The sequence below is a fragment of the Musca vetustissima genome, unplaced genomic scaffold (genome assembly GCF_032173495.1).
Source record: "Musca vetustissima isolate MV318-11 ecotype Yass unplaced genomic scaffold, APGP_CSIRO_Mvet_v1 utg23152, whole genome shotgun sequence".
Taxonomy (NCBI): domain Eukaryota; kingdom Metazoa; phylum Arthropoda; class Insecta; order Diptera; family Muscidae; genus Musca; species Musca vetustissima.
Window position 1 is genome coordinate 83,022 of NW_026877239.1, and position 63,432 is coordinate 146,453.

Below are 63,432 nucleotides of genomic sequence, written 5' to 3' on the forward strand. Positions count from 1 at the left end.
CAATATTAATAATTGTTGGTAGTAAGATTTGCCAGGCAAAGAGAAGTCAAAATCTCAAATTACAAACAATCGGGTTGAAAAACTTGATCAATATCCCAAAAATTCGGAATATTTGGAAAACCCTTATATGGGAGCTACCCTGTAATATGGACTGATAATGATAATTTTTGGTACAGAGATTTGCTACCCAATGAGAACTCCCAATACCAAATTACAGACAATTCGGTCAATAAACATGCCCAAAATGCTCAAAATATGGAAAATTTAGGTTAGGTTTATGTGGGAGCAACATCAAAACCTGGGCCGATAATGATAATTTTTGTTACGAAGATTTGCTACCCAATGAGAAACCAAAATATCAAATAACAGCCAATTCGTTTGAAAAACTTTATCAAAATCCTCAAAATTTGGAAAATTGAGGTAAGGTTTATGTGGGGGCTATACCAAAACCTGGACGGATAATGATAAATTTTGGTACGAAGAATTGAAACCCAATGAGAAACCAAATTATCAAATTACACGCAATTCGGTCGGTAAACATGGGCAAAATCCTCAAAATTTGGAAAATTGAGGTTAGGTTTATATGGGGGCTATATCAAAACATGGACCGATAATGATAATTTTTGGTAAGGAGATTTGTAACGCAATGAGAACCCAAAATAAAATTTTAGGCAATTTGGTTCAAAAATTGTACCCAAAATCCTCAAACTTTGAAATTTTGAGAATAGCGTTACATGGGGACTATACGAAAACATGGACTAATATTGATAATACCTAGTACAGAGTTTTTATTCCCCATGAGATCTCACAATACCAAATTATAGCCAATTCGGCTGATAAACATGCCCAAAATCCTTAAAATACGAAAAATTGAGGATATGCTAAAAATTGGCCCAATATTAATAATTTTTGGTAGGATGGTCTGCCAGCCTATGAGAACCCAACATACCAAATTACAGCACATTTGAATGAAAAACGTAACCAAAACAACGAATATTGGGCGTACCCTAACATGGGGCCTGTACCTTAACCTGGACCAATATTGATCATTTCTGTGTATGAAGATTTGCCACCCATTGAGAACTCAAAATACCAAATTACAGTCAATTCGAATGACAAATGTACCAAAACTTCCCCAAAAAAATACGGAAATTTTTGAGGTACCTTTAAAGGGGGCTATATCAAAATTAAACCAATATTGAGAATTTTTGGTAGGATGGCTTGCCACCCAATGAGAACCCCAAATACCAAATATCAGTCACTTCGGATGAAAAATATACAAAAAATACGGAAATTTTGGACCAATATCGATAATTTTTTTAGGTAGTTTTGCCACCCAATACGAACCCAGTATACTAAATTTAAGCCAAAATACGGAAATTTAGGGTTAGCCTTATATGGGACCTACCCTAAAAAGTGGTCCAATATAGATAATTTTTGTTGGAATGTTTTGCCACCCAATACGAACCCAGTATACTAAATTTAAGCCAAAATACGGAAATTTAGGGTTAGCCTTATATGGGACCTACCCTAAAAAGTGGACCAATATCGATAATTTTTGTTGGAATGTTTTGTCACCCAATGCGAACCTAGACTACCAAATTACAGCCACTTCGATTGAAAAACATACCCAAAATACCGGAAATGTTGCGTTTGCGTTATTTGGGGCCTATCCTAAAAATTGGATCAATATCGAACATTTTTGGTGGGAAGTTTTGCCACCCAATGCGAACCCAGAATACTGAATTTGAGCCAATTCGATTGATAAAGATACCTAAAATTCAGACATTTTGGCTTAACATTATATGGGGCCTACACCAAAAAGTGGACCAATATCGATAATTTTTGGTGGGAACCCAAATATACAAAATGACAGACATTTTGCTTAAATAAAGTGCTCACATTCCAAAAAAAAATCAAAAATTTGGGAGGTTCCCTTAATGAAGGCTATACCAAAACGAGGCCGATATTGATAAATTTTTGTTGGGAAGTTTTCCCAGCCAATGCGAATCCAAAATGCAAAATTACAGCCCATTTGGTTCAAAATAAGTACCAAAATTCTTAAAAAATCCGAAATTAGAGAGTCTTCCTTGCAGGTTATAAAAATGGGACTAGATTTTTAGCTGTTTGACCGGGTTTGTTTAGCTGTTTGGTTGGCTGCTAAGCATCCAGTATCCAGAAGGTCAGCGACGTTGTTTTTGTTGTTGGTGGCAAGAGAACCAACAGCATCAGTAGCATCAACAGTGGTAGGACGAGTTCCACGCACAAACACACACACACACATTAATACACAAATTCAAAGTCACTCACACACATAGAAGATATTCCTGAATTTAATGGCCGACCATACAAACAATTTTTTTCCAGATTTTCTTGCAAATTTTTTCGGCATTTCATTTTGCGATTTTTTTTTTCAATTTTCTTTTATTTTTTTCTCTTTGGGTTGGTCGTGGTTGGCTCTGACTTGCCTTTTTTATGTCAATACTAATATTTACTTTTCAAAAGCGCTTTACCAGGAAAACCAATGCTGCTTCTTGGTACACACTGAGACCTGAGACTTGCTCACCTTTCCTCCCACTGCTGCTTGCTTTTCAAAACACAACGAGCCAAAACACAGCCGGAGCGTTGCGTTGTTGTGTCTCCTCCGTTGTACTAGTACACAAAAGTTGTCGTCGTCGTAGAAGAAGAAGCAGCAGCAACAGCAGTGGCGGAGGAGGAGGCGGAAAAAATAATAATTGCGCACCAAGTAAAAAAGGAGGAAAAAATATGCAATCGTTTTTGGCAGGCACCACTTGGATGGATGGATGGCTGAATGTCTAGAGGAGTGTTGTTGGGGATAGCCGGGTAGATGCTTGTCGTTTTTTTTTTTTTCCGATACACATAAGTTGGGTTGGATATTTATTTCACTTCGGGGTTTTTTTTTTTTTTTTTTTTTTTTTTTTTTGATGCACATTTCAACATTATCTATTTTTTTGTATTACCTGGGCCGCAGAGACAGACTAGTGGGCCTCCTGTTTTCATTTATTTTATTTTTTGTTTTTTTTTTTACTTTTCTTTCTTCACTTTTTCTTCGTTTTTACAACTCTTCTTTCAAACAAACTATACTACTATATACAACACACTCGTCGACCCAACCAACAACAACCACCGGACAATGATGATGACAACAACAAGAACAACAAAAATCAAACTGTGATTTGTTGTTGGTGTTATGGCTGGCTCAAAAAATATACACTCTCTCCTTCATGTCTTGCTTTCTTGTTCACTCTCTCTCTCTACAACAAAATTTGCCAAGTAACATATGGATGGCTGGCTTGGCCAGCAAAACATTTAATTTTTTTATAACAAATTATTTCTTTCACTTTTATTTATTATTTTTGCTTACTTTGTATTCTCTTCTTCTTCTGCAAACACTTTATTTTGTTTTTCTCTCTTTTTAAACAACAAAAAGACTAAACATTCACAATTTCCTTTTTTTCTATTGAAAGCAAACACGACCGGTTTCGTTTTCTTCTTCTTTTTTCCCCGTTTCTTTTAACATAAAGAAGAAAATTGTATTTTCATTATTAAAAATCTGTTCATCGCTTTCTTCCGCAACATTTCCGACGACGTTTCATTCATTTAGGGCTACCGAAATCGACTAAACAGAAATTTTAACAAAAATGCATTGCTCGCTCTCTCTCTCTCTTGCTGTCTACTGTTCCCTCATTCTCTCTCTCTCTCCCTGTTAATGGGTTGTGTTCATTGATATCGAAATTATCGATGATATCGATAGTGTTTTGTAATGTGATTGGTAACTCTGATTGCTTTCAGCAGCCAATTGAGCAATTGCCTTAGAGGGGATTTACACGCGAGCAACTACTGCATGCAATTGGAAATGATGCATGCATTTTTATTTAAAAAATGCACGGAAAATACAATAAAAATGGGATTTTTTAAATTAAGAATAACATAGAAGACCTGAACAACTTCTTACAGAAGACCAAAAAAATTTCTCAAAATTTGTATAAAAAACTTGAAAGACTTCTCATAGAAGAACTGAAGGTGTACTCATGAAAGACTTGAACGACTTCTCATAAAAGGCCTCAAAGAGGACCTGAATGACTTCATATGTAGACATGACATGATAATACACTTTAGCAAAGTTGCAAGTTTGTTTGAAGCGAATGCAAACTTCCTTTTGAACTTCTTATTCTTTGGCACCTAACCTGGAACATTTTAGATCTAATAATTCGCAGATCTGACTAATAAAATATGGTTACAACATTTCTATTGAGGAGTTTTTCTAGCTGAAAGCTTTAATCTACCAACCATTCTTGCATTTACCACCGGTCATTTTTGCATCTAGTGTACCCTTTTTCTCTCAGCCGTTTGTAAATAAACCATTAATTCATGTTATCAATTACAAGTTTTTGTATATGGTATAAAAGAAGAAGAATTTATAATCTAATTTGTATAATTTATTTCATAAGTTTGTAAAAATAAAAAAAACAAATAAATATTTATTATTAATAATTTAAGAAGAAGACTCTACTCTCATCTCATTCTTGCATTTAGCACCGGTCATTTTCGCATCTAGTGCACCCTTTCTATCAGCCGTTTGTAAACAAACCATCAATTCGTGTTATCAACTCCAGATTGCTGCACATGGTATAAAGGGAAGAAGAAGAATTTAATATTAGTAATTAAATTTGTTTAATTTATTTGATAATTTGGAATAAATATAGAAAAAGGAATAAATATTTATTGTTAATAATTTAAGAAGAAGAAGACTTTACTCACAATCACAATTGCCATATCAAGTACGTCAAAATTCAAGTAACCACGTCAGGAACTGTGCCAGCTGTCACTGACAGTTTCTCCATGTCTCAATTTTCTAAACAAAAGGAAAAATGATATCGGTGTTATGTCTCACCATCTTTCGTAAACAATACGATTTGGTCATTTTTCTTTGGATTCCTTTTTTAACAGCTGTTCTCTCATTTCTTCCCCTCTATTTGTTGTATGTAGACGCTTTTAAATTAGGTGCGGCGGTTCATTGTAAAAGTGTGGCTCGCAAAGAGGAGGCATCCCTCAACTCAGCTCGAAAGAATTGCAGTGGGAAAAACCCTCATTTGCTCGGGAGATTGGTGAATTGGTTACTTGGCAGCGGAGACCTGAAGTACATCTTATATATAATTAATCTAATTATGGACGATCTATTAACCTCGACCGGTAATGTTGAACATTACACACCTCCGGCGGAACACTTGAAACCCTTCAAAAATATCAATTGCACCCAACCGGACTGCAGCAGCACCTTTACAAATCAATCCAATTTTGAGATGCATTTGGAAAAACATCATGGGGTCTCAGTGGCTGGCAGTGGCGCACGCTCCTTTAATTTGCGGCTCTATCATTGTCCGGAATTAAATTGCCAATATCAATTTGGTGGCCGTCCGGATGGTGGTGGCGGTGGGGGCAAACATTTCAAAAATATGAAATATTTACGGCAGCACTATCAGAAGGTACATTTGGCCAAGAATTTCGTGTGTGACGATTGTGGCAAGGCATTTTCTTTGGACAGCCAGTTGAGGAAACATAAGCGGGATGTGTGCGGTAAGGCTTTCGCTTGTCGTGAATGTGGTTGGCCATATGAATCGTTGGAAGCGCTATTGACCCATGGCAAACGCAAGGGCCATAATGTCAAGGAGGTTATCACCATAACTAAGCGGGAAGGGAGGTTGCCGGTAAATCCGAAGTCGGGAGGTGGTGGGAAATTTAGACAACAAAGCACTAAGGCGACGGCGGCGGCGGATTCGCCGATGGAAATGATGCCGATGGTGGATAATAAGGATAAAATGATGTCGAAGCAGACAGAAGAGGAAATTAATGGTAAGTTCGGATGGTGTTTTTTCTCAATACCCTACAGCCTGAGGAGGAGGGTGTCATAAATATGGAATTTATCGAAGACTTCATAATCGATGAGTTGGTCATCTTCAGGTCTTCCCATATACGATCAGAAGCTCTTCAAATAAAGTTCTTCTCATAGTAGAGTTGAAGAAGGGCGGTTAACTTCTGGAACTAGTTCATCGAACGGGATAGGGACTCGATTGCCGATAAGGAATTCTTTTAGATCAAGAAGAACCTCAAATTCATTCGGAAGTTCTCACTTTCTATATGAATGATACTGCGTCAAGATTCGAAATAATTCAAGGGGGTCCTGAAGGTCTTCACTTAAAATATAGAAGGTCTACTCTTAGAAAATTTTCTAACAGAAGACCAGAAGGTCTTCAGATGGAAGTCATGAAGATCTTCTCATAGATGATTTGAAGTAGAGCGGCAACTAGTCCATCGTACGGGATACGGATTCGATTATCGATAAGGAAATCCTTTAGATCAAGAAGAACCTCAAATTCATTCCAAAGCTTTTACATTTATATACGATTGATACTGTATCAAGATTCGAAAAAAACCTGAAGAACTTCTCGTAGAAGGCCAGAAGGAATTCTCATTGAAGATAGAAAACCTGAAGGGCTTCTCGTAGAAGACCTGAAAGTCTACTCATAGGAGACCTAAAGTTCTGCTCATAGAAGACCTAAAGTTCTACTCATAGAAGACCTGTAGATAGAGAACCTCAAGATGTGAACTTTCTTGGGATTATTAGAGAGCCTGATGGCTTCAAATTTTAAGGGTTATAGAAACCCTCAAGAACGATTATTGGAGACCCTGAAGGCGTGGATAATTTCAGGGTTTAATATTAAATCTTAAGGTGTGGATTTTTAAGGGGATTATAATTGAATATCAAGGCGTAGATTTTTAAGGTAATTATTAGACACCCTAAAGGCGTAGATTTTTAAGGTAATTATTAGACACCCTAAAGGCGTAGATTTTTAAGGCAATTATTAGTGAACCTACCCTGAAGGGGTAGATTTTCAGGTAATTATTGAAGAACCTGAAGGGGTAGATTTTTCAGGTAATTATTGAAGAACCTGAAGACCTAGTTTTAAAGGAATTTTATAGACCCTCAAGTTGTAATTCTTATGGGTATGATCCTCGAGATATGACTTTTTTACTTTTTTTAGATCCTCAGTATCGTTTTTTTTTTTTAAATTTGTCGACCCAGCCGATTATATTTACAAATTTTACCTATTTTCCACTTATTTTTAATTTTTTTATTTTCAGGAAATTACCAACTACCAGCAACACCATCATCATCGACATCATCCACCTCCACTGTCGAAGTCAACCTCTGCCCCACACAAATGTCCGCCGGTGTACAAACCGAATGTTTCCCCGAATTGATGCATTCACCCAATACTACTACTAGTCAAGATATTTCCAATGCCCTGGATGAAATACATTCCCTATTGCGCGACATTGAAACCCAAACGGAACCGCCGCTACTCACAGACAATCAAAGCAATGAAAATCAAAATTATTTAGATCAAATGTTGGCCGCCGCACAATCCGCACACATGTACACGCAAACATGTGATGATTTTCTTAGTGAATTGGGTCTGGCAGATATTCAAACTCAAACGAATTGGCCATCGCCGCAACGTAATGTGGAAGAAAAACTGCAATATACCTCAACGGCCACCTCCACAAATCCTTGTATACACGACGAACTATTGGTGTCCACCGAGACTCAGACTAGTTTTACACAATGTCTTTTGAATTCGTGTACCGATACTGGGACAAGTACACCCCCCGTTAGTTTTGGTAGTCTTTATCACACCTCGTCACAGCATACCCAAACCTCTGATCCATATTTGGAAAGTTTTGATTTTGGTGGTCAGGCTTCGGATTTAATGGATGGTTTCCAATCGACCTATACACAGACATGATGGTACGATTGGGATTTTGAGGGTGGTGGTAGTCTGATGGATAGAGGGGGTGGTGGTGTTGGCGGTGTTGGGAGAGAGGCGGCCTCGGTCTCGAGTCATGTTGGAAATGTCATCAATAATACGGAATATGAGGCGAAGATGTGCGCAAGTGGTGGCGGTGTTAACTCCAGAGGTCACACTAAGGAATTTAGGAAAAACCCGTAAACCCTTAGTTCGGAATCGCAAAAAAGAAATATTGCAATATTAAAACAAATATACGTACAGATGGTATACGCAAAGTATTAGGCAACATTTATTTTAAATTCAAAAAAATACATTTGGAATTAAATATACTATTTAAAAATTAATGTACAATTACAAACATAGATACGTAATTTAAGAATTTATTTATTAAAAATATTGTAAACAATTTAAAAAAATGTGATTGGTTATTAATTTAAAAAAATGAAACCCTTAAATAAACACATGTTGCATTCGGTGGCAAACAAAATCGTTTATTTTTCAAATAGTTGACCTTATTTAAAAAGCCTTGAACCTGGTAGGCATAAAAAATTCATTTTAAATAAATTTTCAGGATATATGTACATGTTAACATTGTATTAATCTAATAAATTTATTCTCCGATATTTTCAACACCGATGTCAGCCGTTCTTTTATATTTAATATTCCTGTAATTTGTCTTATATTTTCTTACATTATACGTTGAAATAAATATCATCATATAATGTCACGATGTAAACTCCATATTAATTTAGTTCATTTATTCCGTGACATTTTTTAATGCTGATGTCGACCTATGTAACTCTAAGATTAACAGATGTTATTTTTTTAATTTTTTATTTCACTTTCTGAACACCGACAGTCCTTGGCACAATGAATAGATAGTCCATTTAGAGTAGCTGATGTCTTGATTAACTGTCAAAGTGCGTAATTTCTATTTGAATTCGATGTTCAATGTTGCCAACCATGTGAAATATTATAAGGAAAAATATAACAGATGATCGAGACAAAATCAAAGGTTTTTGTTGTGATACATCACCTTATTACTGCATCATGCGATAGTCTTTTAACATTTTATTTTGATGTCAATCTATAACTTTCTGAACACTATACACAATCTATAACTTTCTGAACACCGATAGTCTATCGCCCTTATTTGACGTATATATCCATACATTAGATATCAAAATAGATTACAATACAGTGTCATGATGTACATGTAAACGCGTTTAAATATTTTATGTTGATGTCGACCTGTATAACCCTAACACTGACAGTTGTTCCTTTATAAACAGTTGTTCTGTTTTTATTTCACTTTCTGAACAACCATAGTCTATCGCCCTTATTTGATGTGTATATTAATACATTAGATGTCAAAATACTTCACGATACAGTGTCATGATGTACATGTAAACGAATTTTAGTCTCTTATGTTGATGTCGACCTGTATAACCCTAACATTGACAGCTGTTCTTTTATATTTTTTATGATCTCTTTCTAATCTATCATTATGCTTTACACCCACTCCGTTAAAAATCATTATCTACTATTTATCATGATCATCAAATATATTTCAATCTATTTCTATAGTTTTTTTTGTCATAAAAGATCATTATAAATCATGATATGTGTAAACGCTGTCTTAAACTCGATCACTTATTGCCTTGTAATGTGGACCTGTATAAATAACCCTTACTTTATCAGCTGTTTATTTGTTATATATCATGCCTTTTATCGCCACAATGACAGTCTATTGCCGATATTCGTAAACACAAGGAACGTAGCAAGCAGTTTGCCTTATATTCAGATTTTTTAACAATCATTCCCTTTTCACCTCATCTGTTTGTATCAAACATTTTTGCAACTGATTTCTTTCGGTTCATTTTAGAGAACCGCCCTTGCAATTGAACTAGTTAACGAGAGAGCGAGAGAGAACAACGACAGCTTAACGCCGTTATGTTTTACACCCATTCGTAAACAACACAACATACGAAGCAATTATTATTATTTTCACTTACTTTCACCTCCTTTATCATGCATTCTCTTCTACCTCTTTCTTTTTTGTGTTATTTTTTGCAATTGGTTTCCTACGGTTCATTTAAGAGAACCCCCCTTTAGCAATTGAACTAGTTCGTAGCAAAACGACACAACACTCACCCACAGAAGGAAGAAAGAAGAGAGAAAGAAGATTTTTTTAAGAAAAAAATAAATTAGTTACTTTCTATTAACTTTTAAGTGAACATTTTTTGTAAAAATATACACACAAATCCGAACTGCTATAATAAACAAAAGGAATTATAAACCAAAAAGAGCTGTGAGTGCAAGACGTAGCAGAACGAAGCAGAAGAAAAAAGGTCGACACAACCAAACGACATTAGATATTTTTTTACCTGCATAAGAAAGGAGGAAGGAAAATCAAAAAGACGGTAGAGAAAGGAATAACAAATACGGCAGAAGCAGTAGCAGAGGAGTTTATATAAAAGCTGGCAGGCAGGCACGGTGGTGGTGCTCTTGAAGAATAAAACACAATGGCAAATGAAAATGACCAACAGCATCATCATCATCCGCATCCGTCTGGACATAATGCTGTGAGTGATCTACAAACGGACTGTGAAAAGAATGCCTTGGATTCGATAAAAGCTCGTGAGGAATGCAGTGGTGGTGGTGCTGCTGGTGGTGTTTGTTCGACAAGCAAAGATGTTAGTGGTCCACACAAAGAAGACGAGCCGACAGACAGCTATCATCATCAGGTTGATGGCAGCGGTGGAAATGGTGAATGTTGTGATGAGGACAGACCAACGGCAGCCAAGGGTAATCTAAATGATTTGGTAGCAGATTTGTGTTTAAATGGTCATCGATCCCACTCACAAATGAGTGGTAATAATGGGGGTGGAGCATATGGAGAATATCAAAAACCCTCTGGCAGAGCTAGTGGACATGAAGGTAAGTCCACATCTCCAAATAGTAACACTATAATTAAAATTTATTTTCTCGTCTTAGATAATGCCGGGCACAAATCCATTGGTGATGTTGCCTCTTCCACCACCAACCATAACACACACACCACAGTTCCGGCACCCACCCAAAATTCATCATCATCGTCATCATCATTTTCCTTTAAACATTTCCTTAGTAGCAGCAGTGCTCATACTGCCCCCTCGACCACAGTCACATCATTGGATCCACCATTGAATGTTAGCAGTGGCAACAACAACAGTACGTCCACAACATCATCATCTGCAAATTCCACGTCTGCCACACTTTCCCTACAAACATCAACGGGTGCCCGTCCCAAAGTTCCACAATCGAATTCTGTTTCGTCCACATTAACAGTGAGTGGTGGTGGTGCAACAACAAATTGCGGCGGCAGCGGCCTAGATGGCCTGTCCTCGGCCACAAAAATGAAACGCTCACCACGTTTTTCATCATTTGACTCGCAGGCGAGTCTGGCTGAGTATGCTGGTGCATCGAATTCAGCTGATTTGCCACCTGGGGAAGCGTCATCAGGTGGTGGAGGCGGTCTCAGCGCAGGAAGATCATCCGACTATCGTCTATATCCGGATGAAAGGGAACGCGATCGATTTGCAGGTTAGTAAAGGTAACAAATTGCTACTTGAGGGGTCGGAACATGGGTGGTAAGAAGCACAGGATGTGCTCACCAACAAAGTATCGAAGGATATGAAATGTGTAGAAAATGAATAGGTCCCCTTGTCTGGTAGTATTTTTTGCCATAAGGGCGATTTTTGGACAGTCCTCCTAGGAACATTTTTGAAAGGACATCTGAAATGATGATATCTTGACAGATAACTTCAGAAGACCTACTAATGCCAATCTTTGATAAAGCCGATCCTGTAGGGTTGCATAATCGAATTTTGTGCCCTTCATCAATTGTATTTTTTTTTTGAATCCTGGGATTTAAAAAAAATATATATTTAAAAAAACAGACTTAAAAAAATATTTTTTAAAAAATCCAGACTTAAAAAAATATTTTTTAAAAAAATCCACACTTAAAAAAATATATTTTCTAAAAAAATCCCAGACTAATAAAAAATTTTTTTTTAAATCTAGACTTAAAAAATATTTTTAAAAAATCTAGACTTAAAAAATACTTTTTAAGGAAATTCAGAATTAAAAAAATATTTTTTAAAAAATCCAGACTTAAAAAAAATATTTTCAAAAAAATCCAAACTTAAAAAAATATTTTTTTTTTAAAAAATCCAACCTTAATTTTTTTTTTTAAATCAAAACTTAAACAAAATATTTTCTAAAAAATCCACGCCTGCTGAGACTTAATTGTTTTTAAATTCACGTCTGCTGAGATTTAATTTTTTTTTTAAATCCACGCTTGCTGGGACTTAAAAAATATTGTTATTCGAACTAATGCTAATTTTATCTACCCTTTCTTGCAGAATGGAATCTCCCCTCCAATACATCTACGATGACAACAAATTCTTCAGATTATGATCGTGGCGGTCAATATGTACCACGTTCCTATTCAAATTATGAAATCCCACGACCACAGACCTCACCACGACGTCGTGTTGGTATCGGTGCTAATCGTGATACGCGACCCACCCGTTTAACTTTGAATACCAATTCGCAATCGACAACAATGGCTGCCAAATTGAAATTGGATTTGCCCATAAATCAAAATAACAGTGGCGGCAGTGGCGGAGGATCGGCTGCTGCATCGTCGTCCAGCCGAAGAAGAACCCTAGCAACACGTCCAACAGATTTTCAACCACCCAATCCCTTGCCGGGTGGTGCTGCGGCGGCCGCAGCATTACCCGATTTTGTGCAAGATCATTGGATGGATTCGTGGTATGCCAATGATATGCACGTTAATTCACCACCATCTTCGCCCATTGCGGCATTTGCTGATGAAATGCCAGGCAGTAGTGGTGTAGATCAGGCTATTGGGGGTGGTGGTGTTGGCGGCATCGGTGGTGCGGGTGTCAGGTCACGTAACCTTGATAATGCACCCTTGCCCGGGCCAGCCGATATGGGCGGTTTTAATATGGGTCTACCCGAACAACCCTCATCATCATCGGTGGGTTCGAAAATGTTACCCGATTTCCTTAGCGATGGCCCCATAATACATTCGTCACAGCGTTTGGCCGACATCGCTGCCGGATTGCCATCAAATTCCGTCGGCTCCCCCGAAGAGTCGACGCTCAGCAATCAATTGTCAAGGTTACGTTCCGATAATGCTTTACTACAACGGGAATTGGATGAAACACGGGCAGCTCTCAGCGAACAGACGTCGCGGGCAAATAATCTCGAACGTCAGCTAATGGAACAGCAACGTTTACACAGATCCGAAACGGAAGAGACCATGGATAGCAATAAGAAACATTCAACGGCCGTACAAAATCTTGTCACAAAACTAAAATTGCAGGTGCAACAGTTAACCGCGGAGGTGGAGATTTTGAGGCGTGAACGGGATTTGATGCGTGAAGAAGGTGCTGTGGGTGGCTGTAACGTTTCGGCGGCGGCAACAAACTGTGATCGTTCTCCTCCTTCTAATAACTCCTATGCCGCAGCGGCTGCTGTAACAAGTAGCAATCGTGGTGTGGGTGGTGGTGGTGGAGCTGCATCGAATGCAGCAACGCCAGGTGGAGGTATTGGTGGTGTTGGGACTCCAACTGCCAGTGTTGCCGCTGGAGGTTTAGGTGGTGGCTGTATGGGTGTTAGCAGCAGTACAGGTGGTGGAGTGGCTGGTGCCGGTGTTGGTATTGCTGGCACCGCAGGCATTATTGGCCTTAGACCGTCCAGAGCACAACAGTTATCATTAGATTTGCGGAGGGCAGCATCAAATGCAGAACAAAACCTGAGGTGAGTTTTAAATCCACTCTCAAAATCAAAAAAAATATCCAGCCTCGGTGAGGCTCCTTCAAAAAATGTACAGGCCTTTTAGGCCCTTCGAAAAATATGCGGACCTTATAGGCCATGCCTCCTTATCCAATTTTCCGCACTTAATAAGTGGAATGACTTCAATGACCCTAGAATTATATCTTTTTGGTAGTATAAATAAAATTCGGTGTGTGGTGATTTTTTATAGATACGATTTTTATCTTCATTGCCACAACATTATACAATTTTGAATTATATCTTTTTGGGTAATATAAATTAAATTCGAGGTGTGGTGAATTTCCATAGAAACACAATTTCCGTCATTTTTTTATTGGAATAACTACGACAATTCAGTTATATGTTTCTAATTATAAAAATTTGGAAATTAGGCATTTTTTCAAAGTGCGGTGAATTTTCGAAGAAACTCACCACACCTTAAAACTTGTTGAAAATTACATAGACAATTAGAAAAACTACTTACAACTGCAAATACATATTTTTTAATCATGTCCTACGCCTGTTGATGCAACTTTTTTTTGAAAATCCCTTTCAATATACATTTTCAATATTGAAATATGAGTCGTAAATGTCATATTTTAAAAATAACGCATTTTGTGTATTTTATATGACTAGATTTAGTAAAATACAATTATTTTCAACTATTTTTAGGGTGTGGTGAATTTCCAAAGAAACTCACCACACCCTTAAAATTATCGAAAATTACTTTAAATTAAGGAGAATGCATATAAAAAAAGAAAAATAAGAATTTTTTGTAATATTTTATGTAAAAAACTCTCGATTTTAGATAATAAAAAAATTCTTCGTTGAGACAAAATATTTTGAAATTTGATTTCAAACCCGATTATTAATATTGAAATATGGGTATTACATTCGATTTTTGTGGTGAATTTTTCTAAAAAATTTTTAAATTGAAGAAATTATAAAAAATTTTTTTTAAGAACTATTAATAGAAAAAATTTTCAAAAAATTTATGAAATATGACCTAAACAAGGATTAATTTTGAAAATGTAAATTTATTAAAATAAATTTCTCTTTAAATTTTTTTAAAAAATGGTGAGAGAAACAATCACCACACCTTAAATAGGGTATGGCATAAAATGAAGGAACATTAGAAATGCAAAATAACAATTTTCAGTAATTTTTTAATACAAAATTAATTTAATGTTTTCCTAGAAGAATTTCAAAAAATTAAAAATTTTTATTAAAATTTGTAAGGAAAATATATAAATAACTATAAAAATAGATAGATGATGCGTTTATATTAGTAACATAATTGAAATGCGTTTATTTCCTACATTTTTTAATGTGTGTTGAATTTTCGAAGAAACTCACCACACCTGAAAAATGTTAGGAAATTGCATAATATAAAGGAATATGTATATAGAAATGCAAAATAGCAATATTCAGTAATTTTTTTAATCCAAATTCATTCGATTTTTGCTAGAAGATTTCAAAAATTTTTAAATTTTATTTAAATTTAGCATCGAAAAAATGTAAATAATTTTATTGAAATGAGTTCATTTTCTATATTTTTAAGGTGTGGTGAATTTCCAAAGAATCTCACCACACTTTAAAAATGTTTGGAAATTGCATAAAATGAAAAAAAAAAATAAAAAAAGTCAACATAATTTTAAAAAAATCCAAATTTAATAAAAAAGTGTGTTTATTTTAAAATACGTTAAATAATTATTAAAAACAAAAATATTGATTTTTTACTTACTTGGGGTGTGGTGATTTTTTTTATTTTATATTCACCACCCATTAATTTTTTTTCTTGCATAAAAACTAAATAAAAATTATATATTTGATTAGTATTAAATTTAATTATTCTGGGTTGCATTATTTTTATTAATATATTTTTCTCTCTCTCTCCCTCTCCTTTGGCAGGCAACTATTGGCTGGTGTGGATAATTTACGTCAAATGGCGGCAAATATTGAAAAATCTGAAACCCACATAGACTACGATGCTAGTCCGGATTTATTTTCAGATTTTATAGACGATTGTGATGATTATGAAGAATATCCGGGTGGACCGGCTTTGTAAATTGTCTTTTTTTCCAAACGTTTTTTTTTTTAAATTTGGCAAAATACAAACTCTCCTGTCTTATTTTTTTGTTTTCTATTTTTAGAGAATAATTATTGAAAAAAATTAAGATTTAAAATTAAAATATAATTATGATAATGAGTAAAGTGTAACTCATGCAAAAAACACTCCTACCCCGCCCCCTTTTACCCCCCTTGTATCCCTATTTCCCCTTTTGAAAATATATATAAACTATTTAACAAGAAAACATATTGATAACAAAAAAACAAACAAGCGAAACTATTTCACTATTTGAAAAAACAATGGAAATAAAATAAAATATTTAAAAAATGGACAAAAAACTATTAAAGCGTATATTTCAAAAATATCATGTTCCCAATAAAAAAATATATTTGCAAATAAAACAAAAAACAACCAGAAATAATTATAACAAAAAATATTTATTGTTTTTATTTGAAAATACTTTTTTTATTTTATTTTATATGGCTAAATTTGTTGATATAATTTTTAATTCTTATAACAACCAACAATTGAGCCTCCCGCTTTTTTATTCTGCCCTTTAACACATCTAAAAGATGTGTGGTATATATTTTTTTGCTATATATTTCTTTGTTATATATATTATTTTTCTTGTTGTCTCCCCTCTCTCTCTCTGTCTATGTCTGTGGTTTAGTTAAATAAAATTAAAAAAAAACCGAAAATTAAAATAAAACAAAAATAAATTATGTTAAATAAAAAAAGAATTAATAAAAATAAACACAGTATAGTTTATATATTTTTATCAAAAAATAATAATAATATTAGAATATAACCAAAAACAAAATAAAAAATAAAAATAAAAATTACCCATACACACAACAAACACCTAAAGCAAAGTTATTAATACAACAATAAAAATAAAAAAATTAAAAAAATACAACAGAAAATAAATTGAATTATTTTTTTAAATCAAAAAAATATACAAAAGCAATAATAACAACAACAATGCACCCTAAAACACATTCAACAACAACATATGCAGATTTTTTTTTTTGCTGAACTAAAAAAATATATATTTTTTTCAAAAAATAATCAAAATTTAATGTAAAAATGAGGCCCTTGCGCAGTAGCTAGGAGGCTATAATAATTTTGTTTAAAACACCCTGAAATATTTAATATATAAATAGGATCTTCCCTATTTACATTTTGGATCTGAGAGCAAGTCCCACAAAATTCAGATCTGTTTATTATTTAATTACGATGAAATTTGGCACAACTCAATCTATTGGAACAAGGTCGAAACCTATTAAAATTTATGAAAATCGTTTCCGATTTCGATATAGCTCCCATATAAAAATGCCTCCGATTTTATGAAAATGGTGCAACAAAGACCCAATGTTTGTCCGATTGTCATGAAATTTTGCAGAGCACGAATAATTGAGGACATAATGATGTGTGCCAAGTTTTGTTAAAATCGGTTCAGATTTTTATGTAGCTCCCTATATATATTTTCGTCCGATTTTTGTTAAATGGTGAACAAAATACAAAAAATGTTTTTCCGATTACCACGAAATTTTGCACAGGCTACCGCATAGAGTTCAGAATAGTGTGTGCTAAGTTTTGTTGAAATCGGTTCAGATGTGGATATGTAGCTCCCATATAAAATTTCGTCCGATTTCGAGAAAATTATCCATCAAAGGCTCCACATGCAATCGATTGCGACGAAATTTTGCAAAGCGAAGTGAATTGAGTCTAGAATGATGTGTGATGAGTTTTGTTGAAAGCGGTTCAGATTTCAATATAGCTCCCATATATATTTTCATTAGATTTGAGGTTATTGGTGCCCCAAAGACCCAATGTTTGTCCGATTGGTACGAAATTTTGCATAGCGAAGTGAATTGAGTCCATAATAATGTGTGTGAAGTTTTTTTTTACAATCGGTTCAGATTTCGATAGAGGCCCCATATAAAAATGCATCCTATTTTATGAAAATCCTACACCAAAGACCCAATGTTTGATCGATTGACAAGAAATTTTGCATATCATACTGAATGGTGGCTAGAATGATGTGTATTAAGTTTTGATGAGATCGGTTCAGATTTCGATATTCCATTGCTATTAAATTTTTTTACAGGCTACATAATAAAGTCCAGAATAATGTGTGTGAAGTTTGTTGAAATCGGTTCAGATTTCGATATAGCTTCCATATAAAAATTCATCCAAGGTTGGTTCAATCGTCACGAAACTTTGCTGATCATGAAAAATTGAGTCAAAAATGATGTGTATTAAGTTTTGTTAAAATGGGTTCAGATTTCGATATAGCTCTCATATACATTTTCAACCGATTTTTTGAAAATGGTGCACTAAAGGTTCCACATTCGATCGATTCCTATTAAATTTTTTTACAGGCTACCGAATAGAGTTCAGAATAATGTGTGTGAAATTTTCTTGAAATCGGTTCAGATTTCGATATAGGTCCCATAAAAAATTTCTTACGATTTCGAGAAAATTGTACACCAAAGACCCCACGTTTGCTCGATTGTCACGAAATTTTGCAAGGCAAAGTGAATTAAGTCTAGAATGATGTGTATTAAGTTTTGAAGTAATCGGTTCGGATTTCGATATAGCTTCCATATATATCTTCGGACGATTTCATGTAAATAGTGCTCTAAAGACCTCATTTTTATCTATCGATTGAGTCCAGAATGAAGTGTGTTGAGTTTTGTTGAAATCGGTTCAGATTTCGATATAGGTTCCATGCTATATTAACCTAAATTTTCGGAATTTTGACGATTCTTTTGCTCGTTTTCCGAACGAATTGTTTGTAAGTTGCTGATGCGACTTCTTCGTGGATAGCACACATCCCCCGACCAATCGATAATAAATATTGGTACACATTTAGGTATAGCCATCATATAACCTAACTTCGGAAATTTCTATATTTTTGAGATTTTCGGCATGTTTTTTAAGGGATTTGGCTATAATTTGATATTTTGGGTTTTCATTAGGTAGCAAATCACCATACCAAAAATTATAAATTTTGGTCCACTTTTCGTGATAACCTTCCATATAACCTAACCTCAAAAATATCGATATTTTGACTACTTTCGGATCGTTTTTCAACCGAATTGGCTATAATTTGATATTTTGGGTTTTCATTTGGTAGCAAATCACCCTACCAAAAATTATAAATTTTGATCGGGGTCGCCTCCATATAACCTAACCTCACAAATGTCTATATTTTTGAGATTTTCGGTTTCTTTTTCAAGCGAATTGGCTATAATTTGGTATTTTGAGTTCTCAGTGGGTAACAAATCTTTCCGCTAAAAATCATCAATATTGGTTCACTTTTTGGTCTAGCCTCCATATAACCTAACCTCAAAAATTTTTATATTTAGAGATTTTCGGCTTCTTTTTCAAGCGAATTGGCTATAATTTGGTATTTTGATTTCTCATTGGATAACAAATCTTTCCGCTAAAAATCATAAATTTTGGATCACTTTTTAGGATGGCCCCATATAAAGGTACTTCGAAATTTGCGGTATTTTGGGAATTTTGGGCACGTTTTTCAACCGAATTGGCTGAAATTTTGTATTTTGGGTTCTCAGATGGTAGCAAATCTTCCTACCAAAAATCATCAATAGTGGTCAACTTTTTAGGGTAGCTCCCATATAAGTTTCCTCAGATATTTCGATATTTTGGGGACCTTGGGTAGGTTGTTCGAGCTATTTGTTTGTAATTTGGGTTCTCAATGGGTAGCAAATCTTCGTACTGAAAATCATCAATATTGGTCAAATTTTTAGGGTAGTCCCCATATAACCTAACCTCACAAAAAATATTTTGGCTAGTTTGCCTTCTTTTTTTTTGGGCTTCTTTGCCAAAATTACGAGCAATTTGGTATCCAAACTCTTTGTTTTATTAAAAAAAATAACAAATAAAACCACACACTTACACACAGACACCGATAATATAACTAATACTAAAAAATAAACAAAAATTAAAAAGCTTTGCTAAAGTAAAGAAGAAAAAAACAAATAAAATATCTTTAAAAAAATTGTTATAAAAATATTACAAAGAAACAGAACATGAAGAAAGAAAAATGTCATTAAAAAAAAATAATAACAATAAAATAAAAACTAACAAAAAAACACCAACATTATTGAAATAAAAATAAAAGAAAAAATATTTAAATTTTATTTAAAAACTTTTTTTCATGGCGTGGATTTTTTTAAAAATATTTTTTCATGCAGGTACCAGAGGCGTGGATTTTGTATACCCTTCACCACACTGTGGTACAGGATATTATGTCTTTGTGCATATGCTTGTAACAGGCAAAAAGGAAACGAGATAGACATATGGTTCCTTTTGAGAATATGCATAGAATCACTTTCTGAGTCGATTTGTGCTGGCCCGTCCGTCTGTCCATGTTAAATTGTAAACAAAGTACAGGTGGCATTTATGATTCGAATTCGATGAAAGTTGGCATAGGTCACTTATTTGGCCCAAGGACGAACCCTATTAAAATTGGGGAAAATCGGTTCAGATTTAGATCTAGCTCCCACATATATTTTCGTCCGATTTAAGACAATTGGTGTACCAAAGACCCTATATATCTTTCGATTTGCACGAAATTTGGTATAGTGTACTGAATTAGGTCTAGAATGATGTGTGCTAAGTTTCGTAAAAATCGGTTCAGATTTAGATATAGCTCCCATATACATATATATTCGCCCGATTTAATGTATATGGTGCCTCAAATTCCCTAAATATCTATTGATTTGCACGAAATTGGGTATAGAGTAATGAATTAGGTCTAGAATGATGTGTGCTAAGTATCGTGAAAATCGGTTCAGATTTAGATATAGCTGCCGTATATATCTTCGTCCGATTTTATGTAAATGGTGCCCCAAATTCCCTAAATTGGGCATAGTATAGAGAAATTGAGTATAGAGTACTGAATTAGGTCTAGAATGATGAGTGCTAAGTTTCGTGAAAATCGGTTCAGATTTAGATATAGCTACGTATATATTTTTGTCCGATTTTAGGTAAATTATGCCCCAATTCCCTAAATATCTTCCGATTTGCACGAAATTTGACATAGCGTACTGAATTAAGTCTAGAATGATGTGTATTAAGTTTCCTGAAAATCGGTTCAGATTTAGATATAGCTCCCATATATATTTTCGTCCGATTTAAGGCAAATGGTGTCCCAAATTCCTTAAATATCTTTCGATTTGCACGAAATTTGGCATAGCGAACTGAATTGAGTGTTGAATGATATCTGTAAAATTTCTTGAAAATCGGTTCAGATTTATATATAGCTCCCATATATATTTTCGTCCGTTTTAATGTAAATGGTGCTCCAAATTCCCCAAATATCTTTCGATATGCTCGAAATTTCGCACAGCGTACTAAATTGAGTCTAGAATGATGTCTGTAAAATTTCTTGAAAATCGGTTCAGATTTAGATATAGCTCCCATATATATTTCGACCGATTTAATGTAAATGGTGCCCCAAATTCCCTAAATATCTTCCGATTTGCACGAAATTTGACATAGCGTACTGAATTGAGTCTAGAATGATGTGTGTAAAGTTTCCTGAAAATTGTCGGATTTTAAGAACCAAACTTAGTTTATGATCTCTAAGTCGATTCACCTTTAGATAAAGGTCACATATTTTAGTTCATCCAATTTAATGTTAATGGCCCTTCTGTTAGGATGCATCTTTTTAATATACCCATAGTGGTGAAGGGTATCATATAGTCGGCTTCGTCCGACTTTACAACTTTCCTTACTGGTTTTGTTGTTATTGTCTCATCTAAATCGAAGCCTTCCAATGCACTGAGCCTATTACTATTTAACACTTCCAAGACTTGGGCGAGTCCAGCTTCATGAAAATAGAGGAAAATATCAAAACCAGAAATCTCTGCATACCAGTCCATGGCAAAATAACAGATTTTCAAAATAATGACAGAGAGAGGGAATAATTTCTTTCTCTCTCATTTCTCTATAACCGTTTAATGATAGAACGTGCGACCTGTAGGCTGCTGCTGCAGTAGCAGCACCAGCTGCCGCTGGTTAGTTATACCGGGGACAATTATTTTTCAGTTCAATTGCTGGTGTCGTGGAATGTAGCTGGTGGTCGTTGTCATACCGTGCGTGTCTGTCTGTCTTGTAGATCAAGAAGAAAAAGAAAAAAACGAGTGATAGTTAATAACAAAAATAAAAATACAAAATTAAAAAAAGATTAAATTAAATAAAAAATATATAAAAAATAAAATAAATAATAAAACAAATTTAAATAAATAATTACCAGTGCACTATGATGTCCCGAAATATTCTAGGTAGGTATTTTCTTAAAGTTGTTGCTGTTCCTTTTTTGTTATTGTTAGTCTACAACATTTTCCTAGTGAAATGGAATTTTTTTAATGCAAATTTTTAATGCATTTCCCCTTTACACCATTCCTGTTAATGTGGGCGTGTGTGTGTGTGCGCGCGACTACTTGTTTTGCATAGACATTGGGTTGGAACGAAAACGTTAATTTGAATTTCAGTGGGATATTTAATTTAAATTCACTCAATTAAAATATTTTTTTAAATAATCCACGCCTTGGGTAACTCCGTGAAAAAAAATATTTTTAAATCAGTAAGGAAAGTAGTAAAGTCGGACTGGGCCGACTATATGATACCCTTCACCACTTTGTGTATATTGTACATATGTATCCTTACAATTGTATACCAATGTTCACTCGAAGGTACGCTATGCCAAATTTTGTGCAAATCGCAAAATATATTCGGACTTTGGTGCACCATTTATCTTAAATCGGGCGAAAATATATATGGGAGCTATATCTAAATCTGAACCGATTTTCACGAAATTTAACACACATCATTCTAGACCTAATTCAGAAAGCTATGCCACATTTCGTGCAAATCTATGGATATATAGGGACTTTTGTGCATCATTTACAATAAATCGGACGAAAATATATATGGAAGCTATATCTAAATCTGAACCGATTTTTACGAAACTTAGCACACATCATTCTAGACCTTATTCATTACGTTGTACCAAATTTCGTGCAAATCGAAAGGTATGGAGCGACTTTGGTACACCATTTTCCTTAAATCGGACGAAAATATATATGGGAGCTATACCTACATCTCGAAACTTAGCACACATTATTCTAGGCTTAATTCAGTACGCTGTGCCAAATTTCGTGCAAATCGAATTATATATAGGGACTTTGGTGCACCAATTACCTTAAATCGGACGAAAATATATATGGGAGCTATATCTAAATCTGAACCGATTTATCCCAATTTCAATAGGGTTCGTCCTTCGGCCAAATAAATGAGCTGTGCCAAATTTCATCCAATTCGAATCAAAAATGCGACGTGTACTTTGTTTACAATTTAACATGGACAGACAGACGGACGCACATGCCTAACTCGACTCAGAAAGTGATTCTATGCATATTCTCGAAAGGAACCATGTGTCGAACTCGTTTCCTTTTGCTGTTACAAACATATGCACAAATACATAATACCCTGTACCACAGTGTGGTAAAGGGTATAAAAATCCACGCCTTTGGTAGCTTCTTGAAAACATTTTTTTAAATACCCATTTACAAAATATCAAACTCACGTGTTTGAATATTTTCTTCTCTACTCAGCTCATCAACAACAACAACATCATTGCATCGTATTTAAATTCAAACGGGACAAATAAAGTGTGCGAAATATTTCAACACAAACTAACAATGAATAAATAAATCATTCAATTAATGGAGACTGAGGCGATCATATCAACAAATTTTGAATTTTGCAAATGTTGAATTAATTTCAATCAGATTATAGAATGAGTTTAGAAAAATAGAGATGAGGGGGAGAGCAAAAAAAAATATTAAAAAATATTTCGAATATATTTTTAAAAATCCACGCCTATTGTTGACCCTAAAAATTAGTTTTTAAAAAATCCACGCCTACTGGAGGTGCCTTGAAAAATATTACTTTTAAATCCAAGCCCAAAGTGGATCCCTGAAAAATTATTTTTTGTATATTTTCAAAACTATTTGCACACACTTGTTGATAATATGATAAGTTTTGTTTACAACATTATTAGAAACAGCAACTGCCATAAAAGACCCCCAATGGCGGACCCACAGCAAAGACAACAAGAACAACGATGATAATGGCGTGTGCGTAGAATTTCAAATCTTTATTTCCATTTATCAGGGCATTAATTGGACACTTTCTGATAATGATAATAATAATAAAAAAAATTGCTAAAATGATAACAAAACTGTTATGCCATACATACGCAGAATATATATGTGCATTAAATAAATTATTTTTTTTATTAATTTTTTTTTTGCACAACGCAAATATTGCAGATTGGTGGCATATAATTAGATCCTAAATGGATTTCATGCGCCATAGATAGTTAAGAGATAACCTACATACGTATTTATGTACTATTTATTTTAAATAAGGGCCAATATGTCAATTTTTTGCACACTCCAATCAAGAGATTTTTTTTTTCTGTGAGGTCTGAGGACCTATTTAATTTTTTTAATTATTAACAATATTTTTTAAATTAAGTTAATTGGTGAAAATTTCACTTGTCTGTTGAGGTCCCTATTTATTCACATCCAATTCCGGACAGAATACAAATGTATGCAAATAGATGTATTTTTCATAAGGCGTCATTGTAGTGGCGGCTAATGTGAACGACATCAACGTTGTTTATAAACAATGAATGTGTAAATTAATAGGCACTAATGCCTGGTAGGTCAAACATAAGGCACGCTGAATTTAAAACAATTTTTTTTTAAATTTTTTTCAACCTCTAATAGGTGTGGATATTTAAAACAGTAGTAAAGTCGGACTGGGCCGACTATATATGATAATCTTAACCACTTTGATATATTATACATATATATCGCCTACATAGACGTCGCCTTTTAGAAGAAACACTGTCGTGAAATCTGAACCGATTTTCACGAAATTTAGTACACTTCATTCTGGACCTAATTCAGTACGCCATGCCAAATTTCGTGAAAATCGAAAGATATATAGGGACTTTGGTACACCATTTACCTTAAATCGAACGAAAATATATATGGGAGCTATATCTAAATCTGAACCCATTTTCACGAAACTCAGCACACAGCATTCTAGACTCAATTCAGTACGCCATGCCAAATTTCGTGCAAATCGAAGGATGTATAGGGACTTTGGTGCACCATTTACATAAAATCGGACGAAAATATATATGGGAGATATATCTAAATCTGAACCGATTTTCATGAAACTTAGCACACATCATTGTAGGCTTAATACAGTACTCCAAGTCAAATTTCGTGCAAATGGAAGGATATATAGGGACTTTGGTACACCATTTATCTTAAATCGAACGGAAATATATATAGAAGCTATATCTAAATATGAACCGATTTTCATGAAACTTAGCACACACCATTCTACCCCTAATTCAGTACACCATGCCAAACTTCGTGCAAATCGAAGGATATATAGGAACTTTGGTGCACCATTTACCTTAAATCGAACGAAAATATATATGGGAGCTATACCTAAATCTGAACCGATTTTCAAGAAACTCAGCACACATCATTCTACACCCGATTCAGTACCCTATGCAAAATTTCGTGGGAGTTATATCTAAATCTGAACCGATTTTCCCCAATTTCAATAGGATTCGTCCTTGGGCCAAACAAATGAACGGTACCAAATTTCATCCAAATCGAATTATAAATGCAACCTTTACTTTGTTTACAATTTAACACCAACAGACGGTCGGACGAACACACAAAGACATAATACCCTGTACCACAGTGTGGTGAAGGGTATAAAAATTGTCAAGTAGATTTTTATACCCTACACAACTATGTTGTCAGGGTATTATAGCTTTGTGCAGCTCCCAAGAGGTTGTAACGCCGCGAAATTTTGGTCCTAGACCCACCATTAAGTATACCGATCGTCATATCTCGACTAGCTGATTCGATCTAGACATGTGTGTCCGTCCGTCTGTCCATTATAATTTGTAAACACGATACAGGCCACAGTTATGGACCAATCTTCACGAAATGTAGCAAATGTTGCATGTAGGATGGGCTTTGGCCAATGAAGACCCCTATTGTTTCTGGTAAAGATCGGTTAATATTTACGGGGATGAAATGGACCAAATACTAAATTTTTGTAGGTTTTTCTGGTCGCTATCGGGCCAAAAAATAAGCACGCCTGTTTTGATAAAGATCGGTCAATATTTAGCGGGTCAAATGAACCCTGACTTTTGTGTGAAAACTTGAAAAATTTGGATTCTATGGCGTATATATGTACTCCTAAAGGACATAGACCCGAGAAGTTGATAGTAGAACCAAGAAGAGTGGCTGACCTTTAAATTGATAATTGTATGGCCGTATGTACTCAGATGTGGGAGTTACACTTAAATATTTACAGGTGTTTACGTTACTGAGGCATTATACAGTAACCCATTAGCACACTAGAGGGCGGAAATATAGCGCTGATCGCTTTGAAATTTTCCATGAGGTTCCTGTTGTGGTCAAGGACAACGCCTATAATTTTCGGTAATGATCAGACAATAATATTGGGATGAGATGGACCGAATATTTAATTGTTTGTTTTTTTTTGAATCGATCTATAGGCCACGGTGAAGGGTATCTGGACAAGTAATATTAGTAATATTTGGCTGTACTGAATATTAGTAATATTTGTTGACCTCTAGTCGGTCAAGTGGGTGCAAATTTCACCAAAATATTGTCCAAGCTCAGAATATAGAACTACATAAAGTTATATTTTCGTGGAGGTTGTGTAGGGTATTATATGGTCGGCCACGCCCGACTATACTGCTCCGCTCACTAGTTTAAAAATATTTTTCAACAAATTTTTATTTTTTTTAAATTCCTTTTTAGCATCTTCAAATCGTTTGATATGGCAGTCCCGTTACACCTCTTCCTCCACACTAAATTCCAAGGCCGCACCGGCCCCTGCGCCTTTGCTACAAAATGACATGCCCAATTTGGATTATAAACCACCGGAATATAAGGGACCTAGCTATGAAAATATCAAGGAACTAAGGAAGAATCATCTCACACCGAATATCCAGTCGTATTATAAGAAACCTTTACTGATACACAATGGCCATATGCAGTGGCTGTTCGATCATGATGGTAATCGATATTTGGATATGTTCGGCGGTATTGTAACTGTGTCGGTGGGTCACTGTCATCCGTAAGTTTTGGGGAAATTAAAAAAAAATATATTTTTTTTTGATCAATTTTTTATTTTTTTCCTCTCCTTAGAAAAGTCAACAAGGCATTGGAGGAGCAAGTCAAGACCCTTTGGCACACCACAAATATTTATATGCACCCCAAGATTCATGAATATGCTGAAAAGCTGGCAGCCAAATTTCCGGGAGATTTAAAAGCGGTCTGCTTTGTCAATTCCGGTTCGGAGGCCAATGATTTGGCCATGCTTATGGCCCGTCTACATACCGGAAATCAAGATATTCTAACCCTGCGTAATTGTTATCATGGTATGTCACCATATACCATGGGCCTCACCGCCCATTCCACATGGCGTTTCCCCTTGGCCGGAGTATCGAATGGCATACATCATGTTATGAACCCGGATCCTTATACAGGGATTTGGGGTGGTTCGAATTGTCGTGATTCGCCCATACAAACTGATCGCCAATGCGAATGTAATGCGGAGTCGGGTCAGTGTCGGGCCAGTGAGATGTATTACAATGAATTGGAACAGACTTTCAAATATTCGCTGCCACGTGGTAAAGTGGCTGCCATGTTTGTCGAATCGATTCAGGGTGTGGGTGGCACCGTGCAATTTCCCAAGGGTTATGTCAAAAAGGCAGCGGAATTGGTGCGGGCCAATGGTGGGGTATTTGTGGCAGATGAAGTCCAAACGGGCTTTGGGCGTACCGGAGAACATTACTGGGGTTTTGAGGGTCATGGTATTGTACCGGATATTGTTACCATGGCTAAGGGTGTGTGAGGGACAAATTTTCCATTATTTTATGAAATTCATTTAATTTTCTCCTCAGGTATTGGCAATGGTTTCCCCATGGCCGCCGTCGTAACCACACCCGAAATTGCCAAATCCCTTGGCATGGCTTTGCATTTCAACACCTATGGTGGTAATCCTCTGGCCAGTGCTGTCGGTATTGCTGTCATGGATGTCATGGAAAAGGAACAGCTGCAAAAGAATTCCCTATATGTGGGTACCTACTTCCTCAAAAAATTAGCAGAACTTCGTGACAGTTATGAAATTGTTGGTGATGTTCGAGGCAAGGGTCTGATGATTGGCCTGGAATTGGTTAGTGATCGTAAAACCAAAACGCCATTGGGTGTACCACATGTCCTGGAGATATGGGAACAATGTAAAGATATGGGTGTACTATTTGGTCGTGGTGGTCTCAATGGAAATGTAAGTTTGAAAAAATTTTTTCTCAATTTTTAAAGCTTCTAAATTTGCGGCTTAATGTCTTTGGTCTTAATGCAATGTGTATCTGTCTGTGTGTGTACGCTTTTTTGGTTTTGGGTTTTTTTGTGGCTCAGCTTCCTTTGCCATTATTGAAATTTTGTATTCAAAGAGTTTTCTCTCTCTCTCTCCTTTTCTCTCTCTTTTTCCCCTTACAGATTTTACGCATTAAACCCCCAATGTGTATCTCGAAAACGGATGTTAATTTTGCCGTAGATGTCCTTAATCGTGCCATTTCAGATTTCGTAATGAAAAATTAAATGGATATATCGTTTTTTTATGTTTTAAATCTAATTTTGAATTTGAGTTTTTTATTGGAAAAAAAAGACTTGTACTTAGACTTATAATTTCTAGTTGATAGACATTTTTTAAATAAAACTAAAATTAATACAGTTTTTAAGGATATTTTTAATAGCAACAGACTTCATTTATTCGGTGACTCATAATGAAATTCGATGGAGAATATTTCGTTCTTTAATACCAAGCCTCAATGAGGAAATATAGTGGTCGAATATGGCCTCGATCCAAAATTACCCGAAGTTATAACCTTAAAAAATATATATTTTATTTAAGAATCAATTTGGAGCAATTATTTTAAGGTTATGTATTACAGCTAGCAATTTATTTTGTTCGGCGACCCATAGAGAATTTCGATGGAAAATATTTCGTTCTTTATCATCAACTCTCTATCATGAAATATTGTCATCGAATATGGCCTCAAATCAAAATGACCCGAAGTTAACCTTAAAAAATATATATTTTATTTAAGAAACAACTTTGAGCAATTATTTTAAGGTTATGTATTATAGGTAGCAGTTTCTTTTGCTCGGAGACCCATAGTGTAATTCGATGTAGAATATTTCCTCCTTTACGGCCAACTCTATATTTTAAATGGTTGGGGACAAATTTGACCTGCATTTGAGAACCGCCGAAATAAACCTAAAAAATAATAATATTTGAATTAAGTCTGAAATAAATGCGGATTTTGTTAGGGTTTGCATTTCACTTACAGATTTATTGTGGTCAGTGACCCATAGTGAATTTCGATGGAGAACATATTCTTCATTGACATCAATCCGCTAACATTAAATGTTGTGGTAGAATTTGGCATCATTCATGAAAGAATTAACCTAAAAAATAAAAACTTTTCAGAAATGTATGCAAACTTTGTAAGGGTTTATATACTACTTACAGATTTCTTGTGTTTGGAGATCCATAGTGAAATTCGATGTAGAATATTTTTTCCATTGATATCAATCCTCTATAATAAAGTGTTATGGTCGAAATGTGCATCCATTCAAAAACGTAGCGTATGAAGGCTAACATAAGCAGATTTCAATTATTGTATATCCATAATAGCTACTGATTTCATATGTTTGGTGACCCATCGCGAAATCCGATGGAGAATATTTCCTTCTTCAACTCCAACTCTCTATCATGTTATTGTGGTCAAATTTGGTTTCAAAAAGAAACCCCTTGAAATTAACCTAAACAATAAAAATATTGCAATTAACTCTGAATTGTATGCGGATTTTGTAAGGGTTTATATTCTACTTACAGATTTCTTGTGTTTGCCAAATGTTCTACATAGTGAAATTCGATGTAGAACATTTTTTCCATTGATATCAATACTCTATAATGAAGTATTATGGTCGTAATGAGCATACATTTAAAAACGTAGCGAAAGACGGCTAATGAAAGTCCCGATTTTTGTCTATATTTCAGGTATATCTATAAGAGCTGCAGAATTCTTGTGTTCGGTGACCCATAGTGAAATCCGATGGAGAATATTTCCTTCTTTAACTCTAACTCTCTATCGTGTGTTATCATGGTCGAAACTGACATCAATTTGAAAACACACGAAATTAACTATATTGGAATTAAATTTGAAATGTATGAGGATTTTGTAAGGGTTTGTGTTCTTCCTACATATTTCTTGTGTTCGGTGACCCATAGTGAAATTCGATGTAGAATATTTTTCTCATTGACATCATACCTCCAAAATGAAATATTGTGGCAGAATTCAGCATATTTCAGAATCATATTGAATGAAGAATCAACTTTTGTAGATTTGTATTAAAACCCATATTGGTACCGATATTTTGGGAGTATCTATAACAGCTGCAGATTTTTTGTATTCGATGACCCATTGTGAAATTTGATGTAGAACATTTCGTCCTTTAACAGCAACTCTCTATCATGTAATATTGTGGCCTAAACCGGTATCAAACACACGAAATTAACGTAAAAAATAAAAATATTGCAAACTCTGAAATGTATGCGGATTTTGTAAGGGTTTGTGTTCTTCCTACAGATTTCTTTTGTTGGGTGGCCCCTAGTGAAATTGGACGTAGAAAATTTTTCTCATTGGCATCGTACCTCCAAAATGAAGTATTGTGGTGAAATTCAGCATATTTCAGAATCATATTGAATGAAGAATAAACTTTTGTAGATTTTTATTAAACCCCCATATTGGTACCGATATTTTGGGAGTATCTATAACAGCTGCATATTTCTTTTGTTCGGTGACCCATAGTGAAATCCGATGGAGAATTTTTCGTTCTTTAGAGACAACTCTCTATCGTTAAAATTTGTTGTTGAATATGCGCCCATTTGAAAATAGTCAGAATTAACCTGAAAAATAAAAATATTGGAATTAACACTGAAATGTATGCGGATTTTGTAAGGGTTTGTATTCAACATACAGACTTCTTGTGCTCGGTGACTCATAGTGAAATTCGATATAGAATATTTTCACCATTGACATCAATTCCCTATAATGAAGTATTATGGTCGTAATGAGCATCCATTTAAAAACGTAACGAATGACGGCTAACCTTAGTAGATTTTAATTAATATTCCGCCGTTTTGTCGATATTTTACGGATTTTCATAACACCTACGTATTCTTGCGTTCGTTGACCCATAGTGAAATTTGATGTAGAATATTTCGTTCTTTAGAGACAACTCTCTATCGTTAAAATTTGTTGTTGAATATGCGCCCATTTGAAAATAGTCAGAATTAACCTGAAAAATAAAAATATTGGAATTAACACTGAAACGTATGCGGATTTTGTAAGGGTTTGTATTCAACTTACAGACTTCTTGTGCTCGGTGACTCATAGTAAAATTCGATATAGAATATTTTCACCATTGACATCAATCCCCTATAATGAAGTATTATGGTCGTAATGAGCATCCATTTAAAAACGTAGCGAATGACGGCTAACCTTAGTAGATTTTAATTAATATTCCGCCGTTTTGTCGATATTTTACGGATTTTCATAACACCTACGTATTCTTGCGTTCGTTGACCCATAGTGAAATTCGATGAAGAATATTTTGTCCTTTAACGATAACTCTCTATATTAAAAACATATAGTTGAATATGCGCCCATTTGAAAATAGCCAGGAATTAACCTAAAAAATAAAAATATTGGAATTAACTCTGAAATGAATGCGAACTGGGTTTGTATACTACTTACAGATTTCTTGTGTTCCGTAACGCCTAGTGAAATTCGATGTAGATTATTTTCTCCATTAACATGACTGCTCTAAAATGGTGTATTGTAGAAGAATTTTGTATGATTTCAAAAACGTAGCAAATTTAATTCTTCCCATGGTTTATTTTTTTCCTTGACTTTCGTTTTCTCTTTGTTTTTATTATTTTCTTCTTCTCCTTCGTTTTTTTCTCCATATCCTAGATAATGTGCCTCAAGCCACCCATGTGTATTACCAAAAATGATGTGGACTTTGCGATTGGGGTATTTGAAACGATCTTATCAAATCATTATTTAAAAGAACCACGCAATTGGAGACAATATGAAAGGAAATAAAAACAACAACTACAACAAATGTTTATGATTTTTTTATATTAATTTATTTTTAATTATTTTTTTGTAGCAATTTCATTTTAATTTATGTATATCATTCCCTAATTATATGACAATTTTGTTAGTTAGTTTTTTTACAATTTCACATACCTTCGATTTTTGACAATTTTTTTATTTTAATTTTATTGATTATTTTTTTATTTAATACTCTGTGTGTATATTTAAAAAAATATAAGCTTATTGTTTTTTTGTTTTATAAATAAAGGACATATTTCCAATTTCATACATAAATATATATTTTTTATTTATTTAAATTTGTGTGAATTTTGGCTTCAGTGGTTGTTTGGGTTTTTTTTAGAGTAAAGTAAATTTTTTATAGAGAAGAGGCACAGCTTGTGTTTGTTGTTGTTTGCTTTTTTAAAGGATAGGTGTAAAGTATTGTTTGTTATTCGAATATTTTATAATTTTTTTAGTTGGAAAAATTGTGCAATATTTAAGGGTAAGGTTAACCAACTAAAGCGTATAGACTATTTAAGGGGTTAATTTAAAACGTCTTATTTTTTTAATTTAAAAAAAAAAAAAAATAAAATTTTGAATAAAAAATTTTTGAATAAAATTGTTGAAGGTGTCTTCTGGCCCTTTTGAACGCATATACGGCTAATTAACTATTAGAACCTCTATATAGAGCTCATAATTAAAAATTTTGATAGCTCCTCACCAATAATTTGGACCTATAGAGGGCTCATAGCCGTCAATTCGGGTGCCTATGTGCCTACTCATAATCTATACTGACCTCTATAGGAAAATGTTTAACTTCTTTGGACCTAATGAGCACCTCACGCATTGGAGGATCACCTTTTTAGCACCTTTAAGGTGCTCATTTTCAACCTTGTTCTAATGAACTCCGTATCACCTATTCGCACCTTTAAGGTGCTCTTCCAACCTTTTAGTCGTCAATTCGGAGCCTTCAGGTATTCTTATGGACTCCATAAATGATCCATGAGTATCTAAGTCTCATTGGGACCTCTATGAAATTATTTTGAGGTCTTTTACTCCACCAGTAGAGTTCATTAGCGTCTATTCGAACCTAAAGAACTTTTTGGGTCTCGTCATAACGTATTCCGCCCTCAATAGAGCTCCTTATTACCTGTACGAACCTCTATAGAACTGCTCATTACCTCTGGATCTCATTGGAACCTCTATGGAATTCATTTGGGGACTTTTGTGCCACCTATATTCAGAAGGGCTATTCGATATTCGTCGAACCTTTGTGGAAACTCAACAACCTGTTGGGCCTCTTCATCACTTTTTCCGACCTTAATAGAGCTCCCTATTACCTATAAGAAACTGTATAAGACTTTTCATCACCTATTCGGACCTTTATGTAAGGAATCTCTTTTTTCCTATTTTTCCTAAACCTATTTCAACCTCTATATAATTGGTTTTCGAAATTTGACGTATCTTATTTTGATCTTTTCGAATCCGGTTCGAGATAAGAGGTTCGCAAATATATAATAAAGAGCTCTATTGAGGTTCGGTAGGTGAAAATAGTTTTTAGAGGTTCGAATTGATAATCAGGCTTTCATTACACACCTATGAAGATTCTATTGAGGTCGCATCGGTAGGGAGGAGGTATAAAATATTTCAATAGAGGCCAAAATGTGTGATGATGAGTTATTCAGAGGTTCGAATTTATTATGACTAGCTCTATTAAGGTTCAGATAAGTGATGAGAAGTGTCATATTTAAAGGTTTGAAATGGTAATGAGAAGTTCTCGCGAGGCCCGAGTAGGTGCTGAGAAGTAATTTAGAGATTCAATTTGGTAATGAAGATTTCCTCTTAGTCCTTTAAAGGTTCGAATAGGTGATAAGAAGTTCATTAGAGGTTGGAATAGGTAATGAGAAGCTCTATTAAGGTTCGCATTGATATGGAGGAGATACAAAAGGGTTCAATAGAGGTCAGAATATATAATAAGGAATTTTTTAGAGGTTCGAGGAATTATATAGAGGTTCGAGAAATTATATAGAGGTTCGAATGTATAACGACTAGCTCTATTGAGGTTTAGATAAGTGATGAGAAGGGTCAAAAAGTTGAAAAAGTGCTATTTAGAGGTTCGAAATGGTAATGAGAAGTTCTCTAGAGGTCCGAGTAGGTGATGAAAAGTTCTTTAGAGGTTCAAATTGGTAATGCTGAGCTCTTTTTTAAGTTTAAATAGATAACGAGTAGACCCAAAAAGGTGTGAAATAAGTTGTGAAGATGTTTTAGATGTCGGAATAAGAAGGAATCAAAAGGAAGACCTTGAATAGATTCTCTCGTGAGTTTGATATATGCATTACAAATTTTATTCAAAACTAAATTATAAAAATAAAAATAAAAACAATAACAAATTTAAAATAAAAAAACAACTAAATTATTATTATTACTTATATATATTTTCTTAAAACAATATATTTATTTACAATTCTAGGAGATTTTTTTTCGAAAAATTAGTTTTTCTTATTTTTTATAAAGTTAATATAACATTTTTTTTTTTTTTTTTTGAAGGCAAACAATGATACCAAAAATATAAATGCCTGTACTTTTTATTTGAAAAAAAAAACAATAAAAAACATTTAAAAAAATATTTTTTTTAAAAAAATTATAGTTTTAATTAGGCTTCCATTATTTCATAATTTTTTTTATAAATTATTATTTTATAAATTATTATTTTTTTTTATAAATTTACAATAATTATTATTTTTTACAAATATTATTTAATTTTTATTTTGTTAAATAAAAAAATAAAATAACAATAATTATAATTATTATAATAGTAATAGTTAGTTATGCTAATACCGGAGCAGTCTTCCTTGCTTGCGGTGGCGCTGATGGCAGCAGCAGCAGCGACGCTACACTTGTATATCGATTAGCTTGCCATCGTTACCAATATCGGTGAGCAGAGTTTCCGATAGTTCTTTGCGTGCTTTTTGCACCACCCAAAACATCAAGGCTATGCCGCAGACAACCTGTAATTGGACGTAGACAACAACAATAACAACAACAATGGAATTAGTTAAGGAAAATCGAAATCAAAAATTTATAGCTAAAATTTGAAATATCAATGGTTTTCTAGTTAAGTAATTGAATAATTGATTATGACAACAAAAATTAAAGCATACTTTACGGCGTAGACATATAAAAGAAACAAAAAAAGGTAAAGGTTATGAAAATCATTAACAGGTACACTGAGAACAAAAATGTAATAGGGTTGAAGAAGAGAATAATTAGACCAGTATTTAAGTTCCATAGACGACGGGATAGGTGATAAAGAGGTCTTAAGAGGCTCGAGCAGGTAATGAGGACCTCTTTTGAGGTCTGGATATGTAAAGAGTAGCTTTATTGAGTTGTAGATGTGTGATGAGAAGGTCCCAATAAGTTATGATGAATCCTTTAGAGGTGAGAATATGTAATGAGGAAGTCAATATATTGTTTATGAGTTCGATATAGGTCGTTAGAGGTTCGATGGAGCTCTATTGAGGTTCGGATATGTAAGGAGCAGGTCCCAATAAGTTATGAAGACCCCTTTAGAGTTCCGATTATATAATGAGGTGGTTCAAAAAGGTGTATAAGTGGGTCGGAACAAGTGATGAAGAGGTCAATAGAGGTTCGAATATGTAGAAGGAACTCTATTTAGGTCCAGTTTTGTGGTGAAAAGGTCAAAATAAGTCCTTCAAAGGTTTGAATAGGTAGGACCAAAAAAGTGTATAAGAGTTTCAAAAGGTGCAAATAGGTTATGCATAGTCCTTCAAAGGTTTGAATAGGTAATGAGAAATTCATTAGAGGTTAGAATGAGTACTTATGAGCTCCATTGAGGTTCGCATAGGGATAAGTTTTTCGGAGTTCGAATATATAATTGGTAATGTGAAGCGTCAAAAAGGTGAAAAGTGCAATTTAGAGGTTCGAATAGGTGATGAGAAGTTAATTAGAGGTTAGATGGTTACTGTGAAGCGTCAAAAAGTTGAAAAAGTGCAATTTAGATGTTCGAATAGGTGATGAGAAGTTAATTAGAGGTTAGAATGGTTACTGTGGAGCTCTATAGAGGTTCGCATTGGTAAGGAGGAGGTCCAAAAAGGTTCTTTAGAGGTCGGAATAAGATATGGTCAGTTTTTCGGAGACAGGAATATTTGAAAGAGAGTTATTTAGATGCTCGAATATATAACGAGAGGTTCTATTGAGGTTTGAATAGGTAATATGTAATGAGAAGCCCTCAATAAGTTATGAGGACTATTTTAGAAGACCAAATATGTAATGAGGAGGCCCAAAAAGGTATATACGATTTCCATAGAGGTGTGAATAGGTAATAAGGAGTTATTTATAGGTCCGAATAGTAATGCGGAGATCTACTCAGGTCCAAACATGTAATAAGGAAGCCCAAGAAGATGTATAAAAGTTACATGGAGGTGCGACTCGGTAACGAAGAGTTTGAATGGGCGATGAGAAGTCGATTAGAGATGGGAAAAGGTAAATAAAGAGCTCTATTTATGTCCGAATGAGTGAGTAGGAAATCCAAAGGCTACAATAAAGTTTCATATAGGTAATGGAGTGGTCTTCAGAGGTTCGCATAGACAATGATGACATTAATTGGGTTACGGATTTGTGATGAGAAGTTCTCAATACTTCTTTAGAGGTTCGCATATGTAATGAGATGATCAAAAAAGGTGTATAAGAGTTTCAAAGCGTTGGGAATAGGCAATAAGAAGTTCTTTAGAGGTTCGAATGATTGATAAGAAACTCATTAGAGGTTAGAATAGGTAATGAGCAGCTCTTTTTAGGTCGGAATTTGTACGGAGAGGTCCAAAAAGAAGCACAGGAGTTCCATAGCGGTCGGAATAAGAGATGACAACTTAGTTGAGAGGACAGTAGATATTATCAACTATTACATGTAGATTTTCACCGCACAAATTATTCTATGGGAGATCCACTCAGAAAAATTTGTATTGATTTTAATTCTGTGTACTCTAATGTAGATTTTAGCAAGAATGTTGAATTTATAAAATCTAATATAATTGTATTTTTAAATGAGTAGTGCAACTTAATAATAAACTGGCTGTTGGAGTAGATTCTGTAGCTGGTTTTCTATTCCCTTCTCACATTCCACCATGATGCGGATTATGGTGTGTACGTGATCCCTACGAAAGGGGAGGTCGCCCCCTCGGTCGGCAGGGGTGGGAAAGTGAGGCGTGGGAACGTTAAAAAAAAATAGGTGATGGGGAGTTATTAAGAGGTTTAAATATGGAAAGAGTGCCACAGATGCTCGAATATGTAATGAGCAGTTATTTAGATGTTTGAATAGCTTATGATTAGTTCATTAGAGGTTAGAATAGGCAATGAGGAGCTCTACTGAGGTCCAAAAGGGCGTAATCGAGTTCTATAGAGGTCATAATAGGATATGGTAAGCTTTCGGAGCCCGGTGATGAGGACTTATTTAGAAGGTTTGAATAAATTATTATGATTTGCACAATTTGTGCCAAATTGGATATTCAATTCCTTTGGTATTGGATTTAAGTTTTAGTAAAATTTTTACCATTTTGTGTGGACCGATGGGTCTCATCTTCGGACATGATCTAGGTATGGTAAAAATATTACGATCTGCAAAGTTCGGATAAAATCGGACATCGCATTCGCTTGGTATTAAATTAACAAAATTTCAAAAATTTTGACCCATTGTGGGGGAGGTACCAGAAGCAGTGGATCGATAGGTTCCATTTTCAAACATGAAGTAGGTTTGGTAAAAGTATTACGATCTGCAAAGTTTGGGTCAAATCGGACATTGCATTCGCTTGGTATTAAATTAACAAAATCTCAAAAATGTTGGCCCATTGTAGGGGAGGTACCAAAAGGAGTGGACCAATGGGACCCATTTTCGAACATGATCTAGGTTTGGTAAAAGTATTACGATCTGCAAAGTTTGTTTCAATTCGGATATTGCATTCGCTTGGTATTAAATTAAGAAATTTTCAAAAAAAATTTACCCATTGTGGGGGAGGTACCAGAAGCAGTGAATCGATTGGTTCCATTTTCGGACATGAACTAGCTTTGGTGAAAGTGTTACGATTTGCAATATTAGGATCACATCGGACATTCCATTCGTTTGATATTGGATTTATAAAAATTTTAAATGTTGACCCTTTTGTGGGGGAGCTACCAAAAGGAGTGGACCAATGGGTCCCATCTTTGGCCTTGATATAGGTTTGGTAAATATAATAGGTTGTGCAAAGTTTGGTTCAAATCGGATAGTCCACTCGTATATAAATCAAAGGGTATATGCTATCCACATTAGTCATAAGGCTGAGGGTATAAAAAAGTTTATAAAAAAACGGAGAATACTTTTAGGCGCTTTTAACAAACTGAACACTATGGCAGAGAATTTGAGCATTTAAACAACAGAATGACATCAATATCGAATTTGAAACAATTTTAAAACAGGTAATGCATGTTTTTTGTATTAAATTATTGTTTTGGGAATGGGGGAGGAGGCGGAGGAGCAGAAGAATGAAGATTAAAACTGGATTGGATTGGCGTTATACAAAAAGGGAATAAAAAATTAAAAAAAAAAAAACAGGTGGACTGTTTTTTTTGGCAATTGAATGGGAGTGATGAGTTATTTCAATATTTTTATTTTTCTCTTTTCAGATTCATATTTAGATAAAAATCTGTTTGAGGGGTGGAGACGATATTTTCTTCATATCTATATCTTAATAGATTTAAATTGTCAATAACAACAACAAATTAATTGTCAATTATTGTAGAACAAATTGGTTGTATTTTTTTTAATAACATGGTGGCATGCACGACCATGCATGTTGACTATTATATTATTAACATATGTATTAATTTACTGTTACGTCCATCCGTCTGTCCGTTGTGACACCTTATCACCTTTTGGTTTGTGTTATGGTTTTTGTTGTTGTTGTTTCGTTTTTTGTTTTTGTAATAGCTTACCTCAACACCAAAACTAATGTAACCGGTGATTGCCGTCCCATGATTATTCAAGACTTCATGCATTGACCGTAGGGTTGAACCCAAATAAACGTTAATTAATTGAGCTGGCAATAGACCGAGAAATGTGGCGGTATGATAAACTTTGGGGTTAATGGTGCTAACCTGCAAAATGAAAACCAAAAAAAAAAAAATAGGGAAAACAATTAGCCATATGGATAACAAACAAAACGTGCATAAACATGCACGCACATACACAATTAAAGGATATTATTTACATAATGATAATAATATGAGATATTTGATATTTGTAAAAGGGAGAATGGTAAGGTTAGAGGTGGGGAGATTGGGGAGGGTGGGTATTTTAAGAGTTGCTTAGGTACATAAGAGTTTCATAGAGGTGCGTACAGGTAATAAGGAGTTCTTTAGAGTTTCGAATTGGTGATGAGAAGTCTATTAGAGGTGCGAATAGATATTGAAGAGGTCGTTAGGTGTTCGAATAGGTAATGATGAGCTCTATTGAGGTCCGGATATGCAATGAGGAGGTTCCAATAAGTTATGAGGACTCCTTTAGAGTTCCAAAAGTGTGATGGGGAGGTTCAAAAAGTTTTATAAGAGTTTCATAGCAGTGCGAAGGAGTTATTTAAATGGTTCGAATGGATGATGATAAGTCCGTAAGAGGTTCGAAAAGGTAATGAGGAGCTCTATTGGGGTTCAGATATGTGATGAGAAGGTCCACAAAACCTACGAATAGGCGATGTAAGTTCATAAGAGGTTGGGATAGGTAATGATGAGGAGCTAAATTTAGTAGGAGGTCCAAAAATGGTAAAACACAAGCTCCATAGAGGTTGCAATAAATTATGGTATGTTTTTCTGAGCACAGTATAGGTGATGAAGAGTTCTACTGAGGTTGGAGAATAGGTCAGGGGGAGGTTCTGCAGAGGTCGGAATAGGTCATTAGGAGTAATGAGGTGATTTTGAGGTCCGAAAATGCAATGATGAGACCCAATAGGGCGTATAAGAGTTTCATAGAGGTGCACATAGGTAACACGCAGTTCTTTAGAGGTTCGAATGGGTAATGAGAAATTCATTAGAGGATAGAATAGGTAATGAGAACCTTGTTTTAAGTCGGAATTTGTACGAAGGGGGTACAAAAAGATGCAATAGAGTTCCATAATGGTCGGAATAGGAAATGGTTAGTTCCTCAGAGGTCGGAATAGGTGATTTGGAGTAATGAGAAGATTTTTTGAGGTCCGAAAATGTAACGATGAAACCCAAAAAGGCGTATAAGAGTTTCATAGAGGTGCGTATAGGTAATACAGAATTCTTTAGAGGTTCGAATGGGTAATGAGAAATTCATTAGAGGTTAGAATAGGCAATGAGAAACTTATTTGAAGTCGGAAACTGTACGAAGATGCATTAGAGTTCCATAGTGGTCGAAATAAGAGACGGTTAGTTGCTCAGAGGACGGAATAGTTGATTAGGTGTAATGAGAAGATAATTTAAGGTCCGAAAATGTAATAAGGAAGCAAAACAACTGCATAATAGTTTCAAAGAGGTGCGTATATGGAAGATGAGAGGTTCGAATGGAAGATGAGAAATTCATTAGAGGTTAGAATAGGTAATGCGAAGCTTATTTTATGTCGGAATTTGTACGAAGGAGTTGCAAAAAGATGCAATAGAGTTCCATTGCGGTCGGAATAAGATATGATTAGTTAGTTGAGAGGACAAAATAGGTGATAGGGACTTATTAAGAGGTTTGAATATATAATGACGGAGCTCTAATGAGGCTTGAGTAGATGATGAGGAGGGTCAAGAGTTAAAAAAATAGTGCCCCATATAAGGGTACCCCCAATTTTCAGTAATTTGGAGGGTTTTGAAAGAAATTTTCGAACGATTTTTTTTTCAAAATAATCTTGTTCTTTTTTGTCTCTGACCATGTCTGGAAATGTTTGTGCTTTTTTTATTTCAATATTTTTATTGTCTGCCCACATTTGTTTTTATTTTTTTATATTTGGGGCATCCAAAAAAACAATTAAAATTTTTTATTGTTTATGGTATATATACATATATGTATATACATATATCTTTAGAGAATGCCAACGAAAAACATCTGCCTATACACACACACATACCAATGACATTTTCATGTCTGGACGCGAATTTTTACTGCGTGATGATCATAACGATGTTGATGGCGATTTTGTGACCGTCTGTGGCCGAAAAAGACAAAAATGAGCCACAACAAATCAAAACAAAAATTCCGATACAAAGACCTCACAATGCACCATAAGTAGGGACACCTGAACGCAAGAATTGAAAAACAAATAGTTCAATGGGAATCGGAAATTTTATGTTGGGTTGTAGACCCCTATTAATAATTTTGGGTGGGAACATTGAATGATCATTTTTGGTTAGAAGGTCTGGTAAACAATAAGATGCCAAAAAAATCAATGTACAGCCAATTCGGTTAAAAAAATGATGAGGAGCTAAATTTAGTAGGAGGTCCAAAAATGGTAAAACACAAGCTCCATAGAGGTTGCAATAAATTATGGTATGTTTTTCTGAGCACAGTATAGGTGATGAAGAGTTCTACTGAGGTTGGAGAATAGGTCAGGGGGAGGTTCTGCAGAGGTCGGAATAGGTCATTAGGAGTAATGAGGTGATTTTGAGGTCCGAAAATGCAATGATGAGACCCAATAGGGCGTATAAGAGTTTCATAGAGGTGCACATAGGTAACACGCAGTTCTTTAGAGGTTCGAATGGGTAATGAGAAATTCATTAGAGGATAGAATAGGTAATGAGAACCTTGTTTTAAGTCGGAATTTGTACGAAGGGGGTACAAAAAGATGCAATAGAGTTCCATAATGGTCGGAATAGGAAATGGTTAGTTCCTCAGAGGTCGGAATAGGTGATTTGGAGTAATGAGAAGATTTTTTGAGGTCCGAAAATGTAACGATGAAACCCAAAAAGGCGTATAAGAGTTTCATAGAGGTGCGTATAGGTAATACAGAATTCTTTAGAGGTTCGAATGGGTAATGAGAAATTCATTAGAGGTTAGAATAGGCAATGAGAAACTTATTTGAAGTCGGAAACTGTACGAAGATGCATTAGAGTTCCATAGTGGTCGAAATAAGAGACGGTTAGTTGCTCAGAGGACGGAATAGTTGATTAGGTGTAATGAGAAGATAATTTAAGGTCCGAAAATGTAATAAGGAAGCAAAACAACTGCATAATAGTTTCAAAGAGGTGCGTATATGGAAGATGAGAGGTTCGAATGGAAGATGAGAAATTCATTAGAGGTTAGAATAGGTAATGCGAAGCTTATTTTATGTCGGAATTTGTACGAAGGAGTTGCAAAAAGATGCAATAGAGTTCCATTGCGGTCGGAATAAGATATGATTAGTTAGTTGAGAGGACAAAATAGGTGATAGGGACTTATTAAGAGGTTTGAATATATAATGACGGAGCTCTAATGAGGCTTGAGTAGATGATGAGGAGGGTCAAGAGTTAAAAAAATAGTGCCCCATATAAGGGTACCCCCAATTTTCAGTAATTTGGAGGGTTTTGAAAGAAATTTTCGAACGATTTTTTTTTCAAAATAATCTTGTTCTTTTTTGTCTCTGACCATGTCTGGAAATGTTTGTGCTTTTTTTATTTCAATATTTTTATTGTCTGCCCACATTTGTTTTTATTTTTTTATATTTGGGGCATCCAAAAAAACAATTAAAATTTTTTATTGTTTATGGTATATATACATATATGTATATACATATATCTTTAGAGAATGCCAACGAAAAACATCTGCCTATACACACACACACATACCAATGACATTTTCATGTCTGGACGCGAATTTTTACTGCGTGATGATCATAACGATGTTGATGGCGATTTTGTGACCGTCTGTGGCCGAAAAAGACAAAAATGAGCCACAACAAATCAAAACAAAAATTCCGATACAAAGACCTCACAATGCACCATAAGTAGGGACACCTGAACGCAAGAATTGAAAAGCAAATAGTTCAATGGGAATCGGAAAGTTTATGTTGGGTTGTAGACCCCTATTAATAATTTTGGGTGGGAACATTGAATGATCATTTTTGATCATTTTTGGTAAGAAGGTCTGGTAAACAATAAGATGCCAAAAAAATCAATGTACAGCCAATTCGGTTAAAAAAATCGCCCAAAATCCACAAAATATCGAAATTTCGGAGGTACTAACCTAAAAAGTAGATCAATATTGATCGTTTTTGGTAAGAAGGTCTGCTAAACAATAAGAACCCAAAAAACCAAAGTACAGCCAATTCGGTTAGAAAATGTGCCCAAACTCACCAAAATATCGAAATTTCGAGGATTCCGTTATATGGGAGCTACTCTAAAAAGTATACCAATATTTATAATTTTTGGTACGAAGTTTTGCTACCCAATGAGAAACCAAAATACCAAATTCCAGCCACTTCGTTTGGGAAATGTGCCCAAACTTCCCAAAATATCGAAATTTTGAAGGTTCCGTTATACGGGAGATACCCCTAAAATTAGACCAATACTGATAATTTTTGGTAGGAAGAGGAAATTTCAGCAACTTCGGTTAGAAAATGTGCCCAAACTCACCAAAATATCAAAATTCCGGTGGTTCCGTTATATGGGGACTACCCTTAAAATTAGACCAATATTGATAATTTTTGGTAGGAAGATTTCGTACCCACTGAGAACCCAAAATACCAAATTTCCAGCCATTCCGATTGGTAAATGTGGCCAAAATCCCCAAAATATCAACATTTCGAAGATTCCGTAATATTCCGTTCATAATTTTTGGTAGGAAGATTTCGTACCCACTGAGAACCCAAATACCAAAGTCCAGCCATTTCGATGAGAAAATGTGGCCAAATTCCCCAAAATATGGAAATTCCGGAGGTACCATTATATGGGGGCTACTCTAAAAAGTAGACCAATATTGATCATTTTTGGTTGGAAGTTATGCTACCCAATGAGAACCCGAAATACCAAGTTACAGCCATTTCGGTGGAAAAATGTGCCTAAAATTCAAAAAATATCGAAATTTTGGAGATCCCGATGTATGGAAGCTACCCTGAAAAGTACACCAATATTGATATTTTTTGGTGCAGAGGGTTTGCTACCAAATGAGAAGCCACAATACTAAATTAAAGCCAATTCTATTGGAAAATGTGCACAAAATTACGAAAAAGAACCAAAAATTCGAGAGAGTTGTATGAGAGCTACCCTGAAAAGTGGAACCATATTGATCATGTTTGGTAAAAAGATTTGCTACTCAATAAGAACCCCCCAAATTACAGTCAATTCGATTGGACAAAAATCCACAAATCGGAGGTACCTTTATATGTTAACTCTATCACAACGTGGACCGATATATTCCAATTACAATACCAAAGGTAATGTTTCGTTGTGGCATATGATATTTTATAGGATTGACTTTGATACTGAATATTCTATATCAATGATTTTTGAGGCCAGCAGTGGCAAAGGTCTCAAAGCAAAGGTCTTATATGCCAGGTAATCTTTAGTAGTGGTCACTGAGGCCGTTACAGGAAAGTTTCCTGAGGCCAGTTACACTAAGCAGTGCACCTTGGGGCCATGTAATCTATAGCAGTAGCCTTTGAAGACAACTAATCTATAATAGTGGCCGCTGATATCAGTTAATCTTTAGCATTAACATCTAAGGCCTTTATGACCTCTGAGACCAGTCACTCTATGTCAGTGGTATTTTAAGTCAGCTAGTCCATATCAAAGACCTCTGAGGCCATGTAATCATTAGTAGTTGGTTTATAGGTATTCATAAGACCCGCATCTGACAAATCCCGTTCGCATGCTCCCTTTGGGAATAATTTGTGCGAAAAAGAGCAAAAAACGGCTATTTGCCTGAATACCATTTTGGTATCTCAAAAAAAAAGGTAAATAAATCGTCACCTATTTGGCAAGCCTAGAATTTTTTTAAATCTACCCATAAGAAAAATCGAAATAACCAAAAAGGCCTACAAAATCTTTAAAAAGAACCAAATATTTTCTAGAGAAAATACTTAAAATCGACAATTTTAATTATATGGCCTTGGGGGCGTATAACTAATATTAATTATGGGTAAATTTGGTAAAAATAGCATAACTCCTACAAATATTAGAGTATTTTGATAATCTGTGTGGCAACTGAAAGATAAGAAAGCATTTAATCACATTGCTTTTACGTAAAATAACAAGTAATATATTTGTCGTAAAGATTTTTGAAGAAACTTTTGAAAAATATTTTTTTTATAAAAATGAAATCAAAATGTAATTTTGTTTATAAATCTATGCCTATGTTGGCTGTCTTAAAAATATTTTTCAATAAATTCACGACTACTATTTGGCTAGCCTAGAAAAATATTTTTAAGAAATCAAAGAAATCTATAGCAGTGACATCTGAGTCCAATCACTCTGTAGCAGAAACTCCATGCGGATAATTAAAGACCTCCTCTTAGGTTAGCCACTTTATAGAAGTGCCAGCTGCTCCATGTCAGAGGTCTCTGATGTCAGTTAAAGCGTCAGTCGTGTCCTTCCAGATCACTATATGAGGCCCCTTACTAGCCTCTGAGGACGAAAAACGGGCCTGGACTCGTATGCTACAGCAATAGATGAGCTGTTAGGCTCTTTTAAACCTCTTTTTGGGGCTTCTCATCGCCTATTCGGACACATTCTGACTTCTTTGAGCTTTTTGTGCCTCCTTATTACTATTCGGACCTTAAAAAAGAGTTTTCCATTATCTGTACTAAACTCTTAAGCATTCTACAGCTATAGATGAACTGTTGAATTTGTTTACAGCTCTTTTTGGGACTCCTCATAGCCTAGTCGGATCCCAAAAAATCCACATTACATGTTTGATACTCTAAAGAACTTCCTGCCACAAACATTCTGATCTCTTTGAACTTTTTGAGCCTCATCATAACTATTCGGACCTTAAAAGAAAGCTTTCCATTACCTGTACGAAACTCTTAGGAATTCCAGGTGTCATATTTCGACACGCAAACGAAGTTATTTGAACCTAATCGAACAACTGGGGAATTTTGCATATAACATAGAAAATGTTCCGCTTGATTAGAAGAGATATCAGTATATAAATGAATTATCAGCATTAAATATTAAAAAAAAATAACTGCCACTCAGAAAAATGTGATTTGGAATTTGAAATTCAAAATGTAATCGATATTCGATTTGATGCGTTAAGAGAAATCTGTGATTTTTTTTTTTGCTAACAGGTTGCTAGATTTTTTTTTCAAGGTGAACTGCATATTTATTTTATCACCTTTTAAATTCGAAAACAGAGCGAATAATTGAAAACGTTTTATTTTTTTGTTGACGTGAATAAAGCTGTGTAAATATTGTTTTAAATACTTAGTGGGTTGGTGGTACGGGTGGTCAGGTTGAATACGTTTTCGAAGGGAGGAAGTTGCAGGTAAAAAGTTTTGGGAAATTTCAGTCAATGTTGTTATGCGTCAAATATGTTAGGTAAATATTTACGGGTATGTGTGTGGTCTCAATAGCAGTGGCCTACGAGGCCAGCTACTCCATAGCAGAGACCTCTGAAGCCAACTAATCTTTAGTTGTTATTGTAGTAGCCATATTGCTTTTACAGAATGGACTGAGATGACAGACGTTGGCCAAGTAAATTTGATCTCTGAGGACATGTGGAGTTTGAGGATAGCTTTCCCATAGCACAGGACTCTGAGAACATTTACTCCATCTATACATAGCAGGGGCATCTATACATAGCAGAGACCTCTATTTTTTTAGGAATGATCTCAAAGGCCAGCTACTTTAATCGTCAAGTAAAATTTTATTATCTCTCTGCAGCAGATGGATCATGCTTGGATGGTAACTAGTCCCAACGCTGTTGACGGACGAAATATAAACATTGAGAATCTTCTTCATATAAACATTTCAGAATCTTCAGAATGAACTGAAATGCTCAAAACCTCCAGGAAAAGATCAAAATGGGAAGGAGACGGATGAGAAGTCAGGGTATGTCTGACATCTCGCGGGATGATGAATGCAAGACCCCCACCATGTCTCTGTCTCGCCGAATGATGTTGTAATTCCCGGAGGAGGATAAGGAACAACTGCTGGATTGGAAGGAGTGCTTGTCAAAAAATACAATGAATTCGTCTTGATGAATGGCTAGACGGAGTGCTAGCCGTAGAATTGGAAGAGAAACCAGCATGAACACTGAAAAGTACCCTGAGTCCAGTTAATTTTTTTAGTAGTGGCATGTTAAGGTCTTTATAGACAGACCTTTGAGGCCAGCTACTCTATAGCAGGGCTCTTTTGAGGGCAAATAATATTAAATAGTGACGTCTAAGGTTTTTATCTACTCAATAGCAGCGGTCTCTGAGGTCATCTACACCTTATCAATGGCATCAGAGATCTTTAGAGGCCATCAGAGATCTTTAGAGGACTGATATCTGTGGTCAGCTACTCTGTAGCAGTGGTATCCTCCATAGCAATGATGTCTCAGACCAGCTACCCTAGATTCAGTGATCTCTATGGCCATATACTCGAGAACAGTTGCGTCTGATGTCATCTGATTTGTAGCAGTGTCCTCTAAGGTCATCTGAGGACCGATCATCTACTCTATCAGTCGCCTCTAAAGCCAGTTAGTCTATAAAGAGGGGCTCTGAGGTCAGCTACTCCAGATTCAGTTGTCTTGAAGGTAATCTTCTTTAAAACAATTGCATCTGATGCCATTTAATCTATAACAGTGGCTTTTGATGCGAGCTTCTCTAGATTCAGTGGCATATTAGGACCCGATCTCTGAGTTAATTTTGCTCTATAGTAGTGGATTCTAAGGTCAACTACTTTATAGCAGTGGCGATTTAGGCTATAATAATTGCCTCTGGGATCTTTAAAGACTGATCTCTGATGTCACCTACACAATAGCAGTGGTCTCTGAGCTCAGATACACCATAGCACCGGTCTCTGATGCTAGCAACTCTATAGCGGTTACGTGAGTCTACCTACTCTAGGTTCAGAGTGGCCTCTGAGATCAGCTAGATTCAGTGGCCTCTATCCTTGTCAACCCTTTGCTGTATGTGGTCTTTCAATTTAAGTTTCCTGTCTAGGATTACTCCCAGATATTTAACTTTATTTGATATGGTCAGCAATTTGATTTGGAAGATAGTATCTTCCACTGACCTATTTTTGTCTTTCTGGTACAGAAGACATATTTCCGTTTTGTCCGGATTTAAGTTTAAGCCTCTCGGTTTAGCCCAATTGTAGGCGATGTATAGCACCGTTTAAGCTGTTTAGCTGCATAATAAGCTGGAATTATTTCCCCTAAGAAGTATTCTAACGTCATCTGCACAGCAGACTGGTTCAAATCCTTCATCGTTTAAGTTCCTTAAGAGTCCATTTATGTTGGTTACCCACAAGAGCGGTGACAATATCCCTACCTGTGGTTTTCCCTGATAAAAATTTTCCGAAAGATCTATGAGCGTCGACGGTGAATATCGCCGTCAAATGCAACATAAGCTATACTCGACATAGTCAGATGCATCGAGGAGCATAGACTATGTTGACTAGGCCATGCTGTGAGATGCCCCAGCACAAAAAGGCATATAAAAGCGAGTCACGCAGAAGTGGAAGGCCGTGAATTAGATGGAAAGATCAAGTGGAAGAAAAAATTTCGGAACATGGCATTTCAAATTGGAATAAATCCTCCTTTAAAGCTCGGCATATGGAACAAATGTTCTGTCGCAAGCCAGCTAAGCAAGTATTAAAACGTCATCTGCATAGCAGACTGGTTCAAATCCTTTACCGGTAAGGTCCCTTAGAGTCCATTTATGGTGGTTACACACAGGAGGGGTGACAAAATCCCTCCCTGTGGTGTTACCTGACCTACTTTGTCTCTGATTGTTATGTCCTGTACAGGACTATAGCTAATCCATCTATTCCTTAGCATATAATTAACCCAGTCTATGATTGCCCTGTCAACTTGAAAGGTACCAGAGGATTAGATAAAGCGGCTAGATGTGGTGATAAATATAGCGCTTTTTAAGGCGTCTAACACCATTGATTTGACAATCATAGGTTCCTCCGATCTTTCTGCACTGTCTGACATGAGATCGTCCATTGTCAATGTGTTCGACAATGTGTTCGGTTTGGGTGTGGATTTTAGAAGATAAACTTATTGAAACGTCGTTCACGTTGTCTACCTGTTCGCAAAACAACTTCCAGGAGTTGAGTTCGGAGCTTATAGTCATTTTATTGTATTCTTTCCGTTGTTGAAGGAAGGAAGTTGTCCCCAGAATACCAGCGATTTTTTTCCAGCGAACTCTGTTGTAAAGCCGTCGTACCTCTTTTCCGAATCTCGCCTGTTATCAAGAATATTTCAAAGGCAGATTTCATTTCTCGAAGAGGACTACTAAGGGCAGAACAACTTCCAGGAGTTGCATTTGGTAGTTCTTGTCATTTTATTGTATTCTTTATCGTGGAAGTTGTCCCCAGAATACCGGGGATTTTTTCCGGCTTGCCCTGTTGTAAGGCCTTCGGACCTTTTTTCCTTTATTCCGAATCTCCCCTGTCATCCAGCGTTATTCAAAGGCAGATTTTTCCTTTCGCGCAGAGGACAATTTTCCTCGAAAGACTTTACAATTATTTCCGTTAATTCGTTGACGTTACTGTCTATGTCATTCGTGTCTGGGCATTCATAATTCGGTTGCTCTAATCTCTCTCCTTGACTAGTGGCTAGAAGACGAATACTTACACCAAATATTGCATTTTGTATGCCAAACGGTATGGGCGTTAATCGTGTAAATAGCACCACACGAAATGCTCTCGGTCCAGATATGACACGCAATATCGCCCGTCCAGTCTCATTTTTTATTAATCTGTAATGAAAAAAAAAAAACGAAAAAAATTTTAATAATGATAATTAGATAATTAGAAAAACAATCGATCTTCCTGCTTATTAGAAGTCTCTCGCCTTCCCCATACCCTCTCACTTTTTATCTCCTCTTCCCCTCTAGAAAAAAAGTAGTCCATAAAAAGGTATTTAAGCGATAACAAACCCAGTCAGTCCGCTTATCTATGGGCTACTCAATAATAATAAACAAATATTTGTTCGATTTTTTTGGAGTTGTTGTTATTGGTTTGTCACAAGACCCCCAACAACAAATACGACAGTGAGAGTGGATTATTTGTTGTTCGGTTAATTAACACGATAAATTATTAAAAAGAAGAGGAAGAAAATCAATTAAATCACATTATTTTTGTTATTGTTTTTATGAAACAATAGGACCGAATGTGCCCGATCTTGAAGCTTCCATAAAGAAATAAAATTTATTTATTTTTTTATCAGGATTATAAATTAATTCGAGTAAGAAATCAATTCTTACTACCTCAGAGTCGATGACGGAAGTTAAAATCGAAAAAAGAAGCGTGTAGGGGGAGATTTTCTTCGGAGCAACTTTATCTATTGTCAGAAGTCTCCACGGCCAGTAGTGGCCTTGGAGACTGCTCTAGAATAGTGACCCTAGTTTTTGAAGATTTTTTTGTATAGAAAAAATTTTCCTCCGATGTTGAGAAAGTTAAAAAAAATAAATTTTTGTATTTTCGAATCAATATTTTTTTTTTGTGAAAAGAAAAAAAATTCAAAAAAAAACTGCAGCAACAACTAGAATAATTTAATTCAATTGACTTGAATTATTTATTCTTCTCTACACAATTAAAGTCAAATTGGGAATTGACTTAGAGAATGGATGTGTAGATGTGAGTGTGCTGGAAATAATTGAACAATTGTTGAAAGAGGTGGGGGAGATCTTCAGGTCTGTTGATAGACGAAGACAAAAACGCGATGCTCAACTACTGCGTCAATTCTTTCAATTTCACAAAAAGAGAAATTCTAAATTCAATTTTTTTTTTGTTTTGGTTTGCATATTTCTGTTCAAGTTTGTCCAATTGATGGTGAGAGGCGAGGGAGGAGGTAGGCCAAGGAAAAACAATAAACAATTCGAAATAAACAAAAAAAAAAAAAAAATAAATAAATGCAAATAAATTGCATCTGTTTATTTATCTGAATTCAAATCGAAATCGATGATTGAGAAAAATGCTTTTAATGTTTCGAATCGAAAACAAAGAATATCAATATTGGAATATCAATATGAGGCTATGTCTAAAGGGGGACCAATATTGATTACATAGTGCAGAAATTAGCGAATATTTGGGGTTACCATTTTATGAGTGCTATGCCTAATTAATGGCCAATATATGTCAATTTCGAACCCAATATTTTAGTTTTGCATCTCAATTATTTTCTTCAGGCCGATATATTTAATTATTGTCATAATTCACTTCGCTATGCCAAATTTCGTACAAATCGAAGGATATACAGGGACTCTGGTGCATTATTTACCTAAAATCGGAAGAAAAAATATATGGGAGCTATATCTTAATCTGAACCGATTTTATCGAAACTTGGCACACATCATTTTACACCTAATTCAGTATTTAGGGACTTTGGTGCACCATTTACCTTAAATCGGACGAAACTATATATGGGAACTATATCTACATCTGAACCGATTTTCTCGAAACTTGGCACACATCATTCTGGACCTAATACAGTACTCTGTGCCAAATTTCGTGCAAATCGAAAGATATATAGGGACTTTAGTGCCCCATTTACCTTAAATCGGACGAAAATATATATGGGAGCTATATCTAAATCTGAACCGATTTTCGCGGAATTTAACACACATCGTTCTAGGCTTAATTCAGTACGCGGTGCCAAATTTCGTGCAAATCGAAGGATATATAGGGACTTTGGTGCATTATTTACCTAAAATTGGACGAAAATATATATGGGAGCTATATTTAAATCTGAACCGATTTTTCCCAATTTCAATAGGGTTCGTCCTTGGGTCAAATAAGTGAACTGTGCCAAATTTCATCCAAATCGGATCACAAATGCGACCTGTACTTTGTTGACAAAAATACATGGACGGACAGACGGACATGCATAAATCGACTTAAAAAGTGATTCTATACATATTTTCAAAAGGAACCATGTGTCTATCTCGTTTCCTTTTGCCTGTTACAAACATATGCACAAAGACATAATACCCTGTATCACAGTGTGGTGAAGGGTATAAAAGGCGGGTCATATGTGGACTACCCCTAATAGATTTTGAGAGGGCGATTTGTTACTATATACGACTACAAAATACCAAATTTCAGCGAATTCGATTTAAAAACGCGATCAAGAACCCCAAAATGCCGAAAATTGGGGGTACCCTTATATGGGGGCTATCCGAAAAAATTAACCTATATTTTTAATTTTCAGTGGAGAAATTTGCTACCCAATAAGAACCCAATGTACCAAATTTCAGCGAAATTGGTTGAAAAATGCACTCAAGAACTCCAAAAATATTCAAAATTGGGTGGTACCCTTATATGGGGGCTACCTGAAAAAATTGAGCTATATTTTTAATTTTTTGTGGAGAGAGAAATTACAGCCACTTCGGGCGAAAAATACGACCAAAACCCCCAAAATACCGGACATTTGGGGGTACCGTTATATGAGTACTACCAGAAAAAGTGGACCCATATTTAAACTTTTTAGTGGAGAAATTTGTTACCCAATAAGAACCCAATGTACCAAATTTCAGCGAATTCGAATTAAAAACGCGCTCACGAACCCCAAAATACCGAAAATTGGAGGGTACCATTATATGGGAATCACCCGAACAAATTGACCTATATTTTGAATTTTTAGTGTAGAGATTTACTACCCAATAATAACTCAAAGTACTAAATTACAGCCACTTCGGGCGAAAAATACAACTAAAACCCCCAAAATACCGAACATTTGGGGGTATCGTTATAGGGGGACTACCAGAAAAAGTGGACCTATATTTTTAATTTTCAGTGGGGAAATTTGGTACCCAATAAGAAACCAATTTACCAAATTTCAGCGAATTCGATTTAAAAACGCGCTCACGAACCCCAAAATACCGAAAATTGGGGGGGGGGGTACCCTTAAATGGGAGCCATGCCTAAACGTGGACTGATATAGCCCATCTTCGAACAGGCAGACAAAAGACAGCTTTATGCAAAATGTTGGCGATCGGACGTCATAGAATTTTACGTTGATCAAGAATATACATACTTTCGTCTGAAATTAAATAATTTAGAGTATCTGCGGGTAACAAACCTCTGTACCAAAAATGATTAAAATTTGACATTTTTTAGGGTAACCTCCATATAACCGTACCTCCTAAATTTCGATATTTTTTAATTTTTTTTACGTTTTTCAACCAAATCGACTGTAATTTAATAATTTGGAGTGTCTGTGGCTAGCAATTACTCGTACCAAAAATTATCAAAATTGGTCCATTTTTCTGGGGTAGCACGTTTTTCAACCAAATTGGCTGTAATTTGATAAATTGGAGTCTCTATGGGTAAAAAATCTCTGTACTACAAATTACAAAAATTTATCCATTTTTTGGGGCCACCTCCATATAACCTTACCTCCCGAATTTCGATATTTTGGAATTTTCGCCACGTTTTTCAACCAAAATGACTGTAATTTAATAATTTGAAGTATCTGCGGGTAACAAATATCCGTAGCAAAAGTAATTAAAATTGGTCTATTTTTTTAGGGTAGCCTACATATAACCGTACCTCCTAAATTTCGATGTTTTGGAATTTTTGGCATCTTTTTCAACCAAATTAGCTGTAATTCTATATTTTGGATTCTCTTTGGGTAACAAATTCCCGTCCAAAAATCAAATCTCTCCAAAAATCCTCAAAATTGGTCCATTTTTTAGGGTAGCCTTCATATAACTGAATCTCCAAATTTTCGATATTTTGGAATTTTTGGCATCATTTTCAACCAAATTGGCTGTAATTTTATTATTTGGAGTCTCTGTGGATAACAAATCTCCGTACCAAAAATTATTAAAATTGGTCCATTTTATTGGGCCTCCATATAACTGAATCTCCGAAATGTCGATATTTTGGTGATTTTGGGCACGTTTTCCAACCAAATTGTCTGTAATTTAATAATTTGGAGTCTCTTTGGATAGCAAATTTCCATACCAAAATATATAGCCTTCATATAAAGGTTACCTCAATTTTTGTAATGTTTAGATTTTGCCCGCGAATTTTCATATTTTTTTTATTTCTCAATTTTACTGTTAGAATAATTCTGTGTTCTGTGATAAGAACAACAACAACAATAAAATTATTATATAATAAAAAATTACATTTCTTATTATTAATGTTTCGAAATATCGCACTGATTTCAATGAAATATTCAAGCTTGACACAATAAAGCACTTATTGAGTAATTTTTCATTATTTTTTTTCAAAGTTGAAGAAGAAGAAGCAGAAAAACATGTAGTGAAAATAATTTTTCGAGATAAGTTACTTGCAAGTGTATTTCATATTTCTGTCTATGTGTGTGTGTGTGTTTAAATGATGAAAACAATTTATTTGAATTACAAGGTCAAGTTCAATGAGGGGGCAGAGGAGGGGAAGATGTGATTTCGGCGAATGGTTGAAGTAAAAATTGCTGTTGAAGAAAATATTTGAAAACCAGTAAGAAAAGTTCAAATGTCGGATGGGGCCGACTATATGATACCCTTCATCACTTTTTAACTTTTTTGTTGATTTTTAACTTTTTTCATTTTTTATTCTATTTTCCCCATTTTTTCAACTTTATTTTATTTTTTTCGCATTTTTTATTTTTTGTTTTTTTTTTAAATGTTGAATTTTATCCAAAATAAGTTTGCCTTAATTTGTTGGTCTCCCCCAGTGAAAGTTTTACAAAAAAAGGCCAACAATAATAACAAATGCCCTACATTGGCTATACAAACAAACAAATAATCCATCCATTCATACATTCTGTGGTTCGTCGTTAGTTCTCCCACCTGCTGAAATTGTATGCAAGTGAAATGGGCATTTAAAAAATAGTTTCAAAAAGTAGAAAAAAATAAGAAACGAAATAATTTCTTTCGATTTTTTGATGGCTTCACGATGTGAACACATACCCAAACAAGCTAACAAAAAGAAAACAAGAAAAAACGTGACCAAAATAATTTTACAATATCCATCAACCGAACGACCTCCTCTACGAGAGGTGTCTTTTTTCTGTGTTCCCACAAGAAACCATAAAAAAGTCTCCAAGAAAACCAGCCAACAACAAACAATTTTGAATGGAAAATGTCTCCACTTTTTTTTAATTTTGATTCTTATCAAATGAGCCAGGCTGTCGGCGTCGAAAAATTTCTTCTTCTATAGCTATGTAGGTCATTGTACAATTAGGAAGTCTACACGAGAGTGGGTGGGGGATTTAAAAAAATATACTTTTTAAAGAACACTTTGCCACTCAATTCTTTCAATTTTGCCCCCCCCCCCCACATTCCACTCCGCCGGTAGGGGGGAATGGAAATTGTCTATTACAAAATTCAACAATTATTGAAATTTTTTTTTATTCCCTTGTCGTTCTTGTCCAATCATGTGTAGTCAGACAGACAATCAGTCAGCCAATTAGTTTGCCAATTAGTCTAATTCTGTCTGGAGGAGGACGAGGTCAGGTCTTCTTAGTTAAGGTTTGCATGCCATTGCTTACAAATCGGTTATAGGCCTAACCTTTCTTTGTATTCTTTCATAATTCAAGGGCAAACGGAAAATACATTTCGAAATTATTCGAATAGTTGTTGACTATAAATCAGTAGTGCGACGATATTTTTTAAAAAATATTTTTGGAGGGTCTATAGGGGTTGGATTTTATAAAATAATATTTTTTTAGGAACTGTAGAAGTGGGGTTTTATTAAAGAATATTTTTTTGAGTTTCTGTAGAGGTGGGGTTTTATTAAAAACATATTTTTGTATGCTTCACATAGATCCCCAATTTTTTACTTGAGGGTCCACATTGGTCCCTAACATATTTTAGAGTCCCTAACATATATCTCTAATATTTTTTAAAGACTCCACATTTATGGAGGGTCTATATATAGGTCCCTAATATTTTTCGAAGAGTCCACATAGTTCCCAAAAAATTTTTAGAGTTCTTATGGGTCTCTAATATTTGTTTCAGGGTTCGCATAGGTTCCTAATATTTTTTGAGAGTCCACAAATATTTTTTGAGACTCCACATAGGTCTGGAATATTTTTCGGAGGGTCTACACAATTTCCTAATATTTTTTTGAGGCTCTACATAGGTCCTTAATATATTGTTGAGGGTCCACAGAGGTCAATAAATTTTTTTAGGGTTCACGTAGGTCCCTAATATTTTTTTGAAGGTCCACATAGGTCCCTAATATTTTTGAGAGGGTTTATATAGGTCCCTAATATTTTTTCGAAGGGTCCACATAGTTACCAATTTATTTATTTTGGTCCTCATAGGTCTCTACTAATTGTTTGAGAGTCGAAATAGGCTCCTAATATTTTTCAGAGTCCCTCCCATAAATTTTTTTTAAGGGTTCACATAGGTTCCCAATATTTTTTGACGGTCCACATAGGTCACTTAATTTTTTTGAGGGTCCACATAGATCCCTAATATTTTTTAAAGGGTCCACATAGGTTTTTAATATTTTTTGAGGTTCCACATAGGCCCTAATATTTTTTTTAGGGTCCACATAGGACCTTAATATTTGTTTGAGGGTCCACATAGGTCCACAAAGGTCACTTAATTTTTTTCGAGGGTCCACATAGGTCCTGTATATTGTTTGAGGGTCCACATAGGTTCCTAATATTTTTCAGGGTTCACATAGGTTACTAATTTTTTTTAGGTGCCACATAGGTCCCTATTTTCTAATTTTTCCTAATTTTTTAGGGCCAACAAATATTGTCCGGGGAGTCTACATAAGTTCCTAATATTTTTTGAGGCTCCACATAGGTCTGTAACGTTTTTGGGAGACACCTAATATTTTTTTGAGGGTCCACAGAAAAAAAATCCCCACACCTCAGCTTCTATTTTAGGCAACATTTTGAATCCCCTATCTCTCTGTATTGAAATAAATATTTTTTAAGGTCCCTAATTTTTTTTTCGGGAGGTCTACATAAGTTCCTAATATTTTTTTGAGGTTCCACATAGGTCTCTAAAATTTTTTGGAGGCTCCTAAAATTTTTTTCCGCAAAATTTGGAATCCTTTTTCTCACTATGTATTGAAACAGAATATTGAATTCAATTTTTTTCTTTTAAATTTTAATATTTAATTTTTTTCTCGTTTTCAGATACTTACTTTTGCACCGGCAATCGATGCTTTAGACTCCTTAAGGTTAAATGGGCAATGGCAATGCCCATATTTGCACCCAATATCACAGTTAGGAAGCCCCGTATCAAACCGAATAAGTAACCGGCCGTGATCATCAGCACAAAATACCCAACAACAATGGGAAAACTAACAACAACAAAGAGCAGCATAAAAACGGCAAATATGATCCATGGATTCTGCGTTTCGATCCAGAAGAGTAGTCGCTTCGCATAGTCACGCGTCAGATAGGCCACAAACATAAGAGCCAGGAGTATTGAGAGCGGCACCAAATAGCTGAGATACCAATTGCGGGATATAAAGGCATTTGCCCGGTAACATATCGAGGAGCGTGTGGTTTTACTATTCGAACGAAGTGTGGAATTGGAACGGCGATTTTTTGCACTTAACGGTGGTGGCGGTGTTGTTGAGATGGAGGTGGATGCTGCTGTTGCTGCTGAGGTACCATTAATATCTGCCGTAATCAAAAAGGAATCATGTTCATCACAGGCCTCATCATTGGCACATAACGAGGAGGATGAGTGATGTGTGGCCATCATGATGCCGCCGCCACCGCCACTGCCCTCTAAGGCCGTTGTATTGGCCGTGATCCGAACACTGCCATATTCACTATCACTATCGGTGAGACTGGTATTAATGCGTCCATTAAAACTGTCCTGCTTAATGATGGTGGACTTGGGTTTCAACGTCATTGACGTCGTCATGCCATTGTAGCTGTTACTTTTTGGCATAAGAAGACTGGTGGCAGGCGCTGCCGATATTGCGCTGGACTCAAATCTGGTCAATGGCTTATCATCATCGTCCACATCATCACCTTCATCGTAATCTAGGGTTAGATCCATCGGTTCTGTTTTACTATAACTTAAATGGTATTCATGATGTGATCTCCGGCTGCTGTCCCCTCCTGTTCCTGGGAAATGAAAATATGTTGCGGAACCTGCCAGATTGTTGTTGTTGTGTTGATATTGGTTGCTGTGGGTACCACGACTATATTGAGATTTATATTGATTCTCTTCAAATGAAGACACCCGACTTAGGGTTAAGGTACCGGAAACGCTCATTGTTGGTTATATTGTGTCGTATTTTTTTTCACTATGATGTTGAGATGTTGAGGGCGGGGGATGGTTTTAGAGATTATAGCAGGATTTTGTTATGGATTTCACAATGGGAAAATATTGAAATAGATAGAGAGCAGTTTTGATTCGGGCTTCTAATCCGCCGGATTTTACATGTTTGTTTCCTATTGAGCAAATTTTTGAGGTTCTAAAAAAAAGAAGAAGAAAAATATTAATTAAATTATTAAAAAAAAATAATAGAAGAAAATTCATATTAATTAAATATATAAAAATTTTTAAGGTCCCTCTTAAAAATATAAGAATTTATTTGGACCCTCAAAAAAAATTATGGACCTATGTGGAACCTCAAAAAATATTAGGGATCTATGTGGACCCTCAAAAAAAATATTACGGATCTATGTGAAACTTCAAAAAATATGTATAAGGGATCTATGTGGACTCTAAAAAGATATTCCATTATAAAACCAGGCTATATAGACCATCAAAAATTATTAGGGACCAATGTGGACCCTATGAAAATATTATATTTTGATAGGGATCTATGTGGACCTGTGTGGTTAGAGATATATGCTACCCAATAGAGCCCTCAATACCATATAACAGCCTTTTTGATTGAAAACCGTACTCAAAATATCGAAATTTCGGATGTTAGGTTATATGGGAACTATCCGGAAAAATGGACAAATACCGATAATTTTTGATAGGGAGATTTGCTACCCAATAAGAACCCAAAATATTAAATTACAGGCAATTCGATTGGAAAACATGTGCAAAATTCCCAAAATATGGAAATTCGGGAGGATGGGTTATATGCGGACTACAAGCAAAGAATGTTGATTTGTTAAACAATGCGAACCCATAAAATCAAAATATAGCCTATTAAATTGAAAATCCTGTCCAAAATTTCCAAAATATCGAAATTTGGGATGTTCGGTTATATGGAGACTACCTTGAAAGTAAACCAATTGTAATAATTTTCGGTAGAGAGATTTTCTACCCATTGAGAGAACCAGAGATGGCCTGTCAGAAACAGTGACGTAAATGACATACATTTCCGACGTATAATACATACGTCAGAAACGTCGGAAACCTACCCAAATCCATTAGGTTTTTGACAAAATAGCTATTTCCATTCATCAATTTGAAATTACGCATGCTTTACTTAAATTCAGGGACCGTAACGGTTATAACTTATATCAAATCAGGTAAAAAATAACTGTTATTATGTGACCTAAATAAAAAAATCCACTTTAATTAATTATTTTTTAACGGAAAAAATAAACGTTGATTTTTAACTGTTAAAAATGATTTTTATTTTTTCCGTCAAAAATAAAAGTCTTTTTGGGATTTTTATTTTTTCCGTCAAAAATAAAAGTCTTTTTGGGACTTTTATTTTTTCCGTCAAAAATAAAAGTCTTTTTGGGGTCAAAAATAAAAGTCTTTTTGTGATTTTTATTTTTTCCGTCAGAAAATAAAAGTCTTTTTACGTAAATAAACATATAGAGTTTGGTACCAGTTATATAACCTTTGACCTAATAGTCAGGGGAATGATTCTTTAATTTATATTCATGATTTGGTACACTAGACTATTTTTTAAAAATTTATAACAAATATTTTTTACCTTTGATCTTGATTACTTATGTGTAAACTTATTGTAATAAGGACAGAGATTTATAAATTGTAATTTTATAACTGATTACAAGTTGTATAAACTTCTTTACATAGAAAGAGTTTTATTTCCTGACGGAAAAAATAAAAATCCCAAAATGACTTTTATTTTCTGACGGAAAAAATAAAAATCCCAAAAAGACTTTTATTTTTGACGGAAAAAATAAAAGTCCCAAAAAGACTGTTATTTTTGACGGAAAAAATAAAAGTCCCAAAAAGACTTTTATTTTTGACGGAAAAAATAAAAATCGCAAAAAGACTTTTATTTTTGACGGAAAAAATAAAAATCATTCTTAACAGTTAAAAATCAACGTTTATTTTTTCCGTTAAAAAATAATCCTTAACATGGGAACTGAGAGTGTTTTCTCAAGATCACTCAATATCCTCAATGGGCTCCTCAGTACGAATCTATTGGTATATGACACTATTAGTGTCCCATGTCTCTAACATGAAGATTTTTTTGTTCGCATTTTAAAAAATAACTGTTATTTTCGGTCCCTGCTTAAATTAATATAAAATTTCAAAATGTTCTTCTCAAAAAAATTTTGATATATTTATTAGTTCTACTAGGGAATTGTCAGATATATGTAAAAATAATATATATTCTTGAAAATAAATGTATATGCTGATAATATTGAAATATATGACGTTTACTACATTTTTACATTTTATACAGGTATATGACGTTTTCGACGTTTACACCTTTTTGACAGTCGAAAATCTAAAAATTCGTCACACGGACCATCCCTGGAGAGAACCCTAAATATCAAATTACAGGCAATTCGATTGAAAAATATGCCAAAAATCACAAAATATCGAAATTCGGGATGTTCGGTTATATGGAGACTTAATAATTTTTTTTGTAGAGATGTTAACTGCCCAATGAGCACCCTAAATACCCAATTACAGTCCATTCGGTTGAAATTCTTGTCCAAAATTCCCAAAAAATATCGAAATTTGGAAGGTTAGGCTATATGAGAACTACCCGGAAAAGTGGACCGATATTGATTATTTTTGCTATGAAGATTTGCTACCCTAAATACCAAATTACAGCTAATTCGATTAGAAAACGTCCCAAAAGCCCAGCTCAAAATATCGAGATACAGGAGGTTCGGTTATAAGGGAAGTACCCGGAAAAGTGTGCTGATATTGAGAATTTTTTCTTGGAAGATTTTCTAACCAATAACCACCCAATATATTAAATTACAGTGATTTTGGTTGGAAACCCCGACCAAAATATCGAGATACGCGAGGTTCGGTTTTAATTAAAGTACCCGGAAAAGTGCGCCGATAATGAGTATTGAGTATGCTAGGAATATTAGTTATTCACCTAAGAACCCTAAATACAAAATTTTGTGCCAATTCGTTTTACAAAAACCTTGGTAACCCTGCTGTTTCGTTCCGTTTTAGCGGAAGCTGGAGATTTTTGTTGCTGTTGTTTTTGTTTCAATTTGCCAACAACACCAACGGCGATGATGACGACGACGTCATTGAAATGCATTCATTACACACACACGCACACAGTTCATGTACTGTACTGCAGTGCTGCCTTCTCAGTGTTATTTTTGTTATTGTGGTTTAATTTTTTCTTTTGGAGGGGGATTTTTTTCTATTGTTGGCTGGATGGATGGTTGGTCTGCTTCTTCTTTGTTGAGAGCACGTCAACGCACCAACAAAACACAAACACAGTCACACCTTTGTAAATACACACATATTATTGTTGTTGTTTGTTTTTTTTTTTGCAGTCATAACAAAAAAAAAACAATTGCAGAGACAAAACCTAAACTTGATTGAACAAACTAGGTTTCACTGTTTTTTGAATCATGCATGTATGGTATGTCACTAATAATATTGCTGTTGTTGTTATTTTGATTTACTTTCGCTTTTGATTTGTTGTTGCTGTTGTTGTATTACTTCTATTTTTTAATTTCTTGTTTTTATTCCGTTTTACTTTTAACTCAGAGAGACAGACATTTCACGTAGTGTCTTGCTGGTCTTTTTTTCGTGTGTCTTGCTGGTCTTGTTGTTATTATTGTTACCCACACAATGGGTAACAATAATAACAACAACTAACTGATAAACTTTATTTTTGCATTGCACACTGTTGGCACTCACGCATTATTTGCACTCTTCCCCACTGTCACTCTCTCTCTCTCTCTCCACCTCTCTTAATCAAATCACACAGTTGGTGGAAATATCTTAACAAAAAAAACTAACAACAATTCACTTTCATTTTCTAAGCTGCTGCTACTGGTTCCAAAATAAAAACTATTAAATAATTCCAGTTTAAACAAAACATTTCGTTGTTGTTGTTTTTGTATTATTTCAAAATTTTGTAATCCCCATTCGGTTTGTTGTTGTTTTTGTTGTTAGTGGTTTCCGCTTTCGCCAAACTTACTGCGACTGCTGCTATTGAGCAACATCTTTTGACCTTTTTTGTGGAACAACAAAACGCAAGAATTGTCTTGTCCACTCTCTATCTCCCTCTCCTCTCTCTCTTTCACTAGGGCACTCACACACAACACTCTACCTGTCAGCAGCAGCTTTGCTTGGCAGATGTATATTTTTGGTAAACACACAATAGACAACCCACCAGGCCATCCAGCAAAGCAACACCATGGCTTTTGTGAATGGCATGCCTTGTTTTGTTTTTCTTTTTTTTCACACGTTTCTCCACTCATTTTATACCTTGAATTTTTGTTGAAGTATTCCTCCTTTTCATGATTAGCTTTGTTTTCTTTCACCGTTGCTTTTTATATTCCACGATGATCATATTAACAATTCACATCACACGAAAAATTAGGCGCCTTTTTTGTTGTTGTGTGCAATCGCACAACGAAAAATGAACAACAACAACCCGAGAAACACAAACAACAAACGCATGCACCAGACGCGACGGTTAGACGTTTACACGTTTATAAGTGACCCGACGTTACGTTGTTCACCGTTTAAATTTTGCCAAATGACTGACTGTGACTGAGAGAAGGCAAAAGGCAAACAGCTGGATGGCTTTGACAGCTTTGACAGGGATATAAAGATCGATAATTGAACAATCGATAAATGGCAAAGGAAAGCAGTGAAACAAAACAAATCGTAGGGAATTATTATTGAAATTTATTTTAATAAAAAAAGTAGATTCGGGAAAAATATTTTTTAATGAAATTACGCCTATATAGACACACATATATATTCTTTAATAAATCTACACTTTTAAAGGATTCCAAAAACCCACCTCCATAGGGTGTCAAAAATGGGTATTCTTTAATAAAACCACGCATATGCAGGCCCCTTAAAAATATTCTTTAATAAAACTACGCCTATGTAGGC

At 35.0% G+C, this 63,432-nt stretch overlaps 4 protein-coding genes across 4 annotated transcripts; 3 read left to right on the top strand and 1 right to left on the bottom strand.

Annotated features, from left to right (window-relative positions):
• The first annotated feature begins 5,477 nt into the window (after nt 1-5,477).
• Nucleotides 5,478-7,829, top strand: LOC133321830 (zinc finger protein 148). Its single transcript, XM_061530901.1, has 2 exons — nt 5,478-5,874; nt 7,165-7,829. The coding sequence occupies exons 1-2, from the start codon at nt 5,478-5,480 to the stop codon at nt 7,827-7,829; spliced, it is 1,062 nt and encodes a 353-aa protein (XP_061386885.1).
• Nucleotides 7,830-10,357: 2,528 nt separating this feature from the next.
• Nucleotides 10,358-15,751, top strand: LOC133321831 (uncharacterized). The gene is made up of 4 exons (XM_061530902.1): nt 10,358-10,772; nt 10,830-11,417; nt 12,239-13,664; nt 15,591-15,751. The coding sequence occupies exons 1-4, from the start codon at nt 10,358-10,360 to the stop codon at nt 15,745-15,747; spliced, it is 2,586 nt and encodes an 861-aa protein (XP_061386886.1). The 3' UTR covers nt 15,748-15,751.
• An 8,758-nt stretch (nt 15,752-24,509) lies between these two features.
• Nucleotides 24,510-28,526, top strand: LOC133321832 (alanine--glyoxylate aminotransferase 2, mitochondrial). Its single transcript, XM_061530903.1, has 5 exons — nt 24,510-24,516; nt 26,682-27,000; nt 27,072-27,772; nt 27,830-28,212; nt 28,425-28,526. The coding sequence occupies exons 1-5, from the start codon at nt 24,510-24,512 to the stop codon at nt 28,524-28,526; spliced, it is 1,512 nt and encodes a 503-aa protein (XP_061386887.1).
• A 6,460-nt stretch (nt 28,527-34,986) lies between these two features.
• LOC133321833 (uncharacterized) lies at nt 34,987-58,422 on the bottom strand. The gene is made up of 4 exons (XM_061530904.1): nt 57,332-58,422; nt 49,848-49,971; nt 39,080-39,241; nt 34,987-35,103 (listed from the first exon to the last, which is right to left on the bottom strand). The coding sequence occupies exons 1-4, from the start codon at nt 58,420-58,422 to the stop codon at nt 34,987-34,989; spliced, it is 1,494 nt and encodes a 497-aa protein (XP_061386888.1).
• Between the last annotated feature and the right edge of the window lie 5,010 nt (nt 58,423-63,432).

Bases quoted from the DNA above. Each gene is read 5' to 3' on its own strand.
- LOC133321830 (XM_061530901.1), top strand. From the start codon at position 5,478: ATGAAATATTTACGGCAGCACTATCAGAAGGTACATTTGGCCAAGAAT. The intron at 5,875-7,164 runs GTAAGTTCGGAT...TTTTATTTTCAG, and splicing joins GACAGAAGAGGAAATTAATG to GAAATTACCAACTACCAGCA.
- LOC133321833 (XM_061530904.1), bottom strand. From the start codon at position 58,422: ATGAGCGTTTCCGGTACCTTAACCCTAAGTCGGGTGTCTTCATTTGAA. The intron at 39,242-49,847 runs GTAAGTATTCGT...TTCATTTTGCAG, and splicing joins TACAAAATGCAATATTTGGT to GTTAGCACCATTAACCCCAA. The intron at 35,104-39,079 runs GTAAGCTATTAC...GTCCAATTACAG, and splicing joins ACATTAGTTTTGGTGTTGAG to GTTGTCTGCGGCATAGCCTT.
- LOC133321832 (XM_061530903.1), top strand. The intron at 27,001-27,071 runs GTAAGTTTTGGG...TCCTCTCCTTAG, and splicing joins TCGGTGGGTCACTGTCATCC to AAAAGTCAACAAGGCATTGG. The intron at 28,213-28,424 runs GTAAGTTTGAAA...TTCCCCTTACAG, and splicing joins GTGGTGGTCTCAATGGAAAT to ATTTTACGCATTAAACCCCC.
- LOC133321831 (XM_061530902.1), top strand. From the start codon at position 10,358: ATGGCAAATGAAAATGACCAACAGCATCATCATCATCCGCATCCGTCT. The intron at 10,773-10,829 runs GTAAGTCCACAT...TTCTCGTCTTAG, and splicing joins CAGAGCTAGTGGACATGAAG to ATAATGCCGGGCACAAATCC. The intron at 13,665-15,590 runs GTGAGTTTTAAA...CTCCTTTGGCAG, and splicing joins AATGCAGAACAAAACCTGAG to GCAACTATTGGCTGGTGTGG.